Source organism: Phaseolus vulgaris, chromosome 4 (genome assembly GCF_051622355.1).
Source record: "Phaseolus vulgaris cultivar YP4 chromosome 4, ASM5162235v1, whole genome shotgun sequence".
NCBI classification, from domain to species: domain Eukaryota; kingdom Viridiplantae; phylum Streptophyta; class Magnoliopsida; order Fabales; family Fabaceae; genus Phaseolus; species Phaseolus vulgaris.
Window position 1 is genome coordinate 16497921 of NC_143501.1, and position 72089 is coordinate 16570009.

At 32.6% G+C, this 72089-nt stretch overlaps 4 protein-coding genes across 8 annotated transcripts in view; 1 reads left to right on the forward strand and 3 right to left on the reverse strand.

The window, feature by feature from the left end:
* The window catches only part of LOC137837408 (sucrose transport protein SUC8), a 2395-nt gene extending 1835 nt beyond the window's left edge, over positions 1 to 560 (reverse strand). Inside the window, exon 1 of the mRNA XM_068646389.2 lies at positions 1 to 560. This exon is cut by the window's left edge and continues 868 nt beyond it. Within this exon, the coding sequence (XP_068502490.2) occupies positions 1 to 329 (329 nt within the window). The 5' untranslated portion in view covers positions 330 to 560.
* Positions 561 to 21873: 21313 nt separating this feature from the next.
* Positions 21874 to 26021, forward strand: LOC137837410 (uncharacterized). 4 transcript variants are annotated; one of them, XM_068646391.2, is made up of 8 exons: positions 21874 to 22096; positions 22196 to 22424; positions 22733 to 23123; positions 23394 to 23531; positions 23761 to 23920; positions 24267 to 24414; positions 24523 to 24639; positions 25345 to 26021. In XM_068646391.2, exons 1-8 carry the CDS (start codon positions 21957 to 21959, stop codon positions 25537 to 25539), a joined length of 1518 nt encoding a protein of 505 aa, XP_068502492.2. In that variant the 5' UTR covers positions 21874 to 21956; the 3' UTR covers positions 25540 to 26021. The 4 variants fall into 4 exon arrangements, with proteins under 4 accessions (XP_068502492.2, XP_068502493.2, XP_068502494.2 ...); XM_068646392.2 differs by having other exon boundaries at positions 21893 to 22096; positions 22199 to 22424; XM_068646393.2 differs by having other exon boundaries at positions 21913 to 22096; positions 24523 to 24655.
* Positions 26022 to 26240: 219 nt separating this feature from the next.
* LOC137837409 (WPP domain associated protein) lies at positions 26241 to 30138 on the reverse strand. Of its 2 annotated transcripts, none has more exons than XM_068646390.2 (4): positions 27269 to 30138; positions 27042 to 27168; positions 26559 to 26660; positions 26241 to 26394 (listed from the first exon to the last, which is right to left on the reverse strand). In XM_068646390.2, the coding sequence occupies exons 1-4, from the start codon at positions 29968 to 29970 to the stop codon at positions 26317 to 26319; spliced, it is 3009 nt and encodes a 1002-aa protein (XP_068502491.2). In that variant the 5' UTR covers positions 29971 to 30138; the 3' UTR covers positions 26241 to 26316. The 2 variants fall into 2 exon arrangements, with proteins under 2 accessions (XP_068502491.2, XP_090157546.1); XM_090301420.1 differs by having other exon boundaries at positions 27042 to 27111; positions 27269 to 30045.
* A 1754-nt stretch (positions 30139 to 31892) lies between these two features.
* On the reverse strand, positions 31893 to 36270 carry LOC137837412 (uncharacterized). The gene is made up of 2 exons (XM_090301421.1): positions 35886 to 36270; positions 31893 to 32251 (listed from the first exon to the last, which is right to left on the reverse strand). The coding sequence occupies exons 1-2, from the start codon at positions 36145 to 36147 to the stop codon at positions 32232 to 32234; spliced, it is 282 nt and encodes a 93-aa protein (XP_090157547.1). The 5' UTR covers positions 36148 to 36270; the 3' UTR covers positions 31893 to 32231.
* Positions 36271 to 72089: the final 35819 nt, after the last annotated feature.

Consider the following 72089-nt stretch of genomic DNA (forward strand, 5'->3'; position numbering starts at 1 on the left):
GCTAGTTGTCCTATATCGGCAGCGTAGCCAATTAGGATAATGGCGACGGCGACGGCGAGCGAGCCGGTGAGGATAAAGGGACGGCGGCGTCCGAAAGGAGATTGGCATCGGTCACTGCTGTAGCCTACAATGGGCTGAACTAAGAGGCCGGAGATGGGGCCACAGAGCCAAATGAAGGAGGCCCAGGCGTGAGGAACTCCTAGGGTTTGTACATATGGAGTTAGAAGGGAGAGTTGCAAGGCCCACCCAAATTGTACACCGGCGGCGATGGAAGAAACCGCCACCATTTTTCGGAGAGGACTAGGTTCAAGTTTGGGTTGCTCCTCCATTATTACTATTAATTATTATGAGGGAGGCCTAAAACCCAAGGAGAGATGAGAAATGTGCTTTTTGCCTTCTCGACCTCTCTCCCTGGTGACCTTGGAGGAGAGAAATGCTCTTATTAAAACTCACACATTTGGGATGTTTATATAGAACATTTCAGGGTATCCCATTTTGGGTACTTTTCTTATTTTATCACAACACTGTTTAAGGTTATGTATAACAAACAATTTACAATCAATATCATCCACAAACAAAACCAAAGCAACTTAAAATAGGGTGCTCATAGGTTAACACCGTCAACACTAAAAAAAAAGGTATGTTATTTACTGATTCACATTTATTCCTGGTCAAAAGAAACATTTCTCTAAAATATAGCAGACAAAAATGGACTCTCATACCATGCCTTGACACTGCATAAAAACACATTCTTAATAAACAAATAAATTGAAAGAACGCTGCCATTGGACCTTGCGGAGGGAGCAACCGTAGGAGGCATCACAACCACCCCACCACGAAGACGAAAATTGAAAGGGCTCTTTGAACTGGGGGATTCGATATCCTTCCCGAGAAGATCAGTGAGACTTCTATCAAGACGTGCTAAGGCCAATTCTTCTTCATGTGGTAGAGAAGGGGTGCTTAAGGATGGAAAAGCCTTATTCTTGTTACAGAGGTAAACCAGATGGAGCTATTAAGTGGACCCACAGAACAGGATGATGTGCGCATATGGGAGATGGACAGACACACAGAGTTGCAGACGAGAGCTAGGTGATGGAGGTGTGTGGGGCTTCAAGGAGTAAACATCTTGTGATACTGGATGGAAATTTCTATGGGCTTTGCCGAACAATGCGGGTTTTTCATTAAAGGGGCAGCAACACTCTGTATCTGTTAATGTTGGTGTAATATTCTTTCTGTGTTTATGTTTTAGCTGGATGAGATTAGCACCAAATTATTAATGTAGATTCCTGTTATTTTGAAACTGGGGTGTATTCCAGGGGAGTAGGGATTTGCTGTAATGTACATCTTTCTCAGGTTTGGAAGCTTTAAACCACAAGTGTTCCTCACATGTGGTGTATGGAATGTTACTAATTTATTTATTCTTTGTTGATAAAAAACAAAAAAAACAAATAAATTAATATTTTAACTATTTTTTAAAAAAAATATTATAATATTATTATAAAGGGTTATGGAATAGTGTTATTTTACTGTTTGTATTGTTAACAAAACTTTTTTCCAACAAAAAAATAGAAAACTAACTACCACCTATAAATATGGAAACGCACTCACGTATGGATTAGAACAAACAAAAGAAAAGTTTCTTTTGACACTGTCCCACTAAAAAATTTCATTTCACAAACCCCTGAAAATAATAAAATAATATTTTACATTAAAAAATAAAATAAAATAATTGAATATTAGTTTAATGAATTGTTAACTGTGTTTTTTTGTGTGAGAAGAGTCCTTGTATCATCTACAAACTAATTCTCCACATTCAAATACTACACACAACTAAGTCACAAGTGTCTACAAGGTGTGATTATATATTATATAGGATTAGTTTTATTTATTAAATCTTAACTTCAATACAAGACATATAGAATATATAATATACCTAACTATCTTGTTTTTATGTAATAATAAATTATATAAAATAAAAAATAATATATATATATATATATATATGAATGTAAATGTTTTTTTAAAGAATTAAATTAAATAAAAGGGGATACTTTAGAGGTATTCCAACCCATTTACACTTTAGGCTTTGTTTGGATGAAGGAGTGGAAAGGAGGGAGTGAATTTGAGATGATTTGAAGGGAAAGTGTAAAGAAAGTTGGGGTGTTTGGATTAAGGTAAATAGAGTGGAAAGTGTGAGAAAAGTTTATGAAAGTTTGTGAGTTATGTGATGGGTGTGATTGAAATTATATTTTTTATATATAAATATAAATTTATATTTATATTTAAAAATTGTTAAAAAGTTATTTTAATATATTTATTTAGAAATTATAATTATTTTTAATTAAAATATTATTTTTATTGAAATATTATTTTTAATAATGTATTAGAACTAACTTTAGAAAAAATACAAAATGATATAAATTTTGATAAAAATATTTAAATATTTATAATTATAAATATTTGATAAAAAAATATTTTTATTAAATAAAATTATTATTTTTATCTTTTTTTATAATTAATATAATATTATTTAGGGTTTTATAATAAAGTGATTAATTATTATATGATTAACTTAAATATAAATTAATATAATATGATTAATTATATTATTTTATAATAATTATGTTTTTAGAATTTTAATTATATTTTTATATTTAAATTGTAACCTTTTAAAATAAAAGTAATAATAATTTAAATTTAAAATAAAAGTTAATTAATAAATTATAAACTTTCTTCGCAATTCCTTCGTACAGAGCTAAGAAAGTTTAAACGTATTGTTATTCTCATTTTTCGTGTTTTTTATTGATTTTTTATCTTTTTTTTTTTGTTTTATCTCTTAACAGTAAACACTCACCTTTCCTCGTTCAGAAACAAACAAAGACTGACAGATGAAGTTTCCAGATAAAGAGAGTGATATGGCACCTCTTCCCTTCCTAAAACTACCATCTAGAGACCATAAAACAAACTACACCTAGAACAAGGACCATATCTTAAATGATTCAAAGCAAGTGCTTCTTTAGAGCTAAAAACCTGCATCGCTGCCAAATCATGCCTAAATCCAATGTGGCAGCATGGCCTTGTAAAGCAGCTGCCATGATTTGGCCTTTAATAGCATCTATCACAGCATGCTATAAGCAACTACAGCTGCATAACTTAGATTATTCATCTTAAGAGCCATTAGTGGCCTTATGCCTTTAGCTCTAGCTACTCCACATCCATAAAAAAAAACAGCTTCAACACTCCGAACCTTCACCAATCAACTCCCCCTTAAGTGCATCTCCCTACACCCCCAAGCAGTATTATTTAGCAAAACAGAACCTAATTTGCTTCATGCCATGACCCTTCTGTTCTTAGAGCACCTCCTTCACATCCTGCATGCATCCTTTGATTGGTTCCCGCCCATACCTTCCATTTGCACCCAACTCTTGTCCTTCTTCCTGAACCTACACAAATAAGAAACCAACCTTTCCCGGCCATCACTAGTTCAACATAATAAACCTTTCACTTAGATATCTTTACAACTAAACCCAAAATCCATGTACTAGTTGCATTTCTCTACCTTCTTTTTCACCTTCTCCCCCCATTTTTACTTATAGCACCCTCACCTATTCACTTCCTTTCCTTAATAATTACTATTTAGACATAGGTTAGGATTCAGTACCCATTATGAGAAGGCGTAGTTAAAAGATTTCGTCTTATATTTCAAGTAAAACCAAATTTTTAGTTGTACCATCTAAAAAATTTCTTCCACATCCACTTTCCCTTGATTGAAGATAACTCTATTCATGTGGTCCCAAATACTCCACACAACAGCAGCCCAGACACCTTTCCAAATCATATTTTGTTTGGTGTTCATATGTACCAAATGAAAATTCTCAAAATGATATTTCAAATCATTATCTTGAACACACAATATGCCAAACCACCTGAAGCAATTATTCCAAACCTGGTAAGTTATTTTACATTCCAGAAATAAATGTTGGTTTGATTCTTCCCTATCAAGGCATAGAACACAATTTTTATCACTAACTACAACCCCTCTCCTTGACAAATTTACTTTAGTCGGTAATCTTTCCAAAAGGGCCCTCCACGTTGTGGTCAATACTTTTAGCATTGCCTTAGACAACCACAGGTATTTAAATACATCTTTATTATTACCTGTGACATAATTAGACATGCATTCATAAGCTGTTTTAACAGAAAAACATCCAGATTCCTCTCCATTCCATACATTTTTGTCTTGTTCCTCCCTATTTAATTTTACATTTACCAGACTTCTTAATAATTGTTCTTCTTGTTGAGCCTCCCAAACAAACCTATTGCGTCTCCATCTTAACCTCCATTGCCATTTTTAATCTTTCCAGACCCAACCTCTCCCACCTTACGTCCCAACCTCTCCATATGAATGTATAAGGCAACATGTGGACATTAGTAAACATAAAAAGTTTACAATAAATACTTATAATGTTAATTAATGATTTATGATTGTGTAAAATATAAAGTTCGAAACAAAATATCCCGTAGCAAACTTAACTAATGGTAGTATTTTAAAACATTTTTACGGGTATACAAGTTTAGTTTTATTTCCTGTTTTAAAATTAATTAATAGAAAATAGGTAACATGTTTAATAAATGAAATGAAATTTAGTAAAAAAATTATATATAGTTATATATAAAGAGGATTCCTTTAAATAACCATTTTTTTAATGTACACAATTTTTTTCTGATTCTATCCTTATTTAATATATCTAATTTTATTAGTATAGTGGAGTATTTTGTCATTTCATATGAATTACTTAAAAAATTATTTTAAATTAATATTAGTGGACAATTTTTATATGCATACTAATTTCTCCACTCTTCCCTTAATTCCTTACTTTAAGACAACAACAAAAAGAAAGAGGATACTCTCACCCCCTTTTCCCACACCAAATCTCACATATCAAATAAAATAACATTAATTTTCAATCACTCCCTCTACATAATCATAACACTTAACGTGAACATCATCACATTCTCTAATCTCAAAACTATCAATGGAAGAATAGAAAAAGTTTGAAGAAGAAGAAAAACTCAAATCAAAGAAGAAGAAAAAGAGGTTGATTAATCAATTCATCATTTTTCTTTTAGATGTTATATTTTTTTTCAATTTCGACTCATCCAAAATTATTTTTGTATATATATTAAATTTTTATCATAATGAAAATTGAATAGAAGAGGAAAATGTTGGGTATGAAGTCAAGTTTGGGTTGGGATGAAAAGACAACATGTACACAGTTGAAGCGCAGGTGAACATTGTTTCGTGGCTTCAAGTGGGAGATTGTTGGGTATGAAGCCAGAACCAATTGGGTTGGGCTGACTAGGCACCATGTTTAGTGGGTGGGCTTAATCATTGTGTCCCTTTTATAATCTCTATTTAAAGATATCATTGTACTTGTAATTGGTGTGCAACAGGATATAATGAAAACCTAATAGTTGCCCGTGTGGATGTAGGTTGCAGTTGGCGACCGAACCACGTTAAATCTTATGTTGTTTATTTTTCTGCAGTTGATTCATGATTGTGTGTTGCTTCCACGTGCATTTTTCCCATCAAGTGATATCAAGAGCCTTGGTTCGTTTACACACCAGAGATCCGATCAGTAGAAATTAATCGACGAGACGTGAAAATTGCGGGTACAGTAGCGTTCGAAAGCTAGGGTTTCGCAGGACCTGCAGTAGCTTCCCAAAGTTAGGGTGCAGAGGCGACACTAGCATCCCAAAGCTAAGGTTTCGCAGGGGTTGCAGCGACATCCCAAAGTTAGGGTTTCGCAGGGGCGTCAACGACATCCCAAAGTTAGGGTTGCATGTGCGTTCTGCAGGTGTGCTGGTCTGAGACGGCACGGAGTGCAGTGCGACAGCGGTGACCAGCGACGGTGGTGGTGCGGAGCGCAAATAGCGGCGGTGCGCGTCCTGGAAGTTGCGGTCCAGTGCGGCGGAGCGCCAGTGCATTGGGGACTGCAACCAGGTCTGTGACTGATTTTGGGTGGTGCAATTTTTGTGGTCTTGATTTAAAAAAAAAAAAGATTGTCAAGATCTGAAATTAGTTGTACCGAGTATCTCATTTAGTCATTTGAGATGGCAGAAGATGGGAGGTTCCGAATTGAAAATTCGATGGTACAAATTTCAGTTGGTGGAAAATGCAAATTGAGGATTTGCGAGTTCAGTTACTGAGCACATCAATATGATCTTAGCCAGACTTACGTCAGTGGGTATAAAGTTTGATGATGAAGTTCAAGCTTTACTATTGCTATTGTTTTTGCCTGACAGTTGGTCCAGAACGATTACAGCAATTACCAGTTCAGCGAGATCCGATGAATTCACTTTTGAGAAGATTCGTGATCTCATTCTTGGCGAGGATGTCCGAAGAAGGAGTTCTGGTTATTATCTAGTGAATTGCTATATGTCATTAGAGGTAAGAAAAATATCAGAGATAGTGGGAGCAAGAACAAAAGAAGGAGTCAGTCAAAGACTCGGGATTGCTCAAGTGTAACATGTTGGAACTGGAAGGAGGTGGGGCATTTCAGGAATCAATGCCCAAATGATAAACAAGTCAACATTGCAGAAGACTTCGCGAACGAGGAACTTTTAGTCTGTTGCGTGGATAACAGTGTGGATTCCTGGGTCATGGATTCTGAAGCATTGCAGAATCTAGTTATTGGAGACTTTGGAAAGGTAAGACTAGCGGACAACAAAACTCTTGATGTTACGGGCATGGGTGACATAGTGTTGAAGACACCAGTTGGTTTTTGGACTTTGAAGGATGTTAGAGTTGTTCCAAGCTTGACGAAAAGTTTGATTTTTGTTAGGCAGTTGGACGGACAAGGACATGAAGTGAAGTTCGAAAATTAGCAGTGGAAGGTCGTCAAGGGAAATCTTGTCATGGCCTGCGGAAGAAAGAGAGGTTCGTTGTATATGGTCGGATTACCGTGTCTGAGGGAGTGACCATCCCTCAGAAGATAAACAAAGTCTGGTTCACAAAATCTTGTGGGCAGAAGAGGGTTGTCTTTACAAGAGAGAAACCCAGAGCCACAAGTCAGATTCAGGATGAACGAGCATGGAAAGGTTCAGGTAGACCAGTCAAAGGTACTTGTGGCAGTGAGAGCACGGGTTGTGCTTCAGCTGATGTTCCTAAACGACAGTGGGTTAGGAGAACCAGTATTCCAGCGGTTGAAACTTCTCCAGAAAATTTCTTGTTGAATATGGAGAGTGTTTGTTCTCAAGTTGTTCCAGGATCCAGCAGTTCTTGTAAGTGGGAGTCGGTAGGAACAGAGAACGGGTCAGTGACTGGCGTGTTGAAACTCAGGGGAGTTTTAACAAAGTCTTCAAAATGATTAAGAAGGTTGGTGGCAACTAGAGGTGGAACATTGAGTTCCGTCGACAGATTACAGAAGTACATGTACACAGTTGAAGCGCAGGTGAACATTGTTCTGTGACTTCAAGTGGGAGACTGTTGGGTATGAAGTCAAGACCAATTGGGTTGGGAAGACAAGACACCATGTACACAGTTGAAGCGCAGGTGAACATTGTTCTGTGGCTTCAAGTGGGAGATTGTTGGGTATGAAGCCAGAACCAATTGGGTTGGGCTGACTAGGTACCATGTGTAGTGGGTGGGCTTAATCATTGTGTCCCTTTTATAATCTCTATTTAAAGATATCATTGTACTTGTAATTGGTGTGCAACAGGATATAATGAAAACCTAATAGTTGCCCGTGTGGAATGTAGGTTGCAGTTGGCGACCGAACCACGTTAAATCTTATATCGTTTATTTTTCTGCAGTTGATTTGTGATTGTGTGTTGCTTCCGCGTGCGTTTTTTCCATCAGAAAATATAGATACAGAGGCACAACAACATTTGTGTTTCCGCTAGTGTTTATAAAATGTATATTAAAGTATACGTTAAGTTATGTAATTTACAGGAAAAAAATATTTATTTTATATAATTAAAATTTAAAATAAATAGTACTTTTAAATATATAATTTTTTATAGAATATTTTCATAAAAAAACTAAATATATAATTTAAAAAGATTGATCATAAGTTATAAGATTTAAAATTACACACGTGTGTGTATATATATATATATATATATATAAGCAGTAGAACTTTAAGTTTGTAAAATTAGTTATATGTAAGAAAGTGTATATTCCAAACTTTAGGAAATTAAATATTTTCCCATCCTTGATTAAATTTATATGTAAGAAAGTATATATACATTCAAAATTTAGGGAATGAAATATTCTCCCATCCTTGTTTGATTTACGAGCTACTTGTATCCTTAATTTTTTCATTAATTTCATGAATTTGCAGACATTCTTTATCATGAAATGTCTAATATCTAATTTGGGTTACGAGTGTAATTTTTTTTTTTCATGATACATTTTTGTGTGTTTTTTAGATATCACATTAACTTATCCAGTCATACACCTCCTCACCACTTAAAGATTTTGGTATATTTTGTTTTGTCGTTCTCACGTACATTAGAAATCCTTTTTAACATTTAATATGGATGATTAGATTTTCAGAATTTTTTTATGTCCAATGTAAAATATATTTTTATTATTTATTTTTTTAGTTGACGATAATTTTTGTTTTATTCACATATCGGGAAAACATGATGTTTTTTTAACATTTTAAGTGTACATGTTCTCTTATGTTGGAAAATCACTAATCCTACAAAATATTTTATGTAATTTCTAGTTGTCTTAATCCTAATATTATCATTGACAATATCATGGGGATAGGCATTTTAGGCCCTTCCTCTTTGGCGATACGTCATATGAAGTACCTCATTATGGCCATAGAATACTTCACCAAGTGGATTGAAGCTGAGCCAGTGGCACAAATAACTGAACATAAAGTCCAATTTTTGTGTGGAAGAATATTGTGTGCCATTTTGGGATTTCGAGACACCTAGTGTCCGACAATGGAACTCAATTCGCTAGCCAACCATTGGGTAAGTTGTGCTCGGAGTTCAGAATAAAGCAAGTATTCGCCTCGGTAGAACACCCCAAGACGAATGGCCAAGCTGAGTTAGCTAACAAGTTCCTACTAAGAGGGTTGAAGAGGAGGTTAGAAGAGGCAAAGGGAACTTGGTTAGAAGAAATTCCCAGAATCCTATGGTCCTATCACACCACCTCGCAATCAACAACCAAAGAGACACCTTTCATATTGGTATATGGGTCAGATGTCATAATACCAGTTGAGATACAAGAGAATTCTCCCAGGTTCCAAAGCTTTGTTGTTGAAGAATCTAACGAAGGAAGAAAGGTAAACCTAGATTTGTTGGACGAGGTGTGCGATCATGCTCGTATCAACTCGAAAGCTTTAAAGAGAAGGTTGGAGTTAAAGCACAAGACCAAGACGAAACCTCAACAGTTCAAGGTTGCTGACTTGGTAATGCGAAAGGCTCACCCCTACCAGTTGGAGAACAAGTTATCTCCAAAGTGGATTGGCCCGTTCCGCGTTGTCGAGGTGCTCGGTAATGGAGCGTATAAGCAAGAAACCCTGGAAGGAGGAGCCATCCCACGAATGTGGAATGTGGAAAATCTCAAGTTTTACTTCAGTTAAGCCATTTAGTTTTTTATGCTTTTCTTTTGAACAATATGTCTTTTAAGGTGATGCTTTTTTTCCCTTGAAGAGGTTTTTTAACGAGGTCACCTAGTAATAAATTTGTTCTCGGAAGATGATGCATGAAATAATTTAGTTTTGATTGAATAACGTTGATTTAGTACATGGTAAGTCGACCTAACCCGGTGCAAGTATGTCTACCCGAGCATAGGCGCCCTATGAGATTAATTTGTTTGTTGACTTATTCAAATTAGCGCATAGTATGTCGACCTAGCTCGGCGTAAGCACGCCTACCCGAGCATAGGCGCCCTGCAAGTTGAATTGATGGGATTATTTTTCGATTTTATGCATGATAAGACGACTTAGCTCGGCGTAAGTACGACTGTCCGAGCATAGGCGCCCTGCGGTACAAATCTATTTGTTGAATCAGTTGATCTAGCACATGGTAAGACGTCCTAGCCGGGAGTGAATAGAGTCATCCGAGCGTAGGCGCTCTGTGGAGATAAGGTTATTGGAATTCGTACATGGTAAGTCGACCTAGCTTGAGGTAAGTACGATTACCCAAGCTTAGGTACCCTGTGAGATGAATGTATTTGATGGGTTATTTTGGCACATGCTAAGACGATCTAACTCGGAATGATTAGAGTCATTCAAGCATAGACGCCTTGTGAAGATGAGTTCACTTGATACGATATGTGGAGAAGACGATCGAGCTTAAGATAGGTGCAACTACCTGAATAAGCACCCTATGAAGTAAAGCGTCATGAAATCGATGTAGTAATTGTATCGAGGATCGTCTAATATGGGAGTCGTAGTTACTGGTAAGATCAAGTTGAAGTAAAAGATTGTCCTAACCATGAAAGCGTCACTTACTTAAGGGTAGACGTTCTATCAAGGTAAATAAGTTATTACTTTCATGCTTAAGTAAGTAGAAACTTGTTATATAATTTGTGTTAAGTTGAAGCGGATGAGTTAAGTATCGAGGCTTACATTTGTAAAAATCCCAAAATCAGTACATTATCATAAGCACTGAACAAATATGAGAAATGTTCAAATTGACAAAGTGTAAAGAGAGTTTAACATATGCATGAATGTTACAGACCATAGAAAAGTTTAACTTAGTCCTCCATTAATTGACCCTCGACCATGGTTTTACCCAAGCTGAGTTCTGGAAAGTCTAGGGTAGGATGGACTGTCGTTGCTTGTTCAAGAGCTGCCTCGAATCGTACGAGGTAGGATTGAGCGACATCTTGTTTCAAAGATTCGGTGGCCTTGGTGAGGGTTTCCTCTCGGCGGGTTACCTCCTTCTCCAACCCCTCAATTTGGAACATGAGTTTGCTCCTTTCCTCGGCTAGGTCTGATGCCTCTTTAGCCTTCTTTGCAAGGAGACGTTTGGTTTCTTCGTTTAGATCAGTAAGGTGCCCAACCTCGGCCCGGAGGCGTTCTACCTCCCTCTAAAGCTCCATGGCCATTTGATCTTCAACGAATTCCGGTCTCGTCCTTAGCAATAACTAAGCAACCCATGGCAAAGGCTTGCCCAATTTGCTTCATGGCATCACGAAGCAGATGATCTTCGTCGTGGGCCATGAGCCTATTTTTGTTCTAGTTGGGCAAGAAGGTAGTTTCACCATAGGTCGGGATGTCGAAGTTTGGATCCCACAAACTTTTCCCCCTATGGCTCTCGCCTTCGCATTCTTGTATGACGATGACGTCTTGGTGCGGAGCTCGACCATCTGAGTGAGAATGCTCGGTAGGGGTAGTGGTCGCTTTCCTTTTCCTCTTGAAAACGAGCTAGGAGGTGGTCTCCTCATCCTGATCGGTCGAGGCTTGATTTACCAAAGTTGGAGCCTTCCTCTTCTACATCAAAGATTCCTTGGGCCGACTAGCAGCCGCCCACATCTTCTTAGCCAGCTCGGCTAGCTTCGCCTTGCTAATGTTAGACAACATTCTCTCTGCAAAGAAAGCAAAAAATGGTTAATGACAGTAATAGAGTTATCTTTACCAAGGGTAGGAAATTAGGAGTACTAGTGTAGGCTTTCAAGGCACCAGGGAGGTACTCTTTGGTCAATAAGTAGGAGGTGTCAAAGAAAACCTTCAAGCTCGTCAAGAACTCGCAGATTCCTTGATCTCTTGGTGATAAATCTTCCAAGCGTCAAACACTCTGGAATTTGGGTTTAGGGGTCCAATATAGGGGAAATCCGTCTAGTAGGGCCGAATCTCTTGTTGAAGCTCAAACTTTAACAAATTTACCTTTAAAATTTTTGTATGACAACTAGAAGAGGGAAAGCAAACCTCTTCCAGGGACTCCATTGAGGGACATCCACAATTGATGACTCGTGTTCTTAGTGTCGAAAAATTAAAGAAAAACTTCCATAGTTGGCGAGATGTCGAGCTATGAACACAAAATAATAAAAGCTCAGATAAATACCCAGTTATTTGGATGTAGATGGGCAGGAGCTACGTTGAGCTCGGTTAACAATTCTTTTTCAAAGATGGACAAGGGAAGGCGAAGAAGAACCCTTTTGAAAAAGGTGGCATAAAAATAGCAAAATGGACCATCGGGGTCCGACGACTCGTCATAGCAAACAGGTTCACCCTCCCTACATTCTACGGTTTTGACAAACCTCTCGTATTTTTTACTCATGGTGCATCTGTTTTCTCTCCCTAATACGTGAATGGGTTGTGTAATAAGAAACCTCTTTCAAAAGCTCTTTTTTAGCCGAGGGATACATAGAACCATAATCCATTGTAGATATAGTTAGAACGCAAGCATAAACATAAACAAAATACAAGCACATTTCAAGCCAGGCAGGGTGAGTGAATCGAAATGAGGTTTCATTTCAGGTACTACAATCGACAAGATGAATAAACAATTAAAGACTCCTAGAACACTAGGAACATAAGACTCAAGCAAATGAGGTAAGGAAAAAAAATTGACAAAAAAATTCAAAAACGGAATTTAAAGTGCTTAATGAATAAAATTGTAGAATTGTATATGACAAGAATTTAAAGGCGGAATTGAAATTGCTTGAAGGTAAAAGCAAGAATTTAAATGTGCTAGAATTTAAACAACCGAAATCAACTCAAACCAAATAAGCACAAAATAACCATGCTTTGAATACCACATGATGTGAGTTGATTTTAGGATTGCACATTTTATTGGTTTCTCTTTGTTTATGATTTTTTATTTAGCAATTATGGTGAGAACCCTAAAAATATTCCTATTGGAAACAAACTTAACCAAGTGGTTAAGTAAGTGTGATGGTTCACTTCAGAAGGGCAAAGAGAAAAAAACAATTATAAGGTGACAAATGATGCAGCGAAAATTAAGACAAGGAATAAGTAAAGAAGCAGAACAAATTAAAAATTAGAAGAAGACATGTATGGAATGGAAGGAGGCGTAAATAAAAGATAAAAAAGGAAGGGCTGAAGAGATCTTATGGAAAGAAAGGAAGTCACCCCACTTGGAGCAGATGGACTCCAATATGAGTGATGCAAGAGTCGCCACTTGGAGCAGATGGACTCCAATATGAGTGATGCAAGAGTCGCCACTTGAGATATTACCCACCTAAGATAAGACCCAACATGAGAGGTCACAAGTCTCACAAAATCACTCCTCCAGAGTTTCTTTACTATTCAAAATCAAGTTGAAAATACATGAGGCAAGACACCCTATTTATAGGAAGGGGTGCCTTGGTGGGCAAGATGGGTGAAGGGTAGAAATGGCAAAACTACACCTTTAGGCATAACTTCTAAAAGGTAGGTTAAAAACCCTAATTCTAGGTGCCTTGTCTTGAAAAAAGGGGCTTGGTACAAGCCCATTTCGCTAAGTACACTCCCTTGTATGCTATACGAACCTACTTTAGCCTATTCTGCTATTTGGACCCCAAAAGTGAGCCCAAATTATTTACAAACATGTTTTTGTCTTTTAAGAAGACCAGAAGAAAGAACAGTTGATGTTCTGGTCTATGCCAAGTTCTTCTTCTAGTGAGGTCCGTCTGATATTTGTTGGGGGCCTTTAGTTGATTGCGGAGATGACTGCTCATAGTGTGAATTGTCTCTTGAGTCCTTGGTCATCTTCTTGGCTACTTGGATTGTATCAATAAACAATTAACAATGGAGATTAGTCGAGAAAAAATACTTGGTGTGATGGTGATAGGAGGTAGTTCGACGATGAGAAGAAGTGTGAAAAGGGATTTTTTGAGTGAGAGAAGTTCTGAGAGTAGAAGTTTGTGTAACGAGTAAGGGAGGATAAAATGGGATTTTAATTATTTGAAAGAAGGAGATGAAGCGACAGTGTTTCCTCGTCGTTGATATACGTGTCATGTGGACGCTTCAGATTTAGTGTGGTGAGATGTCTCGTTAGGAAATGCTTCAATAACCGCATCTCACCTACTCTCTGCGAAAGTGTCACGTCAGTTGCCAACGTTGGAAAGACTTTTCACCTAGCCAAGCTCGGCTCGAGCCTGGAGGCCTTGTGTATTGGCCAGGAGTGCTTAGGACCTCGGTCCAAGCATTAGGTAAGGTCAGCTCGGCTTTGGGCGGGTATGGGCCCAAAAGGCGGGTCATGATCTCGACCCAGACGTTGGTGGTCAACTCGAAAAAGATAATTAAAATAGATGAAACATTTATTTTGGTTATAATACATATGTTAATTAAATAAAAGTTGTTGGAAATAATGTGGTTAGCACCTAAGAGTAAAGGTGCACGTAAGTAGTATGTTTTTATGTTACGATTATATTCTTTTTGTTGAGATTATATTCTCCCTTTTGAGAATCTTGCTCTGTTGAGATTGGAGCAAACCGTTGAAGGGATATCTACAAAAGGGGCTTGAGACCTCGAGTAAAGGTATGTTGTTTCTGAATACTTGAGACTGAAACTAATTTGATATTTTGAATGCTTTCACTGACGTGATTGTCAGAGTGTGATCAACAGGTAATAGAACCCCCTTTGTCCTAGTGGAGCGGCATCTCGAAACACTAATTAGAGACAAACCAGAAGAGGAACTTGTCCATTCAATCCGTCTGAGGGCAACCGGCAAGAACAATTATCTATTTGGAATTTTTGGAATTGTCATATACATGTTAAATTGTTTCTAATGTACATGTATAAGAAAAATCCCGTAAAAAATTGGCATATCTAAACGTTACCAAATTATTGAAGGATACATTAGTCTGTAATTACTTACGGACGAATTTGTAGATAATTGTAGTAAGATACCTTACCAACATTAGATTATCAAATGACAGACCAGTCAATACTTGCATTTAGATACCACATCAAAATGAATGTACTATTGTACATTCATGTCGTTAATTATCAAAGGACAAATTTGTCAGTAATTTTCGAAGAAATGACCCATTGGTAATTATCAACGACTTGACAATATCCATCGGTAAGTTTTACCAACAAGCCTTTTATTGGTGCATTTGGTGTCGTCACTTTTTCATAAAAAAATATGCATTGATCGACTAATTTATCATCCTATCTATAAAATTTGTCTGTGTATTTTTTTATGGTAAAAATATGAAAATTTTATGGTACTATGTCTTAGGGATGGCAATGCAGCCCACCCTGCACTTAGCCCGCCCTGCATAAATATGCGGGATGTTTTTATTGACCCCCGCCCCGCATGTTTATTTTTTTTATGAAGTTATATTTTTATTTAGATAAATTAGGTAAATGATCTCATAGTATTATTTTCATGACACATACGTAATAAAATATTGGTAAAAAATTATAATAATGTTTTGATTTCAGTGAAATTTGAATTTCGAATCATACTAATAAATTGATTGATAAAATACTTCATTTAAATATATACAATTTTTAAGGTAATACATGTAGACACATGATTACTATTCTAATGAAAAATAATATAAAATAATATAAATACATATATATATATAATATTATATTTAAATTTTATTATAAAAAAGGCTAAGGTTTGACTACTACATTTTGTATTTGATGAGTATTGAAACCCAAACAATCTATGCATTTTAGAAAGACAAAAAAAAACATTATGAAATATTAAATAATTATTATCAAAATATGAGGATGCATAAAAAAATTATAAGGGTGCAAAAAGATATTTTAAATTTTTTAAATATGTGGATTTTGTGAAGTGGGTCTAAGCGGACTAGGAGGTTGAAATAGATCGTCTAATCACATTTTTCTTAACGGGCCGTAAACAAGCGCACACGACCTGTCTCGTTTTACCATCTCTAGTGTGCTCCTTTATACCTTATAAGATTCATTCTGAGACGTATGTTATCATAAAATAATATGAAAAAATGTATAACATAATAATTGTTATATAATGACTATTAAAAATTATTTTTAATTTATTAAAATATATATTTGTTTTCTCACCTTATTAAGAGATAATTTTGTTATTAAAACTTATTTGAATAAGAAGTTATTAGAGAAAGGTAATTTTATAAAAGGATTTTTTCTCTCTTTCATTATCATTATCTAATAATTCTTACTCAAATAAAAAACTAAAACTAAAAAATCAAAATCAATTAATAATTTCTACACTTATAGAAATCTGGAAAGGAAGTCATAAAAGAGAACATTTGATAAAATACCAATTGATTTTTTTTGAAGTGTTATGGATCTGAATAAATTTCTTAACTTTATTGTATAATCTAAATAAGATAATAGTTGTGAGAAATATGTTATCCAGTATATTTGTTTTTGTAATTTTTTTTTACATATTGAACCCATATATATATATATATATCTATATATATGTATATCTATATATGTATATATCTATATATGTATATATATATATATGTATATATCTATATATGTATATATATATACATATATACATCTATAGATGTATATATGGGTTCAATATGTAAAAAAAAATTTTTTTTTTATATGTTATGTTAGAATATATATATATATATATTCTATACATATATATACATATATATATATGTATATATACATCTATATATATATATATATATATATGTATATATATATATATAATATGGTGTTATCTCTTAGTTTCCTGTTATGAAAAAACTTACTACTTTTATAAGCTTTTGGTAGTTTTATATGTACCTTTTGTAAGTTTTCAATGAAATAATGAAACAATTTTTACTCAATTTTATACCGTAAAGATATTTTTTTCACTAATATTTACTGTATCTAAAGCATTATTAAGAGATAAATACTTAAGATATCTACTTTAATGTTTATAATAATAAATGTTCAACACAATAAAAAAGTTAATGAATTATTTAGGATTAGATACCACGCTTACCCACTTTTTTTTTTTCTAATAATAAAGATATAGTGGACAGTATTTAGTGTTCACACATCACCTTCATTTTTTTTTCAGTTAATTTTGCTTTTTTATTTAGTGGATGATAATTGATAGTTCATCATAAATTTTAAAATTAATATGTTAATTTTTTTCACGACTTCCTTTAGATTTATCCAATACATATTTCTTTTAGTTACATTTCTTTTATTGTAATCCTTGTAATGTATCCATGTTTCCTTTAAATATTTCTAATATTTGATCTATTTTGAGGTAGTCCTTGTAACAGTGTGCACTTTTTTAAAACCAACAGAAACATTCTTCACACCACAGTACCATTTTTCTTCTTTCTCTCTGTCTCTCTATATTCTTTTCTCTCCCTCTCTCTTAATTTTCTCTCCCAAACTTCATCTATTTTAGAATCTGATCATACCACACTGTAGCTGAGGAGTTAAGGAACATTTCTACCCGATCAGATTTTCAAACAGAGTAAGTTCATTTTTACTTTAAATATAATTTTTTTCTTTGTTTTTCCCTAGGATTTAGTCATCAATCTTGGTGGGGTCAGTTGAGAAGTTTAATCCTCTCAACTTATTCTACTATATACTGAATTTTTGTTCTGTTTGGATAATTTGCATTAGGCCCGTAAATCTTGAAGCTTATCCGGACTGTGGAGAATAAAATTCTAGAAGTTGCTTGGAAAGCAAGCAATTGAGGTAAGGGAAGCTAAATTTAATTTTTAATAGCACCTTAGGATAGAAGATCTGAATGCGGAAGGGACGTGGTCCCAATATTCAATATTTCTTGCAGGGATGTTGTGTGTTATATATATTGGGTTGTTTGTTTATATATTATTTAAATTTGTAAAAATATTATATTTTGATGGTTTAATATTTAAGTGTTGTTTTTTTATTTTAATTACGTTTTTTAATGTTTTGGATCGTGTTTGAAATGATATTGTATGACGGAATGGTATGGAATTGAATTCATACATTTGGGATAATGTATGGACTGATGTTTGCTGTGTATTAAGTATTGATGCCTATGTGGTAACAGAGATCTCCGAGCTTCACTGATGATCTAAGTCACATAGATTAAGATATTAGATGGTGAGAAGCTGATGAGGGAGTTCATGCACACCGTGACATATGAGATGCACGGCTTGGGTTGTATTGAACTTACCCTGATCCTTTTTGTTGGATTCGCTGATAATCTTTGGATCAGGTGTTAGTCTCTGGTAGGACTTACTTAATACGGGTCTTCCGGAAGATGTTGTTTGTTGAATATTCTGGATGTGTAGATCCATGTGAGATCTATGTGATTGTTTTATTGTTGAGTTTTGAAGAAGATTGAATAATTTGAGAAATTGATCATGTAACTTGGTTTTCTCTTTTGATTTAATTGTGTATATTATAAAATTCTATTTTCACTAGCTTACCCTTGCTTTTCTTGTTGTGTTTGAACTGCGATGACTGTACTACGTACACGAGTAGATGATCTTACAGGTGTCTGAGGATCAGAAGAGTTTTAGGGCGTTGATTATGAAACTTATATTGTAAATATTTGTATTTCTATATGTCCTAATCATGTATTAGGAATGTTTTGAAAAACTTTATGCTTGTATAGAAATATGTAGAACCTGTATTGTAATAGTTAAATGTATTTTCCGGGGTGTTACAGTCCTTTTCACATTTTATTTATTTATTTGAATTAGTCTTTGTTAAAAAAAATTGATAAGGACTAAAAGTAAATTATTCACGTATTAGAAGAACAACAAAACAAAAATAGGGTAAATTTCCTATCTAGCACCATTTATACTTTTATTTTCCCATCTAGCACCCTTTGTTTTTATTTTCCTATCTAACACCCTTTTATTTTTTATTTTCCTATCTAATACCATTTCAAAAATAAATAAATAAATAAATAATAAATTTAAAAAAATGATAATTTTAATTTTGAATACATTAAAAAATAAATATTTTTAATGTTTAAAATAGTTAGAAATATAATTAATGAATAAAGAAATGAGTTTTTACAAAATAAAAATAAAAATAAAAAATTTAAAATGTTTAGTTTAAAATTTATTTTTTTAAGAATGAAGAAAATAAAAAATTAAACTCTACAACAACATAAAAGTTGAATCTATAAGCATAAATTAGTATTTATTTTTATTATTATTGATGATGTAATCATGTTAATTTCAAGTAAAAAATACATGACATGATTATACAAAAACCACCAAGTTGAATAAGGACTGATATGGACATAAGAGAACAACATGATCGAACAAAAAAATGTTTATATTGTCAAACACCAGGACACACATAAAGAACATGTCCCAATATTACTGGATTGTGGACTTGTCATTAATTATGTTTCATTTCGCACAAACTATTTAATGTACCAGAAGAAAATATTAAATGAATGATCATATTTAATTTATTTTCCTTTTTATGATCAACATATACTTATTTAGTATGTCTTATATCTCTTATATTTATCTTATTTGGATTTTTTTTTATATCTTTATCTTTGTTTTGTCTTTATTTTATATCTTTTATGTTTTTAGTTATTTTTTCTTCTGCCATTCTTTATTTATTTATGTTTTTTGTTTTTATTTTATTGCTGCTGTTTTTATTTTCTAGACTTATTTATTTTTGCATTTTTTCTTCTCATTTTTAAGCATTAAGTGTAATATTTGCATTAGTTTTTTTTAGGATTTTAGGGTAGACACTTCAATATTATTTGTGTGTCAACTGTTAATTAATACTAATTGACTTTGTTTTTTTTATAATTATGTCATGTATTTTTTACTTGAAATTAACATGATTACATCTTCAATAATAATAAAAATAAATATTAATTTATGTTTATAGATTCAACTTTTATGTTGTTGTAGGGTTTAATTTTTTATTTTCTTCATTCTTAAAAAAATTATTTTAAACTAAACATTTTAAATTTATTACTTTTTTATTTTTATTTTGTAAAAACTCATTTCTTTATTCATTAATTATATTTCTAACTATTTTAAACATTAAAAATATTTATTTTTTAATGCATTCAAAATTAAAATTATAAAAAAATTAATTTATTATTTATTTATTTATTTTTGAAATGGTGCTAGATAGGAAAATAAAAAAATAAAATGGTGCTAGATAGAGAAATAAAAACAAAAGAGTGCTAGATAGGGAAATAAAAACAAAATGGAGCAAGATAGGAAAATAAAAATGTAAATAGTGCTAGATAGGGAATTTACCCTTATTTTATATCTTTTATGTTTTTAGTTATTATTTTTTTCTGTCATTCTTTATTTATTTATGTTTTTTGTTTTTATTTTATTGCTGCTGTTTTTATTTTCTAGACTTATTTATGTTTGCATTTTTTCTTCTCATTTTTAAGCATTAAGTGTAATTTTTGCATTAGTTTTTTTTAGGATTTTAGGTAGACACTTCAATATTATTTGTGTGTCAACTGTTAATTAATACTAATGGACTTTGGTTTTTTTATAATTATGTCATGTATTTTTTACTTGAAATTAACATGATTACATCTTCAATAATAATAAAAATAAATATTAATTTATGTTTATAGATTCAACTTTTATGTTGTTGTAGAGTTTAATTTTTTATTTTTTTCATTCTTAAAAAAATTATTTTAAACTAAACATTTTAAATTTATTACTTTAATTTATTATTTATTTATTTATTTTTGAAATGGTGCTAGATAGGGAAATAAAAAATAAAATGGTGCTAGATAGAGAAATAAAAACAAAAGGGTGCTAGATAGGGAAATAAAAATAAAATGGTGTTAGATAGGGAAATAAAAATGTAAATGGTGCTAGGTAGGAAATTTACCCACAAAAGTAGGTTCATAGAAAAAAAATAATAAGAACTGAAATTAAAAAAGAACAAAACAGTTGCAAAAAGTAACTTACAGCAAAAAAAAAGGATCATACTTAATCCTTGTTTCATTCTATTTTTATTGATCACTAATGTCAATTCAGTTTTTTATAAGATTAGAGTAATGTCAATTCAGTTTTTTATAAGATTAGAGTAATTTTGTTCAAATTTACAGAGACATATTTTTTAAAAAATTATAAAAATATTATTTTGTATTTGAAAAATATGACTTCAAAATAATAAATTTGGACTTTAAAAACACAACTTTTATATTAGAATAAAAGTTGATTTGGACTTCACTACACAACTTTGATTTTTTACTTTGTTTTTATAAAATCTTATACTTAATGTACAATTTTCATTTCTAAGAATTTTTTATTTAGAAATCGGGTTCATAAGACAGTACTTATATGTTTTCAGGTAATGATATGCTCCACCTTACATTCACATAAAATATTAATATTTATAATAAAATTTTAAATAAAAAAAATCTTCCTAATAAAAATATATGTAAAATACAAAATATTAAAATAATTTTTAAAATAAAAAAATAAAAAATTAATATTTATTGAGATGTAGGATAGAGTATTGGATATAAAAAACTATTTTCCATGTTTTTACTATACACTTCTTTATTTTCTATTTTTCGTCATATTACAGCATAATTTCTAAAAAAAATAAAAACAAAAGCCGTATATTGAGCAACCAACTTTATCAAAAATAAAAATTTAAAATTCATGAAATTAAAACACGACTTCTATTTTAATATAAAGTTTATATTTTTTAAAAATACATTTTCTTATTTTTGAAGCCGTGTGCATCTCAAATACTATTTATCTATCTTCATAACTTTTTAAAAATCTGCATTATTAAAAATTAGGCTTTAAATCTAACTCAACCTCATAAAATTAGCTCATAAAATTGAGATTTGCACCTACTTATCTATAATGAATTGTCCTCATCTCTAGTTGATGTGGAATTTCCAGGCATATATTTTGATAAATTAAAAACTATCTCAATTTTTTGAGAAAAAACCTGCCATTTCTCATGTATTTATATAGGAAAAAAAAACACTTAACTCTTTAGAATATATTGTAGGGACCATTTAACAAGATATTTGGACACCATACAACAATTGGTTCAGCTTAGCCATTTGTACCTTTTCTCATGGAATCTAGCAGCATCTCTTCAGTTCCCTCTTCACATTTGCATCTCAAAATCCACAGAAATGTAAAAGCAAATCCATCATGGACAAGAAATCTACATGGGAACACAAGAACAACAAAATTTGTCTTTAAAATGAGCAAGTATGACATGATTTACCATGATTCATTCTTTATATTGTCTTGTAGAAGTGTATTTGCTCTTTTGTGTCAGCATCTTATATGAGTTCCAACTTCTCCCAGCAGAAGCTATCACAACTATTTGTGCCACCTCCATTGGCAACAACAAAAGCCAGTGATTAGAAGAAAGCATTATGCTAGAAAGGCACACAAATTTTCCAATGAATTGAGCAAAGAAACTAGCAAAGTAGCTGAGAAGAAGGAGGGTACCGTTGCTGGTGCAGTTGCTCTTATCATTGGTACTAGTATTGGTACTGGAATTCTTGCACTTCCAGAGAAAGCCTTCCCTGCTGTACTCCCTTTTCCCTTGACCTGCAAAAACAATGTTTTTGTCCTTCAAAATATCTCAAATTTTGATTTCTAGTTCCTATAAAAAGTTAATTTATTTTTAGTCTTTGCATGGAAACATGTGTTTTTTTACTGTATAATAAGGGACTAAAAGTATGTCACTACTAAAAAATATTTGGACCAAGTAAATCAAATTTTAATACAGACTAAAACTGAATTTCAGGATATTTTGAGGGGAAAAACATGTTTTACTTAAGAAAAAACATGGTCTTTTCATGTTGACATGTCCAAAACATTTATGTACAATTGCAGGGAATTATTCCAAGTTCTGTATCAGTAATAGTGTGTTGGATATTTCTCCTCACTGAAGCATTTTTGCTGGTTGAAATAAATGTGGCTTTGATGAACAAGAAAGGGAGGAAAGAGGAAGAAAATGAGTTGGATGTCATTTCTATCAGAACCATGGCCCAAGAGACACTTGGTGACTGGGGTGGAACAATAGCTACTATTGCCTATGTTTTCTTGGGATATAGTTCCATGGTTGCATATAGTTCCAAGTCTGGGGAGATCCTTTTCCAACTCATCAATCTCCCAGCACCAGTTTCAGGCTGTCTATTCACTGCTCTCTTCACAATGCTTGTCTCCATTTGGGGAACCCAAACCACTGATCGAGTGAACCAGTATCTCACTACTTCCTTGATTGGTACATAAATATTTGACCAATGCATGTTTCTAAATTGTAATTAGCATTGTGCAAATTTGACCAGAGTTTTCCAAATATTGTTTCATTGTGGTAAATGCATAATAGGAAATGTTTGCATATACAAGGACTAATTTAACAAGTTCTTACTGTAAGAATTAAATTAAGAATACATGAACTATTAGTACTATGTTTAACCTATTTCTTCTAATGTAGGTGTATGTGTATTTCAATCTAGAATTAAATTGATAATGTTTAGGTTCTTGTTTGCAGGTTTATTATTGGCTATTGAGGTGCTAGCTGTTGTGTTTGGGGGATGGTCAGGAGTTGGAGGCCTTAGTGACTGGACAAAGATTCCACCAACAATACCTATTATTATTTTTTCTCTTGTGTTTCATGATATAACCCCGTGTAAGAATGAAAATTATATATATTAAGAATTCAAGTGTTAGTTGAGAATGAAAATGAAGAAAAGTAACAATATAAGCTACATATAAAGAGAAAGTGTCACAATTAAGATTCTACATTAAAGTTGGAAACAGTGTCGTAATCTCTTATATGAGTTTCTTCCTGATTATGGGTCGTTCTAAATTTTATGAGAATGATTTTGCTAAAACATTTGGCTTTACAAACATTGCAGTTATTTGCACTTATTTGGAAGGTGATCTTCGTCGTATAAAAGCTTCAGTTTTTATTGGTGCTCTTGTGCCACTGGTGGCAGTGCTTGTCTGGGATGCAGTTGCTTTTGGTCTTGCAGCTGAAGCAAACCAAGTAGTTGATCCGGTTGCCTTGTTATACAGGTAATTTTGTCCCTATAGACTAATTTGGGGACATTGTGTTGGTATGTAACTATAAAGTTAGAGACAATTTTGGGAAACCTTGTGTAAAACTCACTCTGCAAAATCTTTTGTAACAAAAGTCTAATCCTACCAGAAAAGGTTGGTTACATGAACTACACAAAGTAATTACACTTCTAATATATTATGAATATGAAGGTATTGATGCAAGCTTTTCCATTCTTGTGAAACAAAGAGAAAACAACTTTTTTCTTACCCTTTTCATCACAAGCAATAGAGCCTCTCAAAATTGTCTGGACTGTTAATTTGCACCTCAATCAGCTAAAATTCATGAATGTCAACTTTTTAGGTTGAGAAACAATGGTGTTTCAATTATGGTTGCTGCCTTCTCACTTTTGGCAGTAGTTACATCACTTATTGGCACCCTCCTGGCCTTCTCAGAGTTCTTCAAGGAGCAACTTAAAAATGGAACCTGGAATTCCCCTCCCACAGAAAAGGTAAAACTAAATTATGCACCTTTAATATCTATGTCAACTACAACTGTTTCTTTTTTTTACCCTATAACAAATCATGCTATGCTGTAATGAAGAAAGTTCTTTGGACAGGGAAATTGGTGGAGCAGGAATAAAACAAATGTCACAGCTGTAACAATGGTAGTTGCTCCCTCTCTCTTTGTCTCATCAACATTTCCAGATGCATTCTCTGCTGCCACAGATATTGCTGTAAGCTGAGAAAGAGGTCTTTCTTTATGTGTGGAATTGGAAGATTAAGTGGTAGTTTGGTTTGAGAAAACATTCCTTTGTTTTTACTTTTAGTTACAAAAATGTCACCTTATTTTGTGTTTTTTCAAAATTTATACAAGAACAATGAATGTTTTCTGCATTTATATTCTATTTTTACCTTTTCTTGATATAAATTTTGTAAAACAAGAAATAAAATGAAGAATAAATGATCAATTAGGTTCTTGAATATGTGATACACTCTCAATTTAGTTCATGAAAGAATGAGAATTTTGATTTAGTCACTGAATTTGTAAAAGGTGAGACCATCTTGTCATTGAGTTCTACAGTTAGTTTGGTGGGACCATTTTGTCATTAAAATGAAATTTTAAGGACCAATCTGGCACTAAATAAAGGACTATTTTGTCATTGAGTTATAATATTCAGGGACAAAATCTCACCTTCTACATATTCAGAGACTAAATATGATTTTTCGTTATTTCAGTGACTAAATTGAGAACACCTTACACATTCATGGACCTAGTTGATCATTTATCCTAAGATGAAAATCAGGTGGAATTTCTGTAATTAAATTTGAAAATAAAAAATGTTTTATCAATTCAATTGATCAATTAAGAATCCTTTAAGTACATATGACAAATACTGCTTCTTGTGGTTGGTGGTTGTTGATGTTTTATTGTGAACTAGGGAGGATATTGCATGACAGTCCTCTATGGAGTTCTCCCACCAGCCATGGCATGGGCAATGCATAAGAAGGAACCTGAGCTTTATGGTCAAAAGGAATTTTTAAATGCAAATGTAGCACTTGTTGTGGCTGAACTATTTGCATGTGGCATTGTGGTGGAGCAAATCCTGCAAGATATACTAGCACTGCCCTCATAAATGCCATTTTTTTCCTGTTTAAGCACATATCAAAATTCTCCTGCCCATGCCTGCTTTTGCAATAGAATCATGTCACATGTGTGCAGAATTTCAAGGTAGAGAGATTGGACATGGTGCCAAAGTTTGGGAATGAAGCATATTAAGGTAGTGGAATTTAATCCTGCAAAACTAGTTTAATAAGATAAAGTTTGCTCCTACTTAATTTTAGCAGATAAAGAATCCCCAACATCAGTATCAAATTCACTATGTTCATATGATATCAAAGTCATTTTCCAATAAAGCATTTATAAGGAAACATAGAACCTGCACATTGCATTTGACTTGCAGCAAAGGCTGCAAAGCTTGAAGCCTTACTAAAAGATTTGTTTCTGCTTCAGGATGTACATAAACTACTCTTTAGTGAATATTAAAATTTACACAAAGAAGCATTATGCATATGCTTGGTTTACTATAATTATTCTTCAATTTGATACTTCCCACTATTACTTTTTCTTCGTTATCTAACATATCCCAAGTAAATAATGTTGCTATCTCAATTGGTTAAGCCTTTGTGGAACTTATTTAATTGACCACTAATATATTTACCCTTTGAATAAGTAGATCATCCATTAGTGTGGCCTCCTTTAAATTTTACATTCTAATTCCAAATTACTTACTGGTATGAGCTCTTATTTTCTTGTAAACTTTCTGATAGAGAAAACCCATTTTTCTGTACTTTTATGAATAGTACCTTCATATTGCTAATTGAAATATAAATGTAGTACAACATACATTTGATTACGACACGACACCAGTTACAGACTCAACAGATCCACTAATTAGTTCTCTTTTTATCAACTCCAAAATGTCATAGACCTGTCAAAGATTAGAACAAAAAAAAAGAGAGAAAAATAATTAAAAAATCATGGTGCACCAAATTTAAGAATTGAGATATAAACTAAGACAAATGATCTCTCAAAACAATTTGAGAGCAGGTCATAGTTTTAACTGGAAAATCAAATAGAACATGAACTTTTCACCTCAAAGAACTGCTGCAAAGCTGGTGCATGCTGATGAAGGGTTGCAAATATCTTCTCAAGTAACGTTATAAGTGCATCAACTTGATCACCTAGAAGATCAACCTATATTTAAACAGAAAAACTTTAGATTTTGAGTGGTTTCCAGTGATACTTACTTGCATTTGCAAGAAGGTGAATAACCAGAAATATTAGGACAGTTTGATCTGAGAAAACGTTTTCTATTCCTGCTCTCATTGTGTTTTTACTTCTGCAAAATGTCATTGTCTTGATTTAGTTGCTTGTCTTCAAAATATTGTATTGGAAACAATGAAAACAACTTTTTAGTGTTTTCTGTTTTCAATGTTTCCTATACAAACATTTGAAAACAAGAAAAAAAAAGTGAAAAAGGAGGTACTTTTGTAATTAAAACAGAAAAATAATTTATCAAACCAAATGACCCCTTAAATTTCATGAATGCACAAGGTTTGAGATTACGCTATAGACCTCAGCTTCAGCCTTTTGGAGATTCTGGCACCTTTTAATGAAGGCCTTCTGATAAAGTAATTCCTTGCTCCTGAAGCAACCAACCAACTCAATAAGAGGATCCAAACAATCTCTCATCTTTTCCAATCTGTATGAATAGTTTGGGAAAATTTAAGGGAAGGAAAAATTAGATAATAGGTAAATGGTATGCATGTGAAAAATATTGATGAACAATGATGGTGAAATACCTCACAGTCATCATCTCAAACTTCTGGCATATCATTGCCCCAAATTCTGCAAATGTTAGTAAAAGATTCAAAAGGGGCATGAAGGCAGAAGAAGACAGCTTCAATTGACCTTCTTCATTATTTGACATTTGATTCTGAAAACTGTATGAATCACGTAGACTGTGCCCTAAGCTGGTGCCTAACTGCCTTAGAAGTGCCTTGCTTATGCCTAATTGTTGCAACACATGTTCTACCTTGGTGGTCAGTGAAGAGAATGTTTCTTCTTCCCCAGTTATCAAATCTTCAAATATTTCATGCTCATGTAGGTCTCCACGTTCTGAACCCAAGTCTAGTTGCCTGCATTGTTCCTTGATCTCACATTTTGCACTTAGCATCAGATTCTCCTCTGCCTCAAAACAACTAAGTAGAGACTCTAACAATATAATTGTCAAGTTCTCTTCTCCCTGAGCTGTCCAAACTTGGTTTAACATTATAGAAGAGGTAGAACAACTATCTTCTATGGTGTTTTCTTGATGAACCAATGAATTAACTTCCATGGTCAAGAAAAAGGCATCATTCAATGTCTCAACCATGACAACTTGGTTTACCTTCTCTCTGATGTAATTCTCCATATAGTAGTCATCTAGTTCCCATCCCCATTCCTCAAGCATGAGTTTGAATACAACCATACAGACATCTTCCTTCAGAAAACTTTCTACAGACATAAACCGTAACTGATCCAGAAAATTTTTCCTATCTTCTCTATGCTCCTTTGAAGCAAAACTTGCAATATTGACAAAGTTTTTCAATGTTTCACCGAAGACAATCTGATGTATCTGTTCGGTTATGGCACTGTCTACTTGGCAAACTACCATCTTTTTGTTGAATTCATCCATAGTTTTCCGAAAGATAAACATGCATATATCCTCACTTATGGTGCTATTTATTTTTTTGTCTACTTCGTTACTACACTGTAAACAACTTTCCTTAGCTTCTCTCACATGTCCTTTGATTAAGGAAAACTCTTGATTTGCTGCCTCAGACATGAAAATCAAATTTATGTCATCTCTGATCTTCCTTTCAATTGTTTGCTTTTCTATGTTTTCAGTCCACTCATTGATTACTTCCCTTAAGTAATACTTACATACATGCTCCTGTATCTGCTTCTCCAACTCAAAGTTGAAGATTTTTTTATTGAATTCTTCTGCTCGATCATCTATAGAACCAGACACATTTTTTGATTTCAAAATTTGATCTGTGTTAAATTCCTCGGCTATTAGTGACAATTCCTCCTGTATTTTATTCTCAGCATCACAGATTTCTTTTACCTTTTCTTCAGCACTTCTCTGACTTTCAGCAACCTCACTAGTATGAATCTCATCTACTTCTGATAACTTCCTCAATGTAAACGGTTCCGTGTCATGAATACATCTTTGCTTGAAAAGATTTTCACTAAGTTTAACATTCCGATAAATAAAATTGTCCAATTTTTCAGTAACAACATGGATTCTTTCTTTAACACGATTTAGTTCCTTTCTTCTCCTGGAATATGAGGCCTTTCTTTCTTGTAATATTCCATGCTTACTCAAATTCAGTTCTTCACTCTTTCGGCGAATAATGGACTCGTGACTCTTTATCAACTTCGCAACATACTTGCTCCCATCTTCATTTTCTTCATCTTCTGCAAACTTTTCTGTCTCTTCCACCTTTTGAGAGGACTTGTTAGGCATTTCATGACTTCCTTCAGGAGAAGAAGGCCTTGTTGGGGAAGAAGGCTTTGCTGGGGAAGAAAGTGATGAACAATCAGAATCCTCTGGATATGTGTCATAGAAAGAGGAAAACTCATGCTGCAAACTTGTAAACTCATTCATCAACCGTGGCCACTGCTCCTTCCAAACTTTGACAACATGATTCTCATCCTTCTTCACTTGTCCTTCAATGTTCTCTTGGAAATTCCTTATGGAGCTTCCAATTGATATAGACATCACATCTTTTTCAATTGCCAACTTCCATTCCCTCTCTTTTGGCCTCATTTCACACAAGAAAAGGGCAGATTGCATCTTCCCAAAAGCAAGATCCATAGTCTGCTTTAGTATGTCTATGTCAGAACCCATCTCCTCAACCTTTTTCCTACCAACACCATTATCTTGTACCTTACTAAACATGTCATGTTGTGGCTCAAGCTTTTGTTGATCCTCACCAGTCCTTAACTCACTAAAACCATCATCACCACCACCATCTTTATGTTCATTTCTTGTTGTTTGTTCATTCTCAGCATTTGAACTACTTGTTTCAACCTCATGGCTCACTCCCAAAGCAACCAATTGTCTTTCTTTCAGCTCTAAAGCATGCCTAAGTTGCAACTCATTTTCTAATCTCTGTGTCAATTCTTTGTCCTTCTCTACTATGGCTAATTCAGATTCCTTTAAACGCCATTGAAGGCGATCTTTTATGTCTCTCAAGTCATCAAGTACCTCTTCGTGGTTGCTCTCAAGAAAGCTGCTTTCAGTCTCTGCATGAACAATGCTTAGACAACCTTCAAGTTGCATCACTGCTAACTCATAGAACTTTGATATCTCATTCAACCGCTCTAGCACTCCTGTTTTCCCCTTCATCTTCTCCTGAGCTTTGTTCATGGAATAGTGCACAATCCACATCATGGTAGAATCTGCCAAAGATACATCATCATATCTTCCATCCATACATCCAAAAACCCCTTCCATTTTTCCAAGAAAAGTACACTACACAACAAACCCAGTTGAAACTTTATTACAACAATAACAAGGTAGTGAGTGATGCATAAATGCTACAGAAAATTTGTCATATAAGATGAAAATGCATAAACTGAGTGCAAGTCAAAGAGAATGTAAATTTGATCTGAAATTTCCACTAAAACGGGTAATTTTGACCCTTTCAGGAACTTTATGGGGTAAGCATGTCTCTAGGCATTCTTTAAGGAGCATTGTGTTTGCATTCTATGAAATATTTATAGATATGTGGCTCTTTGTATTTATTAATTTATTTTCTTCATATTATTGGCCACAGTAAAGCTCCAAGAGAAGTAAAATAACAGTGCAAGAAAATGTAAAGATTTTTTATCAATGGTTTTAAATTTGAACTGTTCATTTCATCAATAATTTTAGTTTGCAGTATCTAACATCAAGGTCAAAATATACATAAAAATAAAATGTTTTAGGCATATTAAAAAATTTCATGAAAAAGAATTAATGATGATTCCAGATACTTCAACTTTAAAAAATACCTTTTACCAATTGCATTTGAAAATAATTCTGCTTAAATGTTCAAATTATATTTAGATGTGTTAAAAACAAAACTTATGTTGAATAAGTTAGAAATTAATTTAATTAGATGAATACCATTTGTAAAGAATAAGGTAGTAAATAAGATTGACGAAAATTAAAAAGAAAGGTTAATTATATTTTGGTCCTTCTAATTTTATGCATGAGAAATTTTGGAGTTTCTAGTTTTAATTACTCATTTTCTATCATATGTTTTAAAATAAAACAACTGTTTATCTTATAGTTTTAATTACTCCATTTTAGTCCACACATTTAAAAAAATGGAAATATAATTATTATATTGGTTATCGGTAAAAGATAAATTTAATATATAAAAAGTTCGTATTGAGAGAAAAATAAAGACAAAGTTAATGACAAAATAGGTTGAATCTTATAAAAAGTAATTTTGATTACTGATAGAAAAAGGAAGATTAAGAATCTATTTGGACCAACTTTTTTCAAGAACATTTAGAAAAGAAATATATATATATATATATATATATATATATAAATTAAAATTTATTCATATAAAAATTACAAAAATAGAGAAATTATATCGAATAACTTCTATCAATTAGTGCATAAATTAATCACCTAATATATCTTTGTCTTCTTATTTTTATTTCTTAGAAGTTTTTATAGAAAAGTTGGTTGAACCAACAAAGAAAAAGTGTGATTCTAATAGTTTGTTCTAATTAGGATTAAAATGCTAACATGGCCAGTGGAACTACTTTCAAAGCCATAGATTCTTTAGCATTTAATTGTTTTTGATAGCTTTTGATGGGGGAAAACACAATTTTTTTTTTCTTCCAAAGCAAAGGTAGAAATGATTTTTTTTCTCCTATTAATAAGTTGGCATTTTCTTCTTGCATCTCCACAATTTTCAAAATGATTATTTTATTCTTCTTAAAAATGACTTCCACAATTTTCCAAATATCATTTTATTCTTCTTTAAAATTATTTATTCTGAAAATTTTTCAGAACACGTTTTTTAGAATTTTTGAAAAAAGATTTCAAGAACAGGATTTTCGGAATGAAATTTCTAGAAGAAAATTTTCAAAATGCATTAAATATACTTAAAAAAAAAAGCTTTTTAGAACAAAATTTTCAGTGCAAGATTTACAGAGAACACGTGAAATATATTATGGAAAGAACTTTCTAAAAGAATTTTTTTTTCGCATGGCGTTCTCTCTCTCTTCTTCCTCTGCAACATTCTCCCTTTACAACAATGATGAAAACAATAGTGACGGCAACAGTGATGTGGTGCACTGAGGAAGATTATTTTAATTTTTTCTATTAGTGGAGAGATGCAGTTAAGAATGATGAGCATGATAGTGAGATGCACGTAACAAAAGCCTCATAAGTTTGTAGCATATGTCAATGTTGCTAACATTATCCCTGTGATCATAGTGAGGTCGTTTAATTGTTTATAAACAAACCAATCTGAACAAAGAGATAAGAGGGAATATGGATCAAATCTCACCTCCATCACTTCTTTTTAAGAAAAAAAATTCTTTAATAGCTAATATAGTTAATACCCTTTGACCTTTAATAATCACACTGCAGAATAATTGTACAATAATGTCTAAATAACTGTAAGAAAATCCATAACCAGCTGTACAATATTTGATCACTCTACTTTGCACAAATTGTCACCAAGAGCATGAGGACAGATCAGTAGCTCCTTATTTCTCATCAACACAAGCTTCAAATTGAAAAAAACAGAGTTGTGATGACAACACCTCCAACAAAAAGCAAGCTCAATGCAATATTTTGACATGGCAAGAAAGGAAAAGGAAAATGGCATATTAACGATGCTGATTATCCAAAATAAAACATTGATAATGCAGTGGAGATAAGCTAAAATGTACACATTGAAATTAAAAGCAAAGGCCAATTTTGTTCTCCTTTTTATTATCTTTCAGTAGCAAAGAGGAAGAACACACACATATGTATATGATCCAAAATAAATTGTGGACCAACTTTAGATGAGATTGAAGAGGTAATAAACACAAGTCCCTTACAGCAAAACAATACTTATATGATCAGATCTTCCAGAAAAGTTAAGAGGCAGTACTTACTGCAGAACTCCCATCCCAGAAAAACAAATATAAAATATTTCAATTTTGAAATCAGGTAAACCAACTACTGATGTTAAAACTCAATCCTAAATTATACAAAACATCGTAAAGCCATGAAAGTGATATTAAATTCAATCCTAAACAATAGAAATCATCATATAAAGGATAGAAGGTGAATTTTTCTTTGATCCAGAACAAGAAAAGAGGCAAATATAATTCCCAAGAAAAGAAGTGGGAGAGCTTGAGAAAATACCATGATCAAGTTTACTAATCCCAGATAGTGGCATTGTGAAGCCTAACCCAAAAACACCAGGAAAGATTGTGGATACTAAAATTTATAAGGGATTTTGTTAGGATCCCAAACAGAAAACCCAGAATCCCTCCCAAACACAACAAGAAGAAAGAAAACTCTGTTTTATTACAGTGCAGAACAGAACACCCAAAAGGGTTACAAAGGAGAATAGCTCCTTTCACACAGGTTTAATCCTGTCAACTTCTTACAACAATTCAGATCCCCTTCCCCACAGCAGGTTGGTCTTTATTTAATGACCCCCTCACCACAACTAACTAACCCAACAACTAACTAGCCCGCTCAACCCTTATTTTTAAATTTCATTCTATGATACACCCTCCCAGTGCTGTCTTTATTTTCCTGCCTAACAGATTTTTACTTAAAATTTAGGACACATATCATTAAGACTAAATAACTAAGGAAAACAGAGGATGTAGCAATGTGAGACTCCAAAACTGATAAACTTCTTAAATAAAGGCTGAAGCGTTTGAAACAAAGGCTTAAATACAAGAAAAAGTTCCATGCGAAACAGAGGATGAAGCTCGGTGCCATTGCCAAACATAAGATAGATAGTGCACAAATGAAGCTTATGCAGTGTGAAACATCAGTTAGATAATAGGCTCAATGGACTTTTATGCTTTGTTTTATTTTAGCAAGGGTAGCTTAGTCCTCTCTTATTTTATGCCTTTATATTCCCTTAGTCATTCTATTGTAATTAAATTTGCATCTATTAGAACAGGTTCTCAATACTAGTTTTCTCTATTCTTCTATCTTAACACGATATCAAAGGCAAGTTTGATTCATATTTTGAGTGAGAAAAGCAAGAGCCAAAGGATTAGAGAAAGAATCATTCTCGTTTTCTCACCAAGTAGGTTTCTGGAAAATCATGACTTTACATTCCCTTACGTTGGATCAAACTTTGTTTTGAGGTCTAGTGCAAAAGTTATTTGGTTTTGTACAGTATGGACTCTGTTTTGGCTTCTTCATACAAGAAAACCTTCAAACAAGAAAGTATCTAACAACATAAGAAAATATGTTGATTATAATCACCAAACAAAGTCAAGCACAAATACTCACAAATGAGAAGAGGTGAAGAAAGAAACCAAAATAGTCAATACTGTACAAGCTAAATAACTTCTGCACCAGACCTCCTTTCACCGATCTAAACCATTGAAAACAAATAAATACCAATGACAAACTTGTTGTCAAAATCTCATTGATTAACTGTAAATGAATGTGCAGTTGCAATTTTATACAAGCTACCTTGTGAGAAAACGGAAATGACTCTTCCTCTACTCTTTTCTCTCTTCCTCTTCTCAATCAAAATAAGAACTCTCTTAGATGCAATACCATGAATCCAACTTGCTCTTGATACCATGTTAAGATGCAAATGCAAAGATAAAAAAAGAGGAAGAAGAATCAAGAAAAATAGTATTAGAGCACTTGTTTCTAACTAAGGGAATATAAAGGCAACAAATAAGAGAGGATTAAACTACCCTTAATAAAATAAGACAAAGCATAAAGGCCCGTTGGGCCTTTGTCTAACAATGAAGTACTAAGTCAGCCCCCCACAAATAGTAAGCATCTTCAATTGAACTAAAAAAAAAGAGTGCGGGAGAGAAAAGTAGAACAGAAGGGGACGCAAGACAATTGGAGTGTAAGAAATGTCCCTATGTTCCTCATTGAAGAAACTTCCCAATGGTTTCTTTCTCTAGAGTTTAAGTACATCTCAAATTTAAATATGTTTCAAAAGTTCTCTTAACAAAAATTCACAATGGTCATTTGCTTTTAAGGGCAGAAAATCTCAGAAAAATGTCTCAAATACAGTGGCATCGTTTGGATATTAATCTCTTCCACCGATCCAATTTACTGCATGTTGGGTTTCATGTGGGATCAAGTCAAACAAGAATCTATGATCTACATCTAAGTTGAAGCCACTTTGACTAACTTTCCTTTTTCACATTCAAAACATGGATCCGAGGCTTCTTCAAAAACCAAACCTAACATGTACTTAGGCTATCCATTAATCAATTCCTTTCTATCTTTCTCTTATCATACAACTACAACCCAACCCAACAAGAAAACTCGAATTATAATCACAAGGACAGTGGCTTATGCTTCCTTGTGTAATCAACATTGAAAATCCCTTATAGCTAGAGCACTATACCCCATATTTACAGTGCATCCAGAGCTGATTTCAGTACCAAAACACACTTGTGAAAGTTTTACATTAAACAACGACTTTATCTATTTTTCTTGTATAATTTTCTCCTCAATCACTCACACATGAGTCAACACCCAAAATTAAACCAAAACAAACTTCTTCATTAAGTAAAAGAAAGGAACTATTGATGCTATTTCTTAAGTGTTTGTAGTGTTATTTTTCGACCAGAATTGAGGTTTCACTTTCATAATCTGCACCTAAGAAAATGCATCGAAGTTTTATCCTAATTAAATTTCAACAAATCCATTGCAGCCACAACAACCACACTAGACCCAGAAAACATTAAACCATTAATTTCAACTGGTATTAACCCGGAGAAAAATTCCTAGAAAATATCTTTAGAAGCAATCCAAAAAAAAACCAACTGAACGAACAGGGATTATCTCCTCACAAATTCAAATTTCAGACAAACAAAACAAAGAATGAGAAACAAAACCAAAAGGCACAGGTTGGAGACAAAACTCCAAGGGATCACCAAAATCACCTAAAAAACTTCATCTTCATTTTATCCTTATAAAAATTCACCAATTCACTGGCAGGCAGAAAACAACTACCCTTTTCAACACCAACCACCCCAGATAAAATCCCCACAAAATAACACTTTCTACAAGCAATTCACAAAACCCAGTTGAAAGAAACACCTATTATCCCCTCACAGCAATTAAAAATCCAAACAAACAAAACAAAGACTGAGAAACCAAACCAAAAAGCACAAGGGTTAAAGAGTTAGTTAGTTGGTTACCACCACAGCAAAAGCAACAGTAGCAGCAAGAGAGAACCAGCAACAGCTCATGGCAGAGGGAAGCTACCGACCCAGCTTCAAAATTGAGGAGGTTGGGTGCTTGGCCGTTGCTATCATCCCGGTTATCATTTTCCAGAAGCTTCTGTTCCGTGGAGGATTGTTGGTCCTTCTCCATTTCCATTCTCTGGTAGTTCCATTCGAGCCTTCTGAGGTAAGAAATTTTGAAGGAATCTCGGAGATTCTTTGTCGGCCAAAGATGCATTTCCAATTGAATTTAATTAACTGGAACTGGGGTTTGGAAATTTTGAGTCTTGTTATTTCCTATTGATTCTAAAGCTTGAATTGAAGATGGAAGAATCAACAGAATATCAGAGAAAGATAACAACAAAAATATTGATATTTTTTTTTTCTATCCTCCAATCATATTCTAACGATAAAGATATAGGTTTATTATTTCTTTTATAATAGATATAGCTTTTAAAATTATTAATAAAAACCAACTATTAATTTACTATTAAAGTAAATTAATATTTATGTTTTTTTTCTTAAATGTTAATTTTCACTTAAATAACAAAACTCGTTATCAAGTAGTTAACTCTTAGAATGTACAATAAATTTTTTGAACTTTTATTGTTTGACTATTTACTTGATGTTTAGTTGGTGAGAATTTTATAAGGGAGAATTATTTTAATATTTCTTTCTATATTTTGAATAATGATTGTTGTTACTTAAACAAATGTGAGTACTTAAACGACAATACTTGATACATGTAAAAGCCAAAAAACAACAATAATATTGCAAAATTTACAATTTCTAATTCTTACACTTATAACATGTTTCAATAAACAAAAATAAACCATTTTTCATTTAAAGTTGTATAAATGCTAATCCAACCCAATTTTAGTCAAACAAAACTTGAAATTAACCAAAATTAACAAGCATTAATTGGTTTGCAGCATTAACAACTTAAAACTTCAATATCCTATATTTGTCCATTCAAATTTATAATTTTATTAATCTTCTAGCACATCTGAATTAAAACAATCAATTTTATACGTGAGGTTTATTAGATCCTCTTACCTAAAGATAGTTGTGTCCTTGAGAAAAATTTTTGACCAAAATTTTCAACTCTCAAAATAGTACAAAAGGTAACAAGAACTTCTAATCACCTTCTAATATTAAAAAATGAAAAAATCTAGCAATCCAAGTATCACAATAGCTTAATACCACTACAAGAAAATCATCAAATAGAAACCAATTTTAGAGACAAAATAATTAGGTGTTATATTGACTAAATTAGAGACCATTTTAGGGACTAAATAAATTTTTGGTTTCTAAATTAGTTTCTATTATTGTTAAATAGTTTCTAAATTGGTATCTAATTAGCAACTAAGGTTTTAGCTACCAAATTTAGAATCTAAATAATTGGTAGTTAAAACCTTGGTAGCTAATTAGATACCAATTTAGAACTATTTCACAATAATAGAAACTAATTTAGAAACCAATTTTTTTTTTTAATTTCTAAAATGGTATCTAATTTAGTTACTATTGCAACTAATTATTTTGGTCTCTAAAAAATGGTTTCTATTTGATGATTTTCTTGTAGTGTACAATTGAAAGTTTTTATGCCTAAGTTGGTTTAACCCTTTAAACATGAATCAATTTGCATACAAAGGGAGAGAAAAAATAATTATATTACAAAGTGTTAGTGATAACAACGAGGTGGAGCAGGTATAAGTTTTGTTACTCTCATCCTCATTTTCGAAGTAAAAATTCATTCTTATTCCAATCTTCATATCTAACAGATATGAAATTTTTATCTCATCCTCATCCGTGTTGGGTTACGAGTATACTTGTATTGTGTCTGTACCTGTCCTTTTATTGTTCATCTATTAATTAAATAATTTTTTACCAAAAAAATAAAAATTATAGCAAAGTAAACATGATATTATCAAGGATTCAATGTCATGTCAATAGGATGTACTATTTACTTCATTTTTCAATGTTAAATATCAATAAAGAAATTACAGTTGTAAAAATATCAAATCAAAGTACCAAATAACAATTGGATAAAGGTCAAATAATTATAGAAAATAGTAAAAATGATTAAATTTTTTGATGTGGTGAAATTGTGGATTTCATTTCTTGAACAAAAGAAAAATGTGTAATTAGGATTGTGATTAAGAGGGAAAATACCTTGGAGACATGAGTAACTTTGCAAACATCGAACGAGTCATGAATTTTTGTAGTGAAACAAAAGTTTTTTTCAAATCAAAAGAAACTAAGGTCCAAAGAGAGAAGTGAAAAGAGAAGATAGTTTTTTTTAATCTCAGTAAATTAAGAGTTTACACGATTGAACACTTGAAATTGAAAGTCAAACATTCTCATGTGAAAAAATTAAACAATAAATAAAAATATTTAAAAGGAGTAAACATAATCAAATGTGTATCCTATAAACTACTCAATTCAATAAAATTGAAATTTGTGTTCTCTCAAAGCACTACATCATTTTTTACTTTAAGCAACATTGAATTAGGCCACATGTATATAATCATTGCCTAAACATAGTAAAGGCAACACTTTTACAAGTGTGGTTTAAGGCTACCAAAGATCACATTTATAAAATCATTTGATTATTTATAATACATTTTTTAAGTGTTATTTTTAGAATGAGTGGGCTAAAAAATAAAATTGTGGCCTAAAAGTGACCATAAACATTATAAATGTGGTCTAAAAGTAGAAAAAAAACAACACTTTTACAAATGTAGCTTATGAATCACTATAGACCATAATGTTTAAGCACAATTTCGTGGTAATAACCTTTAAAAAAATAATAAACCACATTAAAAAAGTGTCTTAAAATAATAAATATGTGAAATTTAATTGTGTGTATTTTAAACTATATTTAATTAAAGTTATCTTTAATACAAACAACGGTTATTAAAACGTAGTTAAATTGCTAAGGTTTTTTAAACTTTCGCCAAAATTGTAAAGGTTTATTGTAAAAATCCAACAAAATAACGAAAATTTGTTTAACTTTCATTAAATTCCAAAGGTTTATTAACCTTAGCAAAATAAAAGAGATTTTTTTAACCTTTGCTAAATTTCAAAGATTTATTTTAAAACCTTAGCAAAATAACAGAGGTCTTTTTAACCTTCGTTAAATTCCAAAGGTTTATTCTAAAACCCCAACAAAATAATAGATGTTTTTTAACCTTCGTTAAATTCCAAAGATTTACTCTAGAACCTTAATAAAACACTCCAGATTTTTCAAACTTCAATAAATAAATATAATTAAAATTATTTATAAATAATTAAAAACTACATAGTTTTAATATATTTTATAACTAAATTCTCTAAAATTTTGAAAGTGTAACTTTACATTATAAATAAGTTTTCTAAAGTTTCAAAAAAATATTTTAAAAACTCACCAAAACAACCTCGGATAATAAGAATCTCAATAACTTATCTTGGATAATAAGTATTTCAACAATGTTTGCATATTGTTTTTGATTGATGGTAGTTGGTTTATATAATTCTTAGTTTTTTTTGTTATGATCTCATACTTCGAAAAACCTGACTTATTTTGTTTTAACTTTTGATGTACGTATATTTTATGTACAATTTTGGTTTTAATTATAATTGTTAATATTTAATTCTTATAATTTTGAAATATTTTAAATTAAGGTTTTTTTTTTAAATGCATCCAATAATTAATTCACTCTGAAAGTGAGAAGTGATAAAGGTAATTTCTCCTCGCAATATGTTCTTGCAATCTTTGAAGCCGTCGCAGCCAAGAACACATATAGCTTTGAAGTCCTCGCAACCAAGAACACACATGGCTTTGAAGTCCACATCTGACGGATAATGCAATTATTTAGGATATATAAAGCAATAATAAACATCAATTGTTACCGAGCTAGGTAACAATGGTTTGAGACCCAAGTTAAAGCAGTAAGGTGGTGGAAGAAGCAATTATAGTGCTTTATTTATTATTTCTTCTCCTTATATCTTCTCCTTATATATAATAATAAACATAAGTGTGGCTGAATTGTGATTCCTTACTATGACTACCGTCGACGACCATTGAGCCTATGCTGGAGAGTAGTGTGTCTACAGTGGAAGAGAGAAGTCAGGAGGATCGTTAGAGATAGTGAAAAATGGGGTTGAAGGTTATTTCAAACAACAAGTTTTATGGAAAATTTGAAACTCATGGTATTTTACGGAGGTTTTGAAACCCATGGTATTTAACGAAAGTTTTGAAACCCAAGGTATTTTACAGAGGTTTTTAAACCCATGGTATTTAACGGAGGTTTTTAGACCCATAGTATTTTACGGAGGTTCTTAAACCCAAAGTATTTAATATTGGTTATTAAAGACTTTTCCTGAGGTTTAAAAAAACCCTGAGGAACACATTCTCCATGAATGGTTTAGCGGAGGAAACTGCAACTCATGATAAATGACTTAATAGAGGTTTTAATCCTGGATAATATAAAAATAAATCTCCGTTAAACTCATTTTTTCTTATAATGTATACAATACGCTTTGTTTTCCATTCTACAACACGTTCTCAAATCCAAATCACAAGTTTACTGATTTACAAATTAAAATTCAAATCGAATCCTAGTTCTAAAATCGAAATCCAATTTGTTAATAATAATAAAAATATTATTATTAATATTTTTTTTATTATTAACAATAATAATATTAATAATAATAAAATTATTAATATTATTATTATAAAAAATAATAATAATAATAATAATAAATATCACGACAAAGTTTATTATAATAACTATAACTTTTATATTTACTCATGAATTCATTGATAAAAATAAAAATAATATAAATGTAATACTTAAATAATTGTGGTCTATAAAAATGGACATTGGGAGGAGTAAGAAGAAATAGTCATATTTATTTGTCATCTCTACGAAGAAAGTAATAGAAAACATACACTCTTCAAAGTTTTCATAAGTAAGTTTTAATTTATCTTTACTTGTGTCCTTAAATATAAAATTTGAACATAAAAGTAATATATTATTATTTCAAAAAAGTAAAAAGAATTTAATATTTTATAAAAAAAATTATTTATTGTCTTTTAAGAAAACATACTCATTTTCCATTTTATTTAAATTAATGTTATCTATACTTAATAAAATTAAATATTCCGATAATTATAAATTTTATTGTAATTATATAGTAAATATTTTTACTTTTATAATTAGTTAATACAACTATCTTTAAAAACATATCAAGAATATTGGCTATCTATGTAAATATTTTATATTGACAATAACTACTTATTAATTCTTGTTTATTTTTTTTTAATTTATGTATATTTGATTTGTATAAATTAAATGAGATTTAATGCATGTTTGAATGGGCATTTCCTATCTTGAATGTAATCCAGAGCAGACAACTAATTGTTGTGTTTGTGGAACTGAATTTATTAGAAATTATGGGTCCGAAATGTTAATTTAAACACCCAGTTATACCATGTCAGTACTATTTTTCATGTGTACTTAGATTATAATTTATTTTAAAATATTTACAGTTGTAATTTTTATAAATTAAAGAATTAAAAGTAAAATTGACAACTAGAATGAAATATTAAGATACATTAACGAATTTGTATTAAATTAATTTTAAAGAAAACATTACAAGAATTTTAACCATACCTATTATGTAACTATAATATTATAATTTTGAATAATTTATTTTACAATATACTAAATTTTTTATAAAATAATTTATAAATATGTATTCATATTCTAGAACATTTATTATGTAATAAAAGTATCATACTCTCAAAATATACAATTAGACACAAGCCATGGAAGTAATGTATAAATTTCTAGTGATAATAAAGAAGAAAATGACCTTTAAATTTGTGTTATTCTATGGCCCAAAAACCAAGTGGCTTGCAATAAAGGTTGGTGGGCTCCTTCATTTTATACCCCATGTTTTAAACATGCACTCCTATAAATTTGTAAACTCTAAATTTATCTTTGTGAAAATAAATATTATGAAGTGATTTTGTGTATTATTTTGTTGAGCATTGCATTATTAATGAATGGTGATAGTTGGTGGCGGTGGTGGGCGTGCTTGGTGGCAGTGGTTGTGGTGCTTGGTGACTGATGGTGGTGGTTGGAGGTTGTTGGTGGTGGTGTTGTGTGATGGTTGACGATGCCTGCTTCAATTTTGTTTTGCAAATTCAGTTTCGAAATCTATAATTTGATGACCTTTCTGATGGTACCATCCAGAACACTATTAGTTAAATTTATGTATTTTAAATTATACAATTCGGAATACATATTTCTATTTCGGATTGTACATTTTATAATACATTTTTTTTGTACTTTGCATTGTACAATCTAGAATTCAAAAATTTGAAATTTTTAACATTTATTTAAAAAAATTATGTTTTTAATACAAAATTTGATGATTTTAGCAATGATTGTTGAATATAGAGTTGGAATCCCAACTGTGGAGGAAAATGTCTGATGAAGTAAATAAGTTGTCTAACATAAATGAGTCATACATAATGAAGTTTGTGGCTTCTTAAGATGAAGTGGTTGGAGGAGATTGTGTCTGACCATTTACAACGAATGAGGTAAGTGTAATTGCACTCATTTTTTGTAAAGAAAAAGTGTGACATGACATATGCTTAAGTTCTAATGTATTTATGCAGGTATTTAGTACATGAGATGACTTATTGCAAGAGATGTGTAAGGTGGCCTTTGGACTAGGTTTTGTAGTTGTCATTTTGAGGTCTGACAAAGCAAATTGACAATAATAAAGGAAGGTGCATGTGTTGTTAGGTTGGAAAAAGGGTGGTAAATATAGGAAATACAAAAATGATTTGATACTGCCGGTAACTGGTACAAGAAAATGTGATTGTCCTTTTAAATTTTGGGACAAACCAATTTAGAATGGACAAGGTTGGATGTTGAAGGTAATATTTGGAAGTCATAACCATGCATTGGCTAATACATTGGTTGATCATCCTTTTGTGACAAAATCAAAACTGAATGAACATTTCATGCTTATTGACATGATTAAAAGTTTAGTGAGCCAATAAACATATTACTTACTTGGAAAGAGCACAACGAGGACAATGTCACGACAATAAGGCAAGTGTATTGTGCTAGATATGCATATAGTGATGTTGCTAGAGTATGGAAATTATATCCACTAGAGTCAGTGTAATTAATCTACAAAGGTTCTTATAAATCCTTCTTGGATACATCCTGATTCAGTTAAATTATAAATGCATTCAACATTGTGTTCTTAATGAACAACACATGCAAAACCAACAAATACTAGTTGCCTTTGCTTGAGATAGTTGGTGTGACGCCATGAGATTGACTTTCTTTGCTACTTTTGTGTTGTTAGAAAGTGGGTAAGAAAAAAAGCTTCATTTGTGCCCTTGAAAGACTTAGAGCGTTATTTTTTAGGTTGAATGTGTTCCGTCAAGTAGATTTTAGTGACAAAGATCTCGCTTTAATAAATGCAATCAACATTGTTTTCATTGAGACATTCAACCTTCTGTTTCAGTTCCAAATTAATAAGAATATTAAAGCAAAATGCAAGATGTTAGTGGACTCTATGCAGACTTTGTTAGAATATATGGCTTTAAACTAGAGGGGGGGTGAATTGTTTAATGAGAGTTTTCGCAATCTTTTAAGCCTGGAATGAAATTACTTCGAGAATACCTTGATTTAGAAATCAGTTTTTCAAAAACACAAAGCTTAAAGCACTGCACCAGCAAAACAATTGGTTGTTTCGCAGAAACAATCGGTTGTTTATACCAGTAAACAAATATCAAAACTGAAATTAAAGAGTTAGGGATAGAGAAAATGTACACAGATGTTTATACTAGTTCACTCTAAACCCAGAGCTACATCCAGTCTTCTCAGAAACCTTTGAGGAAATCCACTAAGCAACCACACCTTGATTACTTACACCACAACCAAGAAAGTGACCTTGATCCCCTCAAGACACACACTTCTCTTGGCCAACACACCAACACTAAGATTGTTGATCTTGATCCCCTCAAGAACACATAACAAATCTCAGCAAACACATAAACGAAACTTGTTCAACAGAGTACAAGGATTACACTTGTTACAGAAGCTAATCTGAAATCAATACAAGCAGAATCCTATTCCACACACTTTGATCAATCACAAACTCTAAGCAATCTCAGCTCTTTGAAAAACTCAAAAACTCAATTCAAAATCTTGTTACTCAAATCTGTTTTTTCTGAATATATTCAAAGATGTTGTTTGTTATCAAATCTTAACAAACTCTTTAATTGCATTTAATGATTGGTCAAAGCATTTAAAAACTGGAGCGTAAACAATTAAAAACATTTAAAGCTCAGTCAAAGATAAAAAAAGTTTTCTGTTATGGTACCAAAACAAACAATTTGTTGTTTCCTTGAATCAATCGGTTGTTTTGGTTTTAACATCTCAACCATTTGAAAAACAATTTTCAATCTTTTCTAAACACATCTAAGTATAAACAATAGGTTGTTTCGACAAAACAATCGGTTGTTTTTAACTTAGTTTGAAAAACATTTTTCTTTCAAAAAGATTGAGAATGCCTATGCTTTGGATTCAATCAAGAGGTGGATTACATACACAATCTACCCCAGATCCTAACTAAAGCAGCACAACAACAACAAGCACAACCAAGGCTTCAACATCCTTCAAAGGGTTTGGATTCTTCAAAGCTTGAACACCACTTGGTTCAACAATCTCCCCCTATTTGATGAAGACAAATCCCTGGTGCTTGTGTTTGATCTGATTGGATCTAAAGCTGTACCTGCAAAAGTAGCATTTATACTATCCAATGCTTCTTACAGCAGCAGGTTAGATTTTTATATATTCAAAGCATAAAACATGATAAACAATCAGTTGTTTACACGAAACAATCGGTTGTTTCTATCAGCAGCAGCAGAAAACGACTTTAAATCAGAGGTTTAACAGTTATCAGATAAAGATATACAAGAACCAATTAATTCTCCCCCTATTTGTCTTCAAAAATAGACTTTAACATGTATCAAAATAGATTTAGGAGAGATTATTAAGATTAAGAATACCTAACTCATTTCTTAGGAAGAAAAACCTCTCTTTTAGTAATGACTTCGTGAAGATGTCAGCTAACTGTAGTTTGGTCTCCTCAAACTTCATTTCTCAGTTCCCATTGTTTATATGATCCCTGATGAAATGATGCCTTATCTCAATATGTTTGGTCCTTGAGTGCTGAATTTGATTTTTGGTAAGATTGATGGCACTTGTGTTATCACACATCAAAGGGACCTTGCTGATTTGTAATCCAAAGTCTGTAAGTTATTGTTTGAGCCACATAATCTGTGCACAACAGCTTCCAGCAGCAATATATTCAGCCTCAGCAGTAGAAAGAGCAACACATGCTTGCTTCTTGCTATGCCATGAGATTAGGCTTGAGCCAAGAAGGTGACAAATGTCACTTGTGCTCTTTCTATCTAGCTTGCAACCTGCGAAGTCAGAATCTGAATAACCAATTAAATGAATTGGAGAGTGAGAAGGATACCATAACCCAACAAATGATGTTCCTTTGAGATATTTCAGAATCCTTTTTGCAGTTTTGAAGTGTGACTCTTTAGGATTTGCTTGATATCTTGCACATAGACACATCGCAAACATGATGTCCGGCCTACTAGCTGTTAGATAAAGCAAAGAGCAAATCAATCCTCTGTATTTTGTTTGATCTACACTCTTTCCAGCAGCTTCAGCATCCATGTAACAGCTTGATGACATTGGAGTGCTTGCTTCTTTGTAACTCTCCATTTCAAATTTCTTGAGAATCTCTTTGCAATACTTTGATTGACAAAGAAAGATTTCATCCTTTGTTTGTTTAACCTGCAATCCAAGAAAGAAAGACAGTTCTCCCATCATAGACATTTCAAACTCACCTTTCATTGCAGCCACAAACTCTTCACACAAACTATCTTGTGTAGCACCAAAGATGATGTCATCTATATAGATTTGCACAAGAATTATTTCTGCATTTGACTTTTTGATGAAGAAAGTCTTGTCTACCATTCCCCTTTCATAACCATGAGATAGCAGAAAGTTGCTAAGCCTCTTATACCACTATCTTTGAGCTTGCTTCAGTCCATACAAAGCTTTCTTCAACTTGAAGACATGGTTGGGATATTTATGGTCTTCAAAGCCCGATGGTTGATCTACATAAACTTCCTCATTGATGTAGCCATTCAAAAAGGCACTCTTGACATCCATTTGGAAGAGTTTGAAACCACTCATACAAGCAAAAGCTAGCAGCAGCCTCACAACCTCCAATCTAGCAACAGGAGCAAAAGTTTCACCATAGTCTATACCCTCCTCTTGATTGTAGCCCTTGGCAATTAGCCTTGCTTTGTTCCTTGTGATCGCACCATCTTCATCTAGCTTGTTCCTGAAAACCCATTTTGAACCAATAATATTCATTTTATCAGTTTTAGGGACAAGAAACCATACCTCATTCCTTGCAAACTGATTCAACTCTTCATGCATAGCTTCAACCCACTTCTCATCCTTGAGAGCTTCCTCAATTGACTTTGGTTCAATTTGAGAGACAAAAGTTGTGTGCCTGCAGAAGTTTGAGATGGAGCTACGTGTGGAGACACCTTCCTTTATCTGCCCTATGATGTTATCCACTAACAGATCTCTAGGAATCCTCCACTCCTTGGGCAGCTCACTCTGTTGCAGAATTTCAATCGGTTGTTTTTGCGAATCAACCGGTTGTTTTTCTGCACAGATTTCCAGCTTCTCCAAACTGATGTTCTGTTCATCTTCTTCAGCACTGATCTTTGGGATTTGATTGATTCTGCGATCTACCTCATCAAAGACAACGTGAACTGATTCTTCTACAGTCATCAACCTCTTGTTGTAGACTCTATATGCATGACTTGTTAGTGAATACCCTATGAAGATGCCAAGATCCGCTTTCTCATCAAACTTTCCCAAGTTTTCCTTTCCATTGTTGAGAACGAAACAACTGCAGCCAAAAACTATGAGATGGTTGATGTTAGGTTCCTTCCATTGAAGAGTTCATATGGAGTTTTCTTCAAAATGGGCCTAATAAGCACCTTATTAATCACATAACATGAGGTGCTTACTGCATCTGCCCAAAAGTACTTCGGAAGAGATTATTCACTAAGCATTGTCCTTGCTAGCTCTTCAAGAGACATGTTCTTCCTCTCTACTACTCCATTCTGCTGTGGTGTTCTTGGAGCAGAGAAGTTGTGCAGAATTCCCATCTTCTCACACAATTTGCTGAACTTCTCATTTTGAAATTCTCCTCCATGATCACTTCTAATAGAACCTATGTTGCTGTTCTTTGTGTTTTGCAACCTTCTTGCTAACTTCTTGAAAGCAGAAAAGGCATCGCTCTTTGATTCCAAGAAAAGAGTGATGGACACCATCCAGCCACATCCATTCCCCTAGCCATGAAAACGAAGAAGTAATGGATTTGAGGACAAATCCTTTTCAAGAGGGAGGGGATGATGGAAGAGGCCCAAACACAAGCCCACATGCAAGCCCACCAAAGGGTAGATTTGGGCCAACCATAGAGTTATGGCCAAGAGGATTCAAGAAGACCTTCATGAAAATGCCATCATTTGGTAACATGAGCTTGGGTTCTTCAAGATGAGTTGTTTTCGGTCTTTTTATTTCTAGTTCTTCTTTATTTCATGTTGTTCATCTTATTTCCATAATTGTCTTGCTGTTTTTTGCATTTTAATTTGTTTTGGTGTGCTTTTTGGAAGATCCAACCGAAGCACTTTTGTTCAATTGATCTTGAACAATTTCTTGTGCAATTTGTGATAGGATTCCATACACCTTTGAGTTGCTGTTTTCTTTTAGGCTTTTGAGTCTTTATTACTTTCTTATTTGGTTCATATTATGCTTTTGAGTCTTTAATTTCTGAATCCATATATGTTTTGTCAAGTCATGTTCATCCACAATGTCAACAATTCTTAGTAGTCCTTTATTTGGCTTGATTGTTTCTTGATTTTGGGTATCTTTATTTGCTTTGAATCTGCTGTTCTTTGATCTTTTGGTGCCTTTATAATTTTAGTTTGAGTTCCTATTTGTGTTTAGATCCTACACAAATTCTATTTCACAAATTCTATTGTGTTTAAATTTTGGTATCTTGCTGTTTTTGTTTCCAGTTTCCAGAATCCCCTGTTTCAAATTTTCTGTGCTGGCTGTTTTGTTCCAGAAAAACATTTTCACTCATAGGAAAATTTTGATTCTCTGGAATATGCAAGTTTGAAGTGTTATAGAAAGGAAAAAAAAGAATTAGTTCAAAAGAATCAACAGAAAAAAAATGATAAATCTTTTAAAATCAGTGTGCAAATCTGAGGCGCTACAGCTGGCGTAACTGAACACCAAAATTGCAAAATTTATTAAAAAAAATTGGTCCATGCGTTTTGAGTGATTCCAAAGCCAGATTTTAGCTAAGATCTTGAATATCTTGCATATCAAATTTCAGAATCATATCTTAAAAACACAGCTCAGCATAAATTGGGGAAAAACACGTTTCTGGCCCACAACATTTTCCAGTGGTGTTGTTTTTTTTATTTGGTCATCTAATTCTAGTGCTATTCTTAGGATTCTTTTGTGTGCCTACCTTTATTTTGGTACCTTTTATTTGCTTGCTTAATATTTCTTGGACCTCTTTCTAGTTGTCATAATCTAACTCCTTTTGGTGGTACTGTTTTATTCAATTAAATTGTTTCTTGCTTTTGTTCTTTGACCTCTAATTTGGTGCTGGAATTTATTTCTCCTTTGGTGCTTAATTGAATGGAAACTTGACTTGGGTAAGGTCTAGTCTTTTGATAGGTGCTGGAATTGGAGAATTAAAACCTTCATTCTAAGGGGAAACAAAGCCAAGGCCGAAACAAGCTTTCTTGAAAAACACTACAAACACTTGGAGGCCAACAAGCAAAGACAACAAAGAAGTGCATTTAGCAAAAAGAGGATCAACAAAGAGAGTTTTTCTTAATTTCCTTGCAACTTAATTTGTGTTAATTACCTCTTAACTACGTTTTTAGACTGTGAGTGTGTCTTCAAGGGCTCAAAGTGTCCAAGAAGCCTCACCTAGGGTCGACTAGTATAGAATTTTTAGTTAGCAATTGTTAATTGTTTGTAATTGCCTTTTCTTTTGCTTAGTTAGTGACACTTTGCATGATTATTTTGTTAAGTTTGAGATAAACCGACTAGCTTTGTTGATTAGTAGCTTGCATTGTTTTCTTTCATTGAAAATTTGATTTCTCAACTTAATTGTGTTCTAAGTGGTTTACTAAGAGAAAGTTTTGTGTGAAGACATTGAGGGATAGTTTTTGGCTAAGGCAAAGGCTTGGTATTTAAGTAGTCCTTTGTGACTCACCTCCCTTACCTGGAAAACTACCTTCTTTGACTTTCCTAAGTTTTCTTAAGGTAAAATACTTGTATACACAATGCTTTAGCCATGTCTTCTTCTTCTCATTCTACAAAGTCTATTGGAAGTGAATTAAAATCTTTAAAAACTCTTTTGAAAGAAGTTTCACAAACTGTGCAATCAATTGCTTATAGACAATTGGAGAGTGAGACTAAACTTAATGTATTGACTAAAGCAAAGAATGAGAAGTCTCAATTTTTAAAAAAATTACATTCTCATGCATCTAGCTCTAAACATCATGATTATCTTGGGGAAGAAAGTCTTAGGAAAAATGAATATCATCAACAATTCCCTAGGAGAGCTAGGAAAGAGAGACAAGAAAACCTAACCAAGCATATCTCTCACACTCAAGCTAGAGAAATTCCATGTTTAGAATACCTTGGCAATGATCAATTAGCATCTCAATGTTTCAATGAAAGATCTATGATCTTAAGGGACAAAGATGAGAATAGTAGCCAAGAAAAAGAAGCTAGTGAGAGTGAAGAAAATGTAAAAATAGAAAAGCAAGAGAAAACCCTTGGGAAACAAAAGGCGTGGGAGAAGAGTGTTCCTTCCCACAAAATCATTCAGCAAGAAGGAAAAGTTGAAAATACATTTGAAAATATACCTCTTGTTGAACAACCTAGCCTTACCTTTTGTAAATGAACACTTGCAAGCCTAGAAAAAAAAGAAGAATCCTTAAAAAAGGCTTGCATAGATAAAAATATAGTAGATTATTTTACATACATGCCAAGATATCACCAAGTGAAGGTCAAGTCATCTATAGGCATCTACAAAGACAATTTTTTATGTGAAGTAGTGCCTAAAGAAACTTGTCATGTCTTATTGAGACAACCTTTGCAAAGAATTGAAATTTCCATGAACAAAGGTTGTATCAACGAGACTACCTTCACACATAAAAGAGAAATTCTTCATGAAGGAGAACTCATGGGTCAAATTAGAGTTGACAAAACTCTAGAGCTTTTAAAAGGAAAATTATTGTCACCCATGAGAAAAGATGTTCAAAGACATTACCCTAGATACATTCCGTGTTTTAAAAATACATCTAAGGCGATGTCTCATGAACTCTATACTCCTTCATCTTTTGCAAATGATCCTTGGGAAGACATAAGCCTAAATTTCATATTAGATCTTCCTAGGACAACAAAAGGTTTTGATTCCATTTTCATGGACATGGATAAACTCTTCCTTAAAGAAGTGACAAGTCTTCATGATTTCTCTTCAAACTTAGTGTTGGATAGAGCTCCAAAATTTGAAAACCATCATTTGAGGATTCTCTTGGAAAAACTTGTAACTAAGTTGTCCTTTTCAAATTCTTATCATCCTCAAAAGAATGGTCAAAATAAAATTGAAAACATAGCTCTTGTTACTATGCCTAAAGAAATCATGAAAGACAACCACAATTCTTGGGATGAGTATCCTTTTTCTATTGAGCATGCATACAATAGAGTAGTCCACAAGACTACTAATATTTCTACATTTGAAGTTGTATGTGAACATAGTCCTCTTTCTCTTTTTGCGTTGTTACCACTTCCTAAAGGAATAATGCCTAAGGAACAAGTAACCACTATTGAAAATTTTACAAAGCATGAGAGGATTAGAGAACACATGCAACCATCAAAAGAGAAATATTGTAAAAAGTTGCCAAAAACAAAAGAAAAACAAAAATGGCAACTTCATAAAATTGATTTGTATATAACTGCTTCAACTAACTCATTTGCTTTATTTGATAATTCCCCTAGGTGGACGTTTGATCCGGGAGGGCAAGCATAGTTGAAGAAGCAAGAGGCTGCTATCCGAGATCAAATCTCTAGATCTGAGGATAGATCTTCTCAAGGAGAAGGAGATGATGGACACCATCCAGCCACATCCATTCCCCTAGCCATGAAGACGAAGAAGCAATGGATTTGAGGACAAATCCTTTTCAAGAGAGAGGGGATGATGGAAGAGGCCCAAGCACAAGCCCACATGCAAGCCCACCAAAGGGTAGATTTGGGCCAACCATAGAGTTATGGCCAAGAGGATCCAAGAAGACGTTCTTTTACATGTTCAAATGCCATAAACTCTAGTGTAGAGTAGACTTTCATTTCTTGTCAAAATTAGCATAGGAACTTTATTTGTAATTTTCTTAGAATTAATTTTGGCACCTAAAACACCAACCTAGGTAAACTTAGAGTTTCTAAAAAAACCTCTAAATTTACCAAGGCCGGTCTAGAAAGCCCATGGAGGGGGTGAGCATAAAAACTAGACACACCCCTCCCCATGTGCTCATTTGTGCACCCATGTGCCATGTGCACCCATGTGCTTCACATTTACATTTCATTTGGCTAGCATTAGGGTTGCATTATGGTCCTCCTTAGCCTATAAAAGGAGGAGCCTACACCTTGTATTTTCAAGTTTATTGTGAGTAAAGTTATGCTGCCATTTTGTGCCAAGCTTTGCTTCTCCCTAGAACTCTAGGCTCTAAACTTCACATCCTTCACCTTTCCTTGGGCTGGCCGAACCTCCCTATGTTCATACCTATCATGCACCTTCAAGATCAACATCACTCTTAGGAGGATCTTGCACACACACCTCCATAGCTTCCGCACCATTTTCTTACATGATTCAAGAAGACCTTCATGAAATTTGCCATCAAAGAGTCCAAGTGTACCTCGAATAGTCATCAACAATAACAAGAGCATAATAATTTCCACCAAGACTCATAGTTCTTGAGGGTCCAAAGAGATCCATGTGAAGAAGTTCAAGAGGTTTCAAAGATGAAACAACATTTTTAATTTTGAAGGAACTTTTCACTTGTTTCCCTTTTTGACATGCTTCACAAATGTGATCCCTCTCAAACTTGAGTTTTGGCAGCCCAATCACAAGATCCCTTGAAATTAACTTGTTCAAGTGATTCATGTGAATATGAGCAATTCTTCTATGCCAAAGCCAAGATTCATCTTGCTTGGATAGAAGACATCCAATTGAACATGGTGAAGAGATATCTAAAAGATACACATTATTAACTCTCTTACCTACCAACATTACCTCTTTGATGTTGGGTAGACATATTTCACATGTGTTTGACTTGAACATCACTTGATATCCCTTGTCACATAGTTGGCTAATGCTCAACAAATTATGCTTTAGGCCTTCTACATAAAGCACATCATGGATGACCAAGATGTCTTTGTCTCCTATGGATCCTCTCCCAAGAATCCTTCCTTTGTTGTTGTCCCCATAGGTGACATGACCCTCTTGCTTAAAGGAGATGCTCAGGAACTTTGATTTGTCCCCTGTCATGTTCTTGGAGCATCCACTATCCAAGTACCACAGTTGCTTGCTCTCCTCCAAGATTCCCTACAAAAAAGATTTTCAAGTACAAAGATTTGTCCCCTTATGAATGTGGGTCCATTTGGTTTACACTCATCAATTAAAGCTTTATTACCCTTAGGAATCCACTTCATAAGACCTTTAGGAACAACATATTTTATGATTTTACATAACCTCATAGAATGACCTCTTTTCATGCAATAGAAGCATGTAACAATCGGTTGTTTCGATGGTCCAATCGATTGTTTTTCTGGCATTTTCGAAAATGATTTTGAAAATCTATCTTGTTTGTTTTGTGGGTTAAAACCCAATCCAGCTTTTCCAAAAACACAATTTTGAGATGCCAAGACATTCTCAAAGTTGGATTGGCCTTTAGAAAGTTTATCCACAGTTTTAACAAGATAGTGGACCTTCTTTTCAAGATTTTCGCAATTTTCACAAACTAGAGCATCACACTTGCAAGAGGAGTTTTTGTAGATGATTTCAAGATTTTCAAAATCTGTTTTTGTATTTTCTAATTCCTCTTCCAGTGTCTTTACTCTGTTTTCAAGCCAGCTGTTCTTTTCTTTTAACCGATTGTTCAAGAGAGCCAATCGGTTGGCTTCTTCATGCGTTTCTTGAAAGGCTTGAAGCAATTGACCATAATTTTCAGAGTTTGAGGAGTTTGATGAACTTACACTACTTGAGTCATCCTCCTTTCTGGCTATGAAGCAAAGGTTGAGGCTCTTCTTATTTTGCCTTCTTGCTTGATTCTTTGACATTGTCTCCTTTGGTTCATTGTTTCCATGAGCAGCCTTGAGTGTGTCCCACATATCTTTAGTAGTTTTGCATTTTGATATCCTGAAAAACTCATTAGTATCTAGTGCAGAAGCTATTATGTTTTGAGCAGTACAATCAAGCTTGGCCGTCTTACATTCATCATTGGTCCATTGAGACCAAGGTTTTGCAGTGAAAGAACCATTCCTTTTAAACTTTGGAATGTAAGGACCATTCTCAATTGAATCCCAAATTCCTTGATCAATGGATTCCACAAAGATTTTCATTCTGGCTTCGCAGTATTTGTAATTCAATCCACAGAATAAAGGTGGTTTGTAGATTGAAGCACCTTCCTCAAAAGATTGTTTTCCAGCCATAGAAATTTTTTTTTGGATCAACTTGAATAATTTTCAAGAACCAAGCTCTTGATGCCAATTGTTAGAATATATGGCTTTAAACTGGGGGGGGGGGGGGGTGAATTGTTTAAAGAGAGTTTTCGCAATCTTTTAAGCCTGGAATGAAATTACTTCGAGAATACCTTGATTTAGAAATCAGTTTTTTCAAAAACACAAAGCTTAAAGCACTGCACCAGCAAAACAATTCGTTGTTTCGCAGAAACAATCGGTTATTTATACCAGTAAACAAATATCAAAACTGAAATTAAAGAGTTAGTGATGTGATTCCAATAGCAAAGAAGAGAATGATTCTTGACATTCTTAGGAATCAACTTGAGTTGGACAATAGTTAGGCACTTTTTCTTAGAATTGGATCAATGTTCTAAGTCAAGAACTCACCAAAACTAGCACCAAATCCAAACTCATATGGAAGTTCCACATATTGTCAAATTGAACCAACAAAAAGAGAGAAAGAGCAAAAGCACCGAATAGAATTGAATAGGAACAACAATGAACCGAACAAAATGAATTAAAAGACAAGAAAACTGAATAGAAGTGCTGGAAATTAAAAGGCACCGAACCAAAAACAAAGAAGAAGAAGAACAGCTGCTGGAAAAAGAAAATAGCCGAACCAAAACACAAGAACACAAGCTTCAAACATGAATAACAAAAGAGAAGGAAGGAAGGAGAGGAGAAAGCTCATGAAGATGGATGTATGGTTGGATGATCACGCCACTAGAAGGATGGAGACTCCTAGATGAGTGTGCAAGCCGCCACTTGAGGTAACCATGGAACCATCAAGATAAGACTAGAGAAGAAGGCACAAAGCTCTCCAATGCTCTCTCAAAATTTGAGTATAGTTTCTCTAATTAAAATTCAAAATCTGAATTTTACAAAGAGAGCACCTCTATTTATAGCCTAAGGTGCTGAAATGCAAGCAACACAAATTCAAAAATTCCCTCCTAAGAGACTTCTAGAATCGGCGCCAAAACCCAAGCATGAGGAAGGTGTGACTCCTTCCTTCACTTTGGCACCTCCTATTCTACTTCTACACCTATCTACTAACACACCCCCCCTAAAGCTCCTAACTAAAGACTAAAAGAGGCTATAACGATAGAGGTTTCTAATGTTTCCCTCTAAGCACCTTCAACTAAAGAAATTACAAAAAGAGAAAATAAATGTCCCCTAGCTCCTAAAGCTTTGAACATGCTTCTTGTAAGCCTTTGAGGTGGGCTTTGACCTCCATGGGCGTCCTCCATTTGTGCCTCTACCTCTTCTTGATCTTGTTGATTGGCCTCCATGTTCTCTTGAGCTTGATCTCCATCATACTCCCCGAGTTGGAGAGAATTCGACCACGAATTCTGGAGACCTACAGAAAAAGGAGTTAGATCGCTGACATTAAAAGTATGACTACCTAAGAATGTATCAGACATATCTAACTCATAAGCATTGTCATTAATCCTCTTGAGGATTTGGAAAGGTCCATCCCCTCGAGGCATTAGTTTGGACTTCCTTTGAGTAGGAAAGCGATCCTTCCTTAAGTGAAGCCAAACCCAATCCCCTCAAGACACACACTTCTCTTGGCCAACACACCAACATTAAGATTGTTGATATTGATCCCCTCAAGAACACACAACAAATCTCAGCAAACACACAAACGAAACTTGTTCAACAGAGTACAAGGATTACACTTATTACAGAAGATAATCTGAAATCAATACAAGCAAAATCCTATTCCACACACTTTGACTAATCACAAACTCTAAGCAATCTCAGCTCTTTGAAAAACTCAAAAACTCAATTCAAAATCTTGTTACTCAAATCTGTTTTTTCTGAATATATTCAAAGATGTTGTTTGTTATCAAATCTTAACAAACTCTTTAATTGCATTTAATGATTGGTCAAAGCATTTAAAGACTGGAGCGTAAACAATTAAAAACATTTAAAGCTCAGTCAAAGATAAAACAGTTTTTCTGTTATGGTACCAAAACAAACAATCGGTTGTTTCCTTGAATCAATCAATTGTTTTTGTTTTAACAGCTCAACCATTTGAAAAACAGTTTTCAATCTTTTCTAAACACATCTAAGTATAAACAATAGGTTGTTTTGACAAAAAATCGGTTGTTTTTTAACTTAGTTTGAAAAACATTTTTCTTTCAAAAAGATTGAGAATGCCTATGCTTTGGATTCAATCAAGAGGTGGATTACATACACAATCTACCCCAGATCCTAACTAAAGCAACACAACAACAGCAAGCACAGCCAAGGCTTCAACATCCTTCAAAGGGTTTGGATTCTTCAAAGCTTGAACACCACTTGGTTCAACAGACTTGTGATGTTGTTTTGCATGCATCGGCTTCCCTGATGGATTGTACAAATAGTGATGCATTTGTGGGATGTGTGAAACATTTCAAAGTTTTCTGTAGTTGTAAACATATAACAATCCATCTTGATTGGCATTGATGCACATATAAAAATCATTCATATCGATTCCTCGCATACAAAATTATTAAGACAATCTACTCAATATCAATTCCTCGCATATTTATAAAAACTCCTTATCATTACGAACAAATGTTATAAAGCAATTAGCATTTTAAATCTATTCCTAGCATTCAAATATGTTAAGCATCATCATTTATGTCAGATGCTTAAAAGTACTTTCCAGTCATATCTAAGGATCAAAATCATGAATTGTTTCAAGCTTTGAGAATAAAATGATAATATCATTCATCAATCAAGAACTGGATATTATAGATAAATATCACCTCAATACATAAGAGTTTGAACATAGTACTCCCAATCCCAAAGGAAATAATTAGCCCCTCATGGTGGCTATTACAAGCATGGACAACAAGAAAAGAAGATCTAGAGCGTTTCTCCTTGATGGCTGCCTCCTTTAGGTTTTCCTTCCTTTGGTTCCCTCAATGGTTTCTAGGGTTATGTCTCATACCTTATATTTAACCTAATTGGGCTTGGGCTAAGTGACATCTTTATTTATAATATATTCATTTGCTTCATCTTTCCTTAAATTCTTAAAAATAACACAAAATCGGGAATAAATCATTCATATTTATCTTATAATCCAATAATATGTAAAAAGGTTAAAATTTCTAATTAGAGATTTAATTATAACTATTTTATCAATTAAAGTCCATAAGTGTCTATCTTTTTGTATGAAATATTACTAAATTATAACACTTATCAATGTTGTTATGGATGCATGGGTTGATGGATTGTACAGATTATGATGCATATGTGGGATGCGTGAAACATTTTGAAGTTGTTTGTTTGCCATGGTCATTATTTTTCGACTATGTGAACGACATGTGTATCATTTCGCATAAGGAAAATTTCTTTAAGGCATGGATAGGCAATGTGACGCATTTGAGGAACACAACGTCAAATAGGTATATTATCAAATATGCATTCATTCCATGCATGGTAGTTCTTTTACATGGAAGTCAAGCAATGAGAGGGTAAAAATAACGGTCCCCTTGAACATTAAAGCAGTTCCAATGTTGGATTAGTTTCAACCCAGTACTCACCCTTACATAGTTGATGTCATTGAAGTGAAGGTTGATGATCATTGTCGTCATCGATATATTGTTGTTTTATTGGGAATGGGGAATATTCATGCCTGCTTGTCAGAATAGATTTGTTTACACAAATTAGAGGGTGACATGATGAATATGCTACATTGGTGAGTGGTTTCGAAGAAATAAACAAATTAAAATTATATCTCCCAAACATGTGTCTCAACACAACCTTAACTAGATCACCCTTCTACCTCACCAACAGAAACCCAAACACAGGCCCAAACCGAACAACCACCACCATCATCTTTGCATATAAAATGATTACAATGTGCCACCTTTTCTTTTTATTGTAAAAAAGGGGTAGAACCTTTACAATTGTGTAAATATACACTTTGATATACATAAGCGTCTTATAATTTATATTCATCTCATTATTAGTTTATCTTGCTACAAGTTTACATGCTTAAAATACTTTGATTATCTATGTTGTAATATTACTTATATGTATGCTTTTGTATTGTATATATTTATTCTATACACTTTTATCTTGTATATATTTATTCTATACACTTTTATCTTATCCTTTTCACTTTGATATATTTCTCTAATATATATTACTTTCAGATGACTAGAATAGTGAGACATTTCTAAAACATATATAATCTCATTTTCAAAAGACTCTTATTTTAGACAAACTTAACTCTCATATGATTTGAAGAAACATAGTTTATGATCTAAAAAAATATAACGTTTTTAAAAAACTTTTGCTCCAATTCTTGTTTTTATCTAATCAAGACGTTCTTTACTCATAAGTCTACAAGCAAGATGCGTACAAAAATTAGAGACATATCAATACTAGACAAAGTCTTCAGATATTGAACAAAAATGCTAGACACTTATCAATACCAAATAAAGTTTACAAGTAAGATGCATACAAAAGATTAGACACGATTTGTTGGAGTCTTAAAATAATATGCAAGATGAGTACCTTAGACACAGACTACAAGTGTTCTCCCACTATACACATCACTAGGATATAAAAAGGACTAAAAGTTTTGAGTTGACAAAAAACATATCCCAAGGATGATTTTAACATAGTGAACCAACATAAGAGTTTGTATGTTCCATATGGTTTGTTAGAAGAGTAAATAATTAACATAGAAAAATATCTTCTTTTATAGAACACTTTGAGTGCAACAACAAAAGGTGTTAGTATAAAGTTAAGCATGATTATGAAAAAGCCTTCACACAAGGACAGGCTATAACATCCCAAGATACAACAATCTAATTTAGGATGTCTATAAAGGAAGCTCTTGGATGCAAAAAATGCTATTGAACGAGTGAACATCTACACCTTACGAAAACATTGCATGCAAAAAAAATTCACAAGCTTCTAAGTGGTTCACATATTACATTATTTAACAAACAACTAAAGCATACTTTATTTTCAAAACATTTCTCTATTGTGAAGTTAGACTCTAGAGAACAATGCTTCTGGTTCTGATGGCTTTGGTGGTATTTTCTATCATTCTTGTTGGGAAATTATTGAGACAGATGTTCGCAAAGTTGTTCAATAGCTTTTTAAATAAAATTGGGTTCTTCCTAAAATGAACTGTAATGTGGTATCTTTTATTCCTAAGATTCAAGGTGTTGAATCCATTAAAGATTGCAGGTCGATTGTTGTTGCTAATTTCAAATTTAAGATTATTTCCAAAATACTTGCGGATAGGCTTGCAATTGTAGCTGCTAGAATAATTTCTCCTAATCAATATGGGTTTGTGCAAGGTAGACAAATTTAGGATTGTATTGGTATTGCTTCTAAACCTATTAACATGCTTTCTAAAAAGGTTAGATGAGGTAATGTGGCTTACAAAGTTGATATTCATAAAATATTTGACACTTTGAGTTGGAAGTTCTTATTATTAGTTTTGACATGCTTTGGTTTTCATCCCTTGTTTGTCGGTTGGATTAGTACAATTCTCCATTCAACTATGTTTTCTATCAGGATAAATGGTAGTTTGGTGGGTTTCTTTCTCTTGTAGTAGAGGTGTCAGACAAGGAGATTCATTGTCTCCTTTACTTTTTTGTCTTACAAAGGAAGTTCTCAATATAGGTATCTCTAAGCTTGTGAATGATAAGAAGATGCATATGGCTAGTCCGCAAGGTTATGTCACTCATTCTCATATTTTATATGCTAATGACATATTTGTTTTCTGTAGGGCGAATAATAAGTCTCTTAGAAATTTGAGTGTTTTTCTTAAAATTTTTTATCAAGAGTGATCATGTGCTTTGAAGAATCCAAATCCAAGGTGTTTGATGAAAAACTGGTGTTGTTGTTGTGTTTGGGTGGGATCTAGGTAGAATAAAGTGTGATCTACTCATTTGTTGAATCTAAAACTGATGTGATTAAAAACCTTTTTGAAATCAAGTGTTTTTCCAATTAAGTGAAAAACAACCTGTTGTTTTGTCAAATCAACCAGTTGTTTTACTCTTAGGAGTTTTGGAAAAGGTTGAAAATTGTTTTGCTTTGGTTGACTTAACTGTCAAGCCAAACAATTGGTTGTTTCGTGGTTTCAACCAATTGTTTCTTTGAAAATCCTAACAAAATTCAGTTTTGAATGGTGAATCTGCTTTAAATGTTTTCCAACTGAATACACTCCTTCATTAATTGCTTTGACCAATCTTTGGAAAATATAAATGGTTTGTTTATGTTTTCAAAAGATGTAAGAAATAGTTTGACATAATTGATTCTAAGATTTCAAGATTCACATGCTTTGGGTTTTCAAGAGAGAGTGGAATAGGATTGCAATTGTATTCAATTCAATTTGTACTGTATTAGGTGTAATCCTTTCAAAACCTATTGTATTTCTGATGTTGTGTTCCCAAAGAGTATTGTGTGTTCTTGAGGTGTTCAAGATCAATACTCTTGGTGTTGTTTGCCAAAGGTAGTGTGTTTCTTGAAGGGTTCAAGGTCACTACTTTGGTGGTTTGTGTTTTGTAATCTAGTTTGACTGCTTAGTGGATTACCCAGTGGTATTCTGGGGACTGGATGTAGCTCTTGGTTTAAGAGTGAACCAATATAAATTGTTGGTGTATTTCTCTCTTACCCTGAACTCATTTAAAATTTGTTTTAAGCTTTGGTGATATAAACAACCGATTGCTTTTTTGTTGTTTTGCTGTATAATTGCTTAAATTCTTGGCTAACTTGATTCCTGATCTGGATTTACACAAAGAATTTTGTTTAACTTGAAAATTTTTTCAAAAACCCCTCTTAAACAATTTACTCCCCCTCTCATTTAAGGCCATATATTGTAACAAAAATATATGGAGATTTTTCGGGTCAATATGTTAATAATTCTAAAAGTAGTTTTTCCACCATGGATAATTCTGCAAGATTTGTCACCAAAATTCAACATCTTCTTTCTTATAGTCATAGTTGCTTACCTTTTACTTATTTACGAATTCCTATTTTTATTGGTGCTCAAAAGTGTCGAATTTTCAACCTTTGGCTGATAAAGTAAAATTGAAGTTAGCATCTTGAAAAGGTAAATCTCTTAGCATGATGAGTCAGATTTACATGGTTAATATGGTGATTACTAGATTTCTAGCTTATAGCTTTAATATGTATAAATGGCATGTTTACCTTCTTAAGCAAGTTGAGCAGTGGTGTAGAAATTTTATTTGGACTAAAAAACTTGATGACTTTTTACGGCAAGTGCACCGCGTTGTCAGAAGTAATAATGTGTCCCTAAGGACGAATATTGAATCCACAAGGAACTGTTGAATAATCAAGTAAAATATTCACTAAATATAAAACAAAATAATAAAAGTTTGTTGGAATTTGTTGTGATGACAATCATTAACAAGAAAACAAGGTAAAGAGTTTTGCTTCGATTTGAAAAATAGGGATGATGTTTAACTTTCTCACTGTTATGTATTTTGATTTGCATGGTAACATTATGCCCTTTAATTGATATTAATCCCCGTATAAAATTTATTTATATCGATTCCTCGCATATAAAATTATTAAGATGCTTCCTAAATATCAATTTCTCGCATATTTATAAAATAACTTAGAATCAAGCTCAGACGTTGATAACAATTAACATTTCAAGTCTATTCCTAGAACTGAAATATGTTAAGTATTCTTGTTTAGGTTAGAACCAAAAAATACTTTCCAGTCAGATTTAAGATTCTAGATCAAGAATTAGAAACAAAACAATAATACCAATAATCAATCAAGAACATAATATTATATTCAAATATCATCTGAATACATAAGAGTTTGAACATATTACTCCCAAATCCACAAGATAGAATTAGCCACACATCTTCTAACACCTTTTATTCTCCCAATTGGGTTACAAGTCACTCAATGGTGTTTTCCTCTAAATCTTGCACCCTAGGGTTGGGTCTCAAGCCCTCTATTTAACCTAATTTTCATGGGCTTAAGTGACTTCTCGCTTGGCCACTAATGGGCTCGCTTGGGCAAGTAAAACATAAAAAGAACCAACTTTTCTGGCGCTATCTCGCTCAAGCAGGACTGAGCTTGCTTGAACGAGATCCACTGGTGCCATCTTGGCTTTTTGTGAGTTTGAGCAACTTTGGTGAGTGTTGATGCATTCCAACTTTCTATTTTTAGCTTTTCATATTTTTCTTTTGTCCAATCATCTCCATTCTCCCCTAAAATCCTGAAATTAACACCAAATTTGGGAATAAATCGTTCCTATTCAATTATAAATCACAAAATATGTAAAAAAGTATAAATTCATAAATTAGGGGTTATTTTATACTTTATTTTAGTAATTAATACTCACAAGTGCCTATATTTTAATATGAACTATTATTGAAATTTGGCACTTATCAACTGGTGATATTATGAAAAAAGGCATAACTACAGTTGATAGGACTAAGATTTGTTGTCCTCTTGAGAATGGAGGTTTGAAGATTATTAACCTTCATCATGAAAATAACGCGTATCTTCTTAAGTTTGCTTGGAACTTTGCTTATAGAAACAAACTTTGGTCTTTTCTCCTGAAAGCCAAAGTTCTTAAATCAAAATATAAGCTTAGAATCGTTTATAGATCCTCATCTATTTGGCCTGGAATTAAGCAGTTTTATAACACTATTCTTAACCATACTTCTTGGACTGTTGGTACAATTACTTTTATTAATTTTTGAAATGATAAATGGTGTTATACTATTTCTTTAGCAAATATTGCAGGATTATCTGATGGTGCTAGCATTTCAGATACAGTCTCTCAGTTTTGGACTGATTGTGATTGGAATATTCCCTTGTCTTTGCAGCAGATACCTCAATTTTTTAACCATATCATGGTTAGGGAGGAACGGGATATTCCTAATTGGATTCTAGATGAGTCTGGTTGTTTCACTCTTAAATCGGATAAAACTTTTTTGTTGGAACCAGGAGTTCCCTGTGGTTGGGGTAAATTCGTTTTGTCTTCATATATTCCACCTTTCAAAACTCTAGTACTTTGGAAAATTTTTAATGGGCAGTTTCCTACAAATCAACATATTCAGAATAAAGGTTTGCATATATATTCTATGTGTACGCTTTGTGAAAAGCATGAGGAATCCATTCAACGTTTATTTTTTTAATGTTCTAATGCTATGCATATTTGGAGTTGGGTTCGACAGATTTTTCTTACTACTCATTTCTCTAATAAGGATGATCTTCTTTCTTTTATTAGAAGTGATAGTAATCCTTTGGTTAAATTGATTAAGCTTGTTGTGATAACCTTTTCTATTTGGATGATATAGCGTATGAGGAATTGTGCTATATTTAAGGATAAGATTGATGTTTCTAGGACTATTTTGGTAATTAAAGATTTAACTTGTCTAGTGGAAAATTCGTCTAAAGCTTCAATGAAGAATGATATGTTGAATTTCAACGTGATTAAGTTTTTTGGTATTAATACTCGTACTGGTAAAGTTCTTCCTCCTCTTCCTGTTAGATAGGAGTTCCCTTCACCAGGTTGGGTTAAAATTAACACGGATGAGAATGTTAGGGAATATCCTGGTCTTGCTACTTGTGGAGGTATTATTCGTGGGAGTTTATTGGTGCTTTCTCTATGTTTCTTGCAGTTCATACTATACTATGGTTGTTGAGTTTTATGAAATTATACATGCTATGGAGGAAGCCCAAAAGATGGGACTTACTAATGTATGTCTTGAATATGATTTTGTCTTGGTTTGTGCTGCATTTACTGCTAGGACTAATGTTCCATGAATGTTTCGTAATCATTAGAATACTTGTCTTAATTACTGTGGGAAAATCAGGTTTAGGGTTACTCATATTTTTCGTGAAGGGAATGCGTGTGGTGATAAGTTGGCTAATTTATGATTTATTCATAAAGAATCATTTCATTAGTATAATAAGCTTCCCTCTAGTCTGTTTTTAGAATTTTTTAGGAATACGTATAGTCTACCTATGTATCATTTTTGTTAACATATGAGTTTCCATCTAGTCTTTTTTCTTTTTTTTAATCATACGTTTTTCATGTGATGGCAGATGATTGTTGTTACTTGAGGTGTCAGCCTAGCAAAAATGTCAAGTTGCATGGTGATGCCTAACATGAAAGCTTTTATAAAAAAAAGTTAGACTCTAGAGTAAGGAGTGATCTTTTGCATATCTTCTCGTATAGAGTTTTTCTTGTATTATCATAAATAGTTTTTTTTTTTGTACAACTAAGAGTGACTTTGTATACTTAGCTAATAATGACATTGTTGTGCTTGATCTCAAGAAGAGATTAATGAATAGTTAGGAGTGACTTTATGTACTAGTTGTAAGCGAAAAGTGATAATAATGTACGAACCTTTTGTATTTAGCAAAAGAACATGTAACGTAGATTGAGATGAACTAATATAAACTAATGTATTTATTGTCATTTTCTATTTCGCAAGTCAACTACTCTTGGTCATTATTTAGACTTTTTTAAAAAATTATTATATAACCCCTACATTGTCTAATAAGCTTAGAGATTAAAAAAATATTGATATCTAAATTAGTTTATATTATTGATAAATAGTTTATAAATTGGTATCTAATTAAAACCTTTGAATCTAAAAAATTGATAGTTAAAAATCTTAGTATTGAATTAGATACTAATTTAGAAACTATTTATCATTAATAAAAACTAATTTAGATACCAATAATTTTTTTATTCTTTAAAATAATATTTAATTTAATCAATATAACAATTAATTATTTTGTGTCAATATATTATTTTGAAACTTATTATCAATATATTACTTCTCTTTAAAATTTTAGAAAAATTACTCATAATTTTATAGATTCGGCTTAACTTTCTTGAAAATAAACAAACTTAGGTTAAGACTACATAATCATATTTTCTAGTAGAGTAAGTTTTTTTTTTCTTAGATCTTTGATTTTCTTCTTTGGTTTTGCAAGCGTTAGTGGTACTTGTATGTGTAATCTGATTAAAAAAGATGAATTTCAATTAATTTAGGTCTATAGTATTTGTTTTATAATCAGATTCCCTAAAGGTAAGTTAGGATTTCCCTAACTATTATGTGTTTTTTTAGGTATTTGATTTAAGCCAAGTCACAAGGAAAGGGTCACCAAAGTAGGAACCACAACTAGTTTTACTAACAAACTCATTTAAAAGCCCATACAAAAAATCCCATAACCCTTAGATCTCCTAAGGTTCGAACAACTCTGATACCATAATGTAACATTCCTATATTTTATCCATATATAATAAAATAAAAGCAAAACAAACATTTTCTGTTAGAATTATAGGGCTAAAACAAGAGGGGGTGAATTTTTTTTGAAAGATTTTCGCAAGTATTGAAGGTAGAGTGAAAGGCTATGAAGAATTAATCAATGAAAAATTTGTCCAGCCAAATACAAAACTGGTTTTAAGCTTGATGCAAAAAATCAACCGGTTGTTTTTACGAAATAGTCAATTGTTTTTATCAGCAGTTTATAAAAACATATTTAAAGCAATTTAAAGAGTGTAAGGATAGAAAGATTCACACAAAATGTTTATACTGGTTCACTCAACACCTGAGCTACATCCAGTCCTCAGAAACCACTGAGAATTCACTATGTAATCAACCCTAGATTACAAGCTACACACACACCAAAAGTGATGATCTTGAACCCCTCAAGAACACACCCCATTCCTTGGCAAAAACCACCCCAAGAATTTTGATCTTGATCCCCTCAAGAACACAAAACACTTCTTGGCAACACCAATATAGAAATACAATTATTAAGAAGGAAGGGAGTAAATCACAAGATCAAAGATCAGAATACAAGACCCAATCATATTCCACACACTTGAGATGATCCAAAATCTCTTTGAAAATTTGAAAATTGTTTTTGATTGATCTCTCTCACTTAGTTAAGGCATAGGAGCGTAAAACCACCTTTTTATCTTTCAATCAAATGGTTAAAATAGTTACAACAAAAGCCCAAAAGTTGTTGGAATCATTTAAAACAGAAAAACCACTTAACAAAATTTTGTTAAGGTTTTCAGCAAAACAATTGGTTGATTTTCCGAAATAACCGATTGATTTTTGTTTGACAGCAAAGGAAAAGACAAAGTTTTTCCAAATCATTTTAAAATCCACTAAGTGTCAAATAACCTATTGTTTCGAAATTTCAACCTGTTAAAATTTGTTTGACAACAAAGGCAAAGACAAAGCTTTTCCAAATCATTTTGAAACCCACTAAGTGTCAAACAACCTGTTGATTCGAAATTTCAACCTGTTGAAATTTCACTTCCTTTTAGAAAACTCATCTTTTCAAAATGTTAAAGATTCAATTGAGCTTGGATCATCTTAAGGAGTGAATTAACAAGTTTCAAACAACTAGACACACACACAAAACAATAACAAGGTCTTCAAGCTTTTCACTTGGATTTGGAGACATTAAAGCATCTTGTTCAACACTTTCTACTTAACATATGAATATACATATACAACTATCTCATAATTGTATCTGTATTGACCAGTCCCTGGGCATTGACTGACCACTGGTAATGTTGGTGCCACGTAAGCGGGTCCCACGAGCGGCGTGGGCCAGTATCTCGCAAAGCACGTGCGCTAAGGAGCCAAGAGTGGTCACTAGACAGTGTGGAGAGATCGGACATCAGAAACCCAAACAGTAGAGATGGGCCACAAGAAATGGATCCCAGATAACACGCCAGTTATCAGTAAGGGAGAAGCCTAGATCATGAGGGCCCATGCGTGTAGAGTAGATGACGCATTCAGGCGTAACACAAAGTGTAGAGCCACTGGAAATATATGACATGTGAGGGTCACATTCAGGGGTGAGCTGCATGCATGGCACGTGAACAACTAGGACACTCCCAGAGGCGGGTGACCCCAGAGATCAGGTGCACGAGGAGGCACCCAGGTGGTCATCCTGTCAGAGGTTGCACTCAAGTTAGGGACCCCACGCGCTAGGTTATCCTAAGATTAAGGTAACAACAGTGTTGGGCCCACCCATCAGAAATGCCCATTTCGGGTAGAGAGGAAACCCTAGTTTTAGTCTATAAATAGTAAGGTAACAAATTTGACAAGAGGCAATTCTCTTGCGCCGCTAAACACACACACAATAATAGTTACACAGTTTTTGGTGTTTCCTAGCCCTAGTACTGACTTGAGCGTCGGAGTGTAAACGGCCGCTAGGGTGCCCTTTGTATTTGTGTTTTCAGGTGTTCATCACATGAAAGGCACGTGCGAACACAAGGATTCTGGACGTTGGAGTGACGTAGGCGCACGAAGGCGAAGCGGGTCAACCGACAGGAACAATATCTAAAAAACAATATCCCTCTTCATAGGGATTTTAATATATACATAATTTAAAAAAAAACACAAACAGAGCACTCCAATTAAAACTATCACATCCTCCAACTGCTCACTTAGGAGCTCTATTACCTGCAATCTCATATGCTCTCGTGTACAACACGATCATCACAAATAAAGAAACAAACACAAACAAATAACAAGGTAAGCTAGTTATATAAAAAAATCTATATGATTTAAATTTCAAATTAATAAACATAACTCATCAAGTCTCATATAAAGTCACAAATCATCAAATGTCTATTAAAATTCATAATTTATCTTTCAGACTTCTACTGACTCACAACACATAGACACTTGACTCTACTTCCGGAAGACTCGTGTGTTGACTTAGACTCAGAGATATGCACTTGTCATACTATATAACTATGAAATCCACACAGTTATGCGCATAATTAATCTCAATATCATCTCTCTCCTAGTAAGACAGTGTTAACTCATATAACAGGTCAAGTTAGCTATCTTTCAAACAACTTACCCATTCATATGAACCTCATTCGACTCTTACCACCTGAATAACTTCATCTATTTGATTCCATTATCTCAAAAGAGTCAGGATATCTCCTTCTAGATGAATCCCTAGTCAATGCACATCCTAAATAATCTTAACACGATATTTTCTTTCCTGAAAATACTATGTCTTGATTAAAGATTCATATTCCAAATCTCACAATATCCAACATCAAACAATTAAATCATACCAAAGTTTAGAATTTCCAAAACACACAACAATGCATTTACTAATCATATAAATGTCTAATTAAAGATATTTTCAATTAAATATACATGAAATAAAAGTCTACATAATTTCTATGTAAAGTTATACGAAATTAAATAAACCAACCTTTCAAAAGAAAAAAAAATAAGAATTTTAGTTTTTTTTAGAGATTCTAGCTTGAGCGAGAATGGGTCTCGCTCAAGCGAAAATTCTCTCGCTTGAGCGATAATCAAGCCGAGAGCACCCAGAATTTCATCCCAGGTCTCGCTTGAGCGAGAATCAAGCCGAGAGCACCTCATTTTCATTTTATTCTTGCTTGAGCGAGGATTATCTCGCCTAAGCGAAAAATTCTGCCTAAACCTATTATGCTTGTTAAATTCTAAACCAACATTCCATTCAATTTATAAATTTATAAATCTACAAATATATATGATTTTTAAATTAAAATCACTATTCTAGTTTTGAAAAGTTTGCGAAAACCCCTTTAAACAATTCACCCCCCTCTAGTTTAAAGCCATCTTTTCTAACACTGAGGAATAAATGTTTAAAGGTAAAAGAAAATCTTGTCTTAGTTAAATTATAAATCAAACTTAGTTTGTATGATTACGTATGTTGCTCAAGTGATAAGATGTTCAATTATAAATCAAACTTAGTTTATATGATTCTCAAGTGATTAAATGACTACTTGAGAACTTTGACATTTATTGTGATGACAAAACACCATAATTCAAGCATCCATAAGGTTGCTCAATGATATAACTCTTCATTCAAGCCATAACTTATAGTTTGAGCAATTCCTCCATTGAGTACTCAAACGCTATTGGACTCTTAAATGAGGGATAAGTCAAATAAATTCTATATCCTTTTTTACTAAAGTCACCTAAGAGCAAAACTCAAGTAAAATAAGTCATACAAATTCTCCATCCTATAATAGTTTAATTCTCATACCCCATGAGATTCACTTACACAACCAAATATACCATTCAAGCGATATTCCACAATTTGAGCAAGAGAGTTGGTAACTTTTCCATTTTCAAGTGAAAAGTGATGTTAATGTTGTGCTCATGCAACATTTCTCTATTTTAATAGTTTATGATTATTAATTAAATAAACATTTTTATTAATATTTTTACATGATTGATATGAAAATGATGAAATGAAATAAGTATAAATTGAGATTAATGTGAATGATCTGAATGTTATGAGAATATATTGGCAATGTGTATTTTTTGAATTATGAAATATAATAGTTTTCCTAATAATTTAAATCAAATAGATTAAATAGTAAAAAAAAAATGAAAGGAGCTTTTTCATTAGACTTTGTAAAGTTAATGCAATCTACATTAAATTTCTATTTTTTAATACAGTGTTAATCAAATTATAATTTCTTGAATCTTTAGACTCTGTATGTTTTTGGGAGTAGAAAAGCGTGCATAACAAAAGTTGAAAAATCAAAACAATTTTTTTTTAAAAACACAGAAATCGAGAATATTTTTCCATTCAAAACTTTCTTTCAAATGTGCGAAGAAAGTTATATATATATGTATATATAATTAATATTAATTTACTTTTTTACCTATTTATTTTTAACTCAAAGTATTACTATTTTTATTTAATACAGAATTACAATTTTGTACCGACTAGTCCTCGGTTATCGACGCCAGTGAAATACCTTAGACAACGACGCCAGAGAAAGATATCAAACATCGGACATCGGTGTCTGATAGTAATGGTGGGCCACGTAAGGTGGGCCCTAGAAATCATATCAGTTACTAGTTAAACACCCAGATATAAGAGAAAGGCCTAAGTCACGAGGGATCCATGTGTGTAGGGTGTATAGCGCATTCAGTCGCGGCACAAGGAAGTAGCCCTTGGAAGCGCTAAGGTCCGTTAGGGTTTAGGGTTTCCAAGGGTAGACTGCATGCATGACACATGAATACTTAGGGCACCCATAGAACAAATGGCCCCACAACATTGGTGCATGAGTTGGTACGTTGGTGGCCATTTTGTTAGTCATTGCACTCCAGTAAAGGGATGTCTTATGTGTTAGATTACGCTAAGATTGTGTAATAGCGGCGCAAGGACGTTCTCCCAGGAACCCTAGATATGGGTAAGAAAACATAAGTAAACCCTAGCTACAACCTATATAAAGGGTGGTAAGAACCCTAGCAAGGTACACCGTTTCTAAGACTGAAACTAGTTCATTCACTTATTGTTTCTTTGTCCCAGTACTGACTTGAGCGTCGGAGTGCAAACGGCCGCCAAAGCGCCCTTTTGTCTTTGCAGGTGAGAAGTCCTTTAACCCAAGGAAGTTCGATTCTCAGGTGGAGACATGCGGCCCAGAGACTGTCGTTCGAGTCAACCGACGAGAACAAATTTAAATATAAAAAATATAATTAAAATTAAAAATTAAATAATTATTATAAAATAACATAATTAATCATATTATATATAATAAATTATAAATATAAAAAAAATAATAAGAAAATAAATTTATATAATAATTATATTTGTTACAAAAGAGATAAAAATAATAATATTATTTAATATAAAAATAAGCTTTATCAAATATTTTAATTAAAAATAATTATAATTTATAAATAAATAAATAAAATTAATTTTGTAACAAATTTTAAATATAAGGATAAATTTATAAGCTTACATTTTTATCAATTAAAAAAAAATTCAATCACATCCATCATATCACTTACAAATTTTTATAAATTTTTCCTATATTTTTTACTCGATTTATCTTAATTCAAACACTCTAACTTTCTTTAAACTTTTCATTCAAATCATCTAAAATCCTATAGATCATTTTCATTTCTTATTCCAAACAAAAACATATTAATGAAAGAATTAATGTAATAATATAAACTTAGGACCTTTGTTGATATGTGATAGATGTTGACGTGATAGATGGATTTATTGATATTATGATAGAGATAATGATGGTTATGCAAGTGTGTAACAATATTATAGAATGAAATTGAATATGTCAAATCATATATATATATATATGTTGTTCTAACTTAATTTACCTTAATTTATTATTTTTATTATGTTACAATCATATTAGAAAGAGAAATAAAATTGCAGATATAGAAAATCGTACTGAACAATTTAAAATATGGGAATATATTTTTTATTTTGAACATATATCACCTTGTATACATTATTACATGTTGTAAAATCTAATATATTTGAGATAACATAATAAATAGGTATGATTAGTATAATTATATGAAATTCTTTGGGTTCTTTCACTTCTTACCATATGATCCTCTCGCGCAATTTTCGTTTTGAGTTCACTTCATCATCGTTTTCAATCCTTGAATGAAATTAAAAGTTAAAAATTTATATTTAAAAAATGTTTTAACCATTTCAAATGTAATATCTCACTCTCTCTGGGAAGTTTCTCATGTATGTAAGACCACACTACCTTTTTAATGACAAAAAATTAAATAAATAATAAATATAAAACTCGTTTCAATGTAATTAAGTTAATAAAGATAATATTCACATATAAAAGAACTACTATCAATATTTCTAATTTTTTAACCAACTTGATCAAAAAATTAATGACATAATTTTTATGTAATTAAAATTATAATAAATATATAAATAAATTCGTAATATATATATATATTAATATTGTAGGTTATGATCTTTATTTTATATAACTAAATTTTATAATAAGTAAATAAATACGTGTATACATATAAATATGGTTTAGATTCATGAAAAATACTCTATATTAAAATAAAAATCATTTTTAATTAGTGAAAATTATTAAAATTCAATTTAAAATTAAAAATGAATAGATGAATTGAAAAAAAAAACTTAGTAGCTAAGAAAACCTAGAACATAAGTAAAGATAAAAAGTAGGTTAAAATGATTAATAAAAATATTTTTTGAGATAATTGTTAGAATTTAATAGCTAGAGTGTCAATTTTTTAAAAATTTCAGTGTATAAACTTTCACATTTTTAATTATACAGAAATCCATTTTTACAATTTTAATATAGTTATTGTAAACTTTGATTTCTGATTTGAAAATGGCGTAAATTGCTTTATATTATAAGTGCAATGCCTATTTTTTTTATTCTAATTGTGAAGTTAAAATTGAA

What these genes read in the sequence shown, in the direction of transcription:
- LOC137837410 (XM_068646391.2), top strand. Translation starts at nt 21,957, where the DNA reads ATGGAATCTAGCAGCATCTCTTCAGTTCCCTCTTCACATTTGCATCTC. An exon ending in TTTGTCTTTAAAATGAGCAA is followed by an intron (nt 22,097 to 22,195) that starts GTATGACATGAT and finishes AACTTCTCCCAG; the next exon opens with CAGAAGCTATCACAACTATT. An exon ending in CAGAGAAAGCCTTCCCTGCT is followed by an intron (nt 22,425 to 22,732) that starts GTACTCCCTTTT and finishes GTACAATTGCAG; the next exon opens with GGAATTATTCCAAGTTCTGT.
- LOC137837409 (XM_068646390.2), bottom strand. Translation starts at nt 29,970, where the DNA reads ATGGAAGGGGTTTTTGGATGTATGGATGGAAGATATGATGATGTATCT. An exon ending in TCCAAAAGGCTGAAGCTGAG is followed by an intron (nt 26,661 to 27,041) that starts GTCTATAGCGTA and finishes GTTTAAATATAG; the next exon opens with GTTGATCTTCTAGGTGATCA. An exon ending in CTTTGCAGCAGTTCTTTGAG is followed by an intron (nt 26,395 to 26,558) that starts GTGAAAAGTTCA and finishes AATCTTTGACAG; the next exon opens with GTCTATGACATTTTGGAGTT.
- LOC137837412 (XM_090301421.1), bottom strand. Translation starts at nt 36,147, where the DNA reads ATGCATCTTTGGCCGACAAAGAATCTCCGAGATTCCTTCAAAATTTCT. An exon ending in CTGTTGCTTTTGCTGTGGTG is followed by an intron (nt 32,252 to 35,885) that starts GTAACCAACTAA and finishes TTCAATTTGAAG; the next exon opens with CTTGTGTTGATGAGAAATAA.